This window comes from Pyrgilauda ruficollis, unplaced genomic scaffold (genome assembly GCF_017590135.1).
Source record: "Pyrgilauda ruficollis isolate IOZ18807 unplaced genomic scaffold, ASM1759013v1 scaffold18, whole genome shotgun sequence".
NCBI lineage: Eukaryota > Metazoa > Chordata > Aves > Passeriformes > Passeridae > Pyrgilauda > Pyrgilauda ruficollis.
The window spans coordinates 3,383,046-3,455,134 of NW_024516984.1; the positions used below are offsets into that span (position 1 = coordinate 3,383,046).

Consider the following 72,089-nt stretch of genomic DNA (forward strand, 5'->3'; position numbering starts at 1 on the left):
TTTCAGCCTGAAAGAAAGTGGGAACACATTATTGTATTAGTGTGGCAAGCAACAAGCCCAAATGTATTTGTTCTTATTGATAATGATAACTCATGTATTTGTGTAGGCCATGGATATCTGAATATCCTTTGCAGGGAGGAGGTAAACAATCTTTGCTATGGCTTTAGGAAGACAAATAGTGTTTTGGCTTTTGCTTCACAAGTTTCATCTTGAGAGAAAATTGTATTTGCCACAGAACAAGGTATTTTCCAGCTTAGCAATAACTTTATTGATGTCTTGCCTTGTTCTGAGATACGATTTCTTCACTGTTGAGGGTTTTTTTAAATCTTAAGAATAGAAGAACATGCCTGACTGTGACAGGCAAGAGTGTAACTGTATCCTGCACCATGAATGTAAATATATACACATGACCATTTCGAACTCTCAAAACTTGTATTAAGTTGGTGGATCCTATTAACAGGGAACTGATAAATTATTTTTCCTAAACTTTGGTATTAGTTCTGTTAGGATTCCTAAACTACTGTGTTAGAGATAGTCATTGGTCTGAGTGTGAGCATCATTTTTCTTAGCCAAGGACAAACTGCACCCAAACACATTTGGACAAAATATGACTCGGTCTGCACTACTCCTTATCTTGTAAAAATCATTTACAGCTAGCATTACCCTTGTATACAGTAGCAGATTCCTCCTGAAAAACAGCTTCTTTTTTACTCAAATTCAGACACTTTACTTGAGACAAGTACAGTATTGTCTTCAGGTAATACTACTATAAAGTTAGACACTTTTAAACTGGTGCCACAGTACCATTAGATTAGGTAATTTTAATTTTTCAGGTTTATGACAGGTTTGGTACCAGTGTATATATTTCTGAATTTCTAATTCTGTAGAGACAGACTGTCTAACTGTTTTTCTTTCAGTGGAATTAGATCATTGTCCCAAATCTGGTTGCTGTGGGACTTTGCCAAAATATGTCAGTTATTTGTTCTTTCTGTAACTTCAAATACTGTCTGAGTAATGATCTGACCTTGTTTACCAGCATCCTTGAGTAGGTGACAGAACTCTTTAGGGAGAATTAAAGTTCCAAAAGGTTTTATTTATTTTTCCTTCTGCTTATTTGTGTACATAGTAAGTGCACAAACTGAAATGTTTTGAGAGAGTTTCTAATAATCATAATTCTCATTAATGTGCCTGGTGCTGTGCCCAAAACTAATCTTAATTGGTGCACTTCAGAAGATGTGTACTAATTGGAAAGAGTCCAGAGCAAACAAACAGATTTTATCAGACATCTAGAAAATGTGATCTACAAGGAGGGGCTCAGCTTGTTTAGGTAGTTGAGCACAACAAAAGAAAAAACAGAGTCTGTTCAGAGTAGTTATCTTTGATGATAATTTGACCTACTCTCAGTGGGGGGATTAGACTATGCATTATTGGTAAGGCTTGTTGGGAAATAAGTCTTTTGAAAAGAACCTCATGATAGAAATGCTGAGCTAAGACTTGAGAAATGTGCACTCAGTTCTTGTCTCTTCCCAAAGTGGCCTTGGGAAATCTCTCTGTTCTTTGATCCACCAGCACTAATGTGTTAATATTTTTCCACTCTGTTTTGTTTATAGGTCTTAAACCAATTAGGACTTTGGCACTGAAAACATAACTCTGTCATGCTTGCAGCGCGTGAATCTAAAAGTGCTCCAAACAAGCCTTGCTCTGCCTCTGAATCTTCAAAATATCCAAACTCACCTATCATTTCACTTTAAAATTTTCCAATTGGCTTGCAGGATTTCTGACTTTGCCTAGTATTGTCTCAGTCTGAACAAATGAGTGAATAAGTTGCTTAAAGTCACTTAAAAACAGGAACTGGTGCAACTTCAAGTTGTTTCCTGTCATGCAGAGTCACTGTGTACATTTGCAAAAATTCTAGAGACCTAAACTGCATTGGTTTCAGGGCTGACTTTCATTTGGTTTCCAATGTCTCAGGCTTGCAAGTTCATGCCTCTGAGTCATGCTGGTTAGGACATCTCATTGAGCTTGGGTTGTTCATCAGACAGCCGAAACTATTTCAGCTTGTTTGCTGTTGGCTGTAGATAAAGTGGCTCTGGCAGCACAGACCAATCCCAAGATCTCCCTGCTGAGGGCTTTAATTGATAAGTTAATGTAGTTTTTGGCATTTACACCTAGGAGCAGCCTTCTGTTCCAGAATTGGATAGCCTGCTTATGCTCCTGAGTAGTAGCTGTGCTCTGAACTTAGCTTTTGCTGTTGATCAGTGATGTGTCCCTTTGCTCAGTTGAGTGCAGGATATATTTTGATTTGCTTAAGCTGTCCACACAGTACCTATTAATGTATTGGCACCCTGTGAAGCGTACCTGACAGTTTTTAGCTCTTATTTTGTGTGCTCTGATAGTGGGTGAAGGGACTCATTATCTTGGTTATGACCTATAGGCATTGCAATACAAATTAAAGCATACCTACTACTTACTTATCTCAACTATTTCTTACTTATCTCAACTATTTTTTAAGTGAAATAAAGGAGTAGAACATATTTGAAAGTGTCTACATTCCAATTGCTATCACTTCATTTGAATACAAGTGAGTGTTGTTTGGTAAATAAGTTTTGTCTGCAGCATTTCATAGGCTCATTGTTTGTGAGGAACTGGATTATAACTTTTATTCCCTAAGAGCTCAAAGCTAAGTAGAAGAAAATATCTTGCAATAGCTTAAACCTGAAAGAAGGCAGAGATCTGGATCAGCTTTGTCCTCTATCATTCTGCTTGGGTGGTTCATTCCGCATATTATCAATATCAACATTTGAACAAAAGCAGCAGCCAGCTAAAGCTAATCTAACCATGATTAAGGTAATGCTGATTAAGTTTGTACATGTATCAATCCTATACCTTTGTGGTTGCTGTCACTACTTTAAACTCCTGTTCCCACCCTTTCCAGAGTGTATAGCCATAGTTACAACTAATTGCAGTAAACTCTTCAGCAATAGGGGTTTTGCTCAAAAATACTTTGGAGTGTTAAACCAGATTTGTGTATTTCACACTGAAAAATGAGGCAGCTGCATTGTTCTGAGCTGCCATTAAAAAAAAGCAGTCTGTTATTTTTCATAAAATGGTTGTTTGCTGCCTGTACTGCCATAGAAACATAGATTGCCAGGTGATGTGTTCTGTGTATGTTTGTAGGAACAAATAACATCTGATTCCATTCTTTGGGTGATATTTAAAAACAATATGGAATTTCTCATAGCAGCAATTTTCTTTTGAGGTTGAAAGTCCTGGGAAATTCTAAAGGACCTTCTGAGATTAATCCTGTATGCAGTCTTTAAGAAGTTAGCAGACGTATAAATATCCCACCCCTAAAAATGCATATGCCATCCGTAAAGTATTTCAGTGGATATGAGATACAGCAACTTGCATCCTAAGCAATAAGGACAAGAAAGAACTTTCATGATTTCGTGTTCATTATTTCTGTTTTTCCCGTTCCTATTCTTCCTGCCAGGTCTCAAATCTATAGGAGAGTTCAGGGTTGTGGAGTTCACAGTATGTGAAATGTGGAGTTTTTAAAATAAATGACTAAGATCTGTTTTAGTAACTTTTTATTTTTTTAATTAATTCCAAGAAATATAGCACTGCCCACTTCAAGAATAAGACTGGACATCTAGATGGAATGTTTGTTCAAGGTCTGGCCCACACTTCTCAAAGCCTTGGGCAATGAAACACTTGATTTGCAAGACACTTAGACAAAATAGCATGTAGGGCACATGGGATTATAATGAGTAGGACTGATTGGAAAGGCTGGCATTTTGATTTGTGAGTTAATACCTTTGGCAAGGGTTGTTTTAGTGCAAGGCTTGGCTTGTGCTTTGGTGAGGGCAAATCCTGAGAGATGAAATTACAAACTGTATCATTTATCATGATTCAATAGCAAGGAGTGATCCAAAAACTGTAAAAGAAAAAAGTTACAGTGCTAGGATGACATTCAGAGTGACAACCTTGTTGCCATGGTGGAGGTTGTAGACTGTTACTGCTGGTTTTAAGAGAAAAATATTAAAGTTCACACCTTTAAATGACAGACTCTTGTCTTTGGAATGACAGAAATAAGACTTTGATATGGAAGTCATGACATTATTTTAGGCAGTCACTTTTAGTAGCGCTTTAAAAGCAGTGGCTTTCCCTGTTTGGTTTCTGCATGTTTATTTGAGCAAAACGAGGAGCATAAATGCAGCTGGATCCCATAAGCTAAATTAAATAGGTCTGTTTAATTAGCCAGATGATCAAACCTCTGGATCTGAGCTGAAGTGCACTCACTCAGAAGCACTCAATTGTAGACCATGGACACTAGAGAGGCAAGTGGTGATAATAATGTTTGCAAAACTTCTCAGCTATTGTCTCCTGCCAATGAGGAGTCATCAACATGAATTCATATAACGGTTCTGAGAAAATGTTATCTTTTTCAGTCAGCTGCTCAGTCTGCTGTGACCTGTGCTGGGCACAGTGATCATGCTGGTTACTACCTGGCACAGTATTTGTCACAGCATCCTGGCTGCGGCAGGACACTGCCACACTGAGCAGTTTGAAGGACAGATTCAGGTTTTTCACGTAAACCATAAAACCATTTACTCAACTGGAGGCTCTAACCCTAATCCCACTGAATTCATTTGGAGCATTTATTTCCATGGGACTATTACCGACAGTAGCTTTTGCTGTATGTAGTTATATGTTTTTGCTAAGTCCTTTATTTGTTTGTGGGTTTTTTTGAGACATAGAACAATTTTATATATATTTTTATATCTTTTACAACATATTGTTTAGACTAATTTGGAATTTGTTTGTGGTTTTTGTACATCCATGAGAGTCCTAATATTTGCTACAAATAAATGTCATCTGTTTTATTTTGGCTTCCTTGGCTTCTGCACATTTCCAAAAGTGTTAGTACTCCCTCTTCATGTAACATATGATAGACAAAATACTCAGGTTTTGGTTTTGTAACAGTTCTGATGGTTCCATCCTGTCTTTTGGTTCATATATATATATATATATATATATATATATACCTCCTGAAGCAATTTCTGACAAAGGTCTGGTTGAGGGGAAAGATTTTTAAAAGCATGATTTCAACCTTTTGAATTTTTTAATTACCCTACTGAGGGCAGAGAATATATGACGTCCTTTTTTATGTTTCTGGTTTGTCCAGATAAGGGGACAGCTTTTACCCTCAAATTCTGCCATTCTCAAGTTTGCCTAGAGTTTTTGGCTAATAGTTAGAGGTTGTAAGCAACACTGGTATGGGGTTCAATTGAATTTGGCTGAAGCGTCATTGTAACATAAAGAACTTTTATGACCTTAAATCCTTAAATTCATAGATCTGATAGGCTTGTAATTATTTGAGTGCCCTCATTTGCCTCTTGTGCTGTGTGGTATGGTGAAAATAGTTTAAATCAGTTTAGTTGAAAATGCAAAAAGGTTTTCTTTATTTGGCCTCAATGAATTTATTAAAAATCTTTCAAATATTTTAATTGTTTTTCAAATTGTCACTGGTAAAACAAGGTGTTCTGAAGGAACAACTTTTACATTGTTCTAGATTGATTTACCCAATGGTTGCTCTCTCATTTTAGAGCAGATATGTGACTCAGTAGAAGTACTTGACATGTACTTGTGTGTACATGCATTGTTTGCAAAGCACAACTTTCAGAAAGCAGTGAGACACAAAGAAAGAGTATATACATTTTCAATATAATATTAATTACATAAGAATGTGTACTTTTTCTGGATTGGAAAAAATATACAGCTATTATCTTATCAATGACCTTGAAAGTTCTACCTGCTGCTTTTCAGTCAGTCTGATTTGCTGTTACATTTTATAAGTAGCAAGTTAGAACATGTAATTAACTTCCAGAGAATACATTTTTCTTAAGTAATGCTTAAAATAATTGTAGAATATGGATTCCTAATAGTCAAATATTTCTCACAGTGTGCCATAAACATAAAAATTTTTCCCTTTGAGAGCTTTGTGTTTTTATTCCTTGAATCACATTTTTATTTTTTCTTTCTCATTTGGGAGACATTCCAGCATATTGAATGAATTTCTGTTTGTTTGAGAAAATGTTTTGTGTCATGTAAACTGTTTTAACTGCCTGGTAGATATTATTGCCATTTATCACTTATTTTTTAACATGATTTATATTACATATGTCTCCATATTTCTCAGTAAATCAATCTAGCTGTCCAGCAAATCAATGGATTGTGTCTTTTTTATTGTGTAAACTATTATGGTAATATTCATCATAATAGTTTTATAAATCTGATGCAAATCCAAACACTGGCCAGCTGTCTCTGGATTGTTTTGGTGTTTCCTGAAAGTCATGCTGGAATTTACAGAACCAGAACAAGAGATTCTACTATTGTCAGCTGACTGTGAGTCCAGAGAAAATCTTATGACCACACGCTGATATGATTCATCCTATAAATCTTCAGTTCTTAGCAGAGGCACCTAATGCAGTAATTCATGCTGGAAGGAGGAATTGGGCCTGGGAAGTGCTTGGAACACCACAGCCCAGTCAATCCACAGTTCTGTGCTGCCCAGTTTGTGAGCAGATGGTGAGCACATCAAGCCTGAGCTACAGCTCAGGCAAAGATGGGAAGGAAAGGTTCACAGCTCCCAAAGCCCACTAGGAACTCGTTCCTGGTCCTGCTCTCCATCTCTCATTGAAGATGCAGCCCAAGAGGCACAGTGACCATAATCATACTGAACGAGTTTCACTGGATAGGCTTAGCCATGAAAGAGTGTGAACACAAGTTCATGTCAAGAGGTGAAAGGGAAAAGATGAAAAGTGGCTGCTTCCTGTTCCCCTATGTTATAGGTCGACATTACCATCAAGAAGTTAATGATGCCCTTGGTAGTGATCCTGTGATCTGAATTTCCACTCTAAGGTCTTGTTGGAGATGATATATGACCTTTATATCACCTTTATATTGGGTTCCTTCAAACTCAGCAAACTCTATATTTTATATATCTAGATTTATAGGTCTATAGATTTATATTGATATATACACCAGCATAAAGACTATTTTAGTAACAAGGGAGTAATGTAAAATATATTATTTATAGAAAAAGATGGATTTTGAGAAGTTAAAATTTTAAAGTCCTAGCTTGCTTATCCTTGAATTAAATACAACAGAGGTCTATTACAAGCTGTCCTCATTTGGCAAATATCTAGACATTTGTTTTGAAAAAGCATCAATCAAAACTTATGCTGTCCTTTCCATGGTTTAAAGACCAGTTCTGCTGACAACATAGTCTTGAAAGCTGCAATTCCTGCTCACTTCTTTCTGAGCCAACAGTATCCAGACTATAGCAACAGCAGCTGCATATCTTCCCTGGCACAGAATGATTTAGGGTGGAGAGCAGATTCTTTCCCCTTCAAATCACTTCAGAAAATTCTTGGCAGAAAGTCAGCTCATTTGTTTTGTTCGAGTAAGGAGGCCTGATTTATCAGTACAGAAAAAGTATTCATGCGCTGTGCTGAATTGTATTAATTAATATTCTGTGACCCAGACCAGTTGACTTTGTTATTCTTCTGCTCCCAACATTTTTTAAATGCATATCTAGAATTTCATGTAATTTTAATACAAATATAGAAAAATCTACAAATTTGTGGTAATGTTTTCTATTTCTTTCTCCGTTGCAGTTTGTGAAGTAGTTTGTGATACAGTTTGTGGTATATGAAAGCACTGATCACAGATTAGACTTGGAAATATATTCTTTTTTTTTGTTTGTTTGTTTATTTTTATTTTTTAATGAATTGCTGGATCTACTAAAGATATATACCTTAATATAGAAGTAAGACTTGTATTCTTGTCTTATACACTTATTAGTTTTTTGTAAATTTTTCTAAATTCATAATAAATTATTTCTAAATTAACCTATGAAAATATTTTTTAAAGTAATATTATAAGGTTGTCTGGTATTCACAATGAAACAAAGTATTAAAATCATCTCAATTCTGCATTAAATGAGTATAGGATGTTCTGGGATATGGCCTTTTGGTGTTATTTGCAATTCAGGAAGTGTGGTTTTATAAAAAACTCACAAATTTTATTATGTATGAATGCATATGCACATTTACATATTATAGAGAGAGCTATATTATGTCTCAATTTTTAATATCATGATGCCTGAATATTTTTTCCACAATTCTGAGATGTTGACATCAGATATATTTTTTTTTGTCTACTCAGCAGGAAATTGATTGTATTTCTGTATCATATTTACTGGAGGAACAGCCAGCTGAAGAGTGATATTTGCTGTTGTGCAGCCTGAAACTGGGAAGTCATGCGGAAAATCAAGGTATGACCTGTTTGAAAGATAAAAGGGCAAATTCTTCGAATAGAGTAGAAAGGCAGAATGTTGATAAAGCTTTCAAAATCCTCCCTTTTTCTTGGGCAGAATTAATCTTGTCCTGCTACAATCTGGCTTCAACTGTTCCCTCTATTTTTAGGTACTGATCCTAGCCAGGTCCTCAAATAGCTCAGAGCTGGTGTTGTTTGTGTCTGATGTAAAACTGATACAGACTTGGTTGGCATTTTCATTCATGTTTCATAATCTTCTCTAGTGCATACATAAAGACAATCCTTTGGTGTGCTGGGAGGGGATATGTTTATTGCTGTGGACTAGATCAGACCCCCATTGTTTGACACTTAGGGTGCTCCTCATTTGACCATAAAGGAAGAAATAAAAACATTTTAGTGATACTGAAATTACTTATTTACATTTAGTTGCAGAGAGGAGTCACAGTTAAGATCAGGAAGCTTTTTCTTCAGATTTGTTAAGGGCAATCTCAGAGTTTCTATCTTATTTGTGTATTAAGTCCTTCATACAATCTATATGCCATGAGAAAGACCCTGTGAGATAGAAGTAGTGGTTTAATTGGCCCTTTGAGAAAAACATTAATTTAAAAAAAAATAGGCTATTAAAGAGCTTTTCAAATGTCATTGATACAAATCTTGGTTCCACAAAAGTGAAAGAGTATATATGTAAGAAGTTGCAGGAGGTTTTTATTGATCAATTAAATTAAAACAGGCACAGTGGGGAACAAATCTGCCAACAAATTTGTGAATAAACCCATTAGTATTTCCTTATGAAGTACTTGTATCTCTAATTGCATTACTTTTTTTCCTACAGCGATGTATGTAAGGAGATTCATTAATACAATTTAAAACATCTGATAAGAGTTAATTTTTGAAATAAGATTTTTCTTCTTTTCTATGAAATGATGCATCTTTTCAAGCATTATAGATTCTCAGATTTAGAAAATTGGAATGTAATTGTTAATTTTGGTTCTGTGTCTCTGAGAAATGCATTCAGCAATCCATACAATATTCCTGCATTCTTGTTCCTTTAACTTCACATAGGCATAAAATACTCCAAAATGAAACTGGTTGTTGAATGCAAGCACATTCAGCTTTACCTGTAGAAAAGATTAAACAAGTGTTATGATAAAATATTAAGGAAGATGAATGGGATTTTTATATGGTAGCTTTTATGTTCAAGATTTCTTGCAGCTTTGCAACTATGATTATATTTAGCAATCTCTTGAGTATCAGTGTAATTGAAATGTCATCTGTGGAATAATTTTGGTAATAGACTACAGCAATATTACAGGAAATAAAAGACAGTGGTGAAATACTTTCTCTAGTAGATTACTCAAAAGAAATTTAATTAAGTGGTGTATATGAGATAGCTTTTGGATAGGTTATCAGGATTGATAGTTCTGTAAAAAGTTTTCAGAAGATTGTTATAGGATTAATTTTACTTAAAAAGTTAAATTCTTCTATTTTGATTCAGCCAAATGTTGACAGCCATCAAAATTCTATATTCTTGAATAGAAAGCAGTATAGCAGAATCAAAAGCCTGGTACCTCATTCTTGCTTTAACTATTATTCCATGTGAGTAACAGTCATTTTTGTATTTTAAGGTTAGAAGTTGTACCTCATGTTCAAAAAATGCGTCTTCCAGTGTCTTTTCTCCAGTGCCACTCCCTACACCTTCAAACACAGCCTTGTATTCCTAAAAGCACAAACAACCACTCCATGGAAATAAGGTACTTTTGCATTATGTGCAGCACAGACACCTTACATTACTTTGTAAATTAATCTTCATTAAGTAATCTTTCTGTATAGAGGACCTCCTGTATAGATTACAATTCTACATAAATCAAAATTTAAAAGCATATAATCAGCAAAATAAAGAAAAATAAGATTTGTTCTTGTATTTCTTATCATCTTTTCCGACAATTTAAATTAATTTGCTGAAGGCACTAAAAGAGACATTGTGGAATGACATGTGACCTTTCACTCCTTTGGGCAGAGAGCACTGAACTTCTTGTACAAATAGTATCCATCAGAGCCAGAGCTCTAAATGGAGCCAAAACACTGAACTCTGATCATCACATGGCTGTTCCTTTTATTTCCAGTAGTCAGCTGGATTTGCTTTACCTGCATTAATATTGTATCCAAATCCATTAGTCTGATTTTGTCATCCTGGAATATCCTTTGCAGATACATTTGACTTGATTTCTTAGGTGTTATGTTTCTATGTAATTTCCTTCTCTGTGTGTTTGGTTTGTTTTTCCCTTGAAGTAGGAGTGCAGTAGAGGTCTACTACAATGGTTCCCAAATTCACCTAGATAACCCACCATCTCGTGAACAGTCTTGCTCCATACCTCACTGACATGGTAACTCATGATTAAAATGTTCTGCCTATGCATAGGAGCAGATGCACAGCTCCACCTTTGTGGGTTTTTTTGCGGAAAAAGCAATATACCAGACATTTTCTGTGTACCTACTTAGAGGTAGCTTAAATATTATAGTTAGACAGAGCACAGCAGTTAATTCATAGATCAACTGTTGCAGATTAACTAATCTTTAATAACAGCAATATTTGCATATTTTAACTTTAATATTTAATATTAACATTTTCATCTAGTTCTTAGAATCAATTAGTTCTTTAGAGAAAATGTTTGAGAAGGGAATTTTTATGGTATACTGACAATAAATAAGGTTTGACTAATCTGTGACATTAATTGTTTGGTCAGCTCAGTTTAAAATGTTGTATGGCTATGCTCCAAAATCTTGGAGGCAGAAGCAATGAAGTGAAACTCAATTTGGGGAGAGTTAATGGAGTAGGAAGAGTTTTATTTACTAGATGTGATTTGCTCTTACTTAAACATCTTTGTAAGAGGAACTTTGTACTGCACTAAAGTAATAATGTCTTATCTTAATCTTATCTCTTCATATCAAAAGTCTTTGATCTCATACACATTTTATGGTAACTTTAGTACCTCCACTGATTTTCTTCCTCTCGCAAAAATTCTTTTAACTTATGTGTATACCCTTAAAAACTTTGCTGATGTCAGGAGATGTTAATTATTTTTACACTTTTTTTTTTTTAAATAAATTAATTTACATACTGCATAGTATTCTGCAACACACTTCACTTGCTCGTAGTCATCTGCATTGGCCAACAGGTGTAAGCCTTCTGGATAAAGTTTTCCACAGGTTGGATACAGCTTCTCTCGGTCATCTTTACTCAGCTCAGTGCCAAATGAATTAATGGTGATGATAAAAGCACGTCTGTCTGCCTCAAACTTAATATGCAAAACAAAGAATAAAGAGGTGTTATTAGACATCTCTTTCTAAATTAGGGTGGGTCTATCCTGAGGTTTTTTAGTAAGTCAAACAAGGAATTTTTTTTTTTTTTTAATTCTACTTGGGAGCATTGGAAACATACCTTGTTTTTATAACTGTAAATTCTTCTTTGCAAATATGCATTACATTTTAACTAGAAAATCAAACAAGGTTTTACAACTACAGTTTTTATTCTGTGGTTTTTTTCCTAAAAATATCATTTCTGCTGCTTCCTCATTTCCCTGCTTCGTTACCCAGATGCTGACAAGAAAAAATACCTTCACACCCTCCCATGTAAGATTATGCAATAATGATCTTATAAATAAAACTAATAAAGGAAAGGACGAAGAATCAATAGTATTGCCCATAACTCAAAGTGCTGTTGATAGTAAAAGTTGAATGAAAATCCTAAAAAAATGTAGTTTCTGAATGCACATATTTAAAATGATAATTTGATAAGGAGGAGGGGACCGTTTACTTGCTAAGTTAAAGTTTTAAGTGTTTCAAAAAACAGTTAATTTTTAATACATAGAATAAAAGGCTATATTTCTTCTGTCATGTTTAGTTGTCTGTAGTATCTGTATTTTCACTGCAGCAGCAGACTGAAAGGCAATCCAATGTCTAGATCTCAGGTTCTTATTTTGTACAAGGCAAAATTTCACTTACCATTCTTACAGCATGACTTAAAAATGCAGTAGTAAATAAAAACAATCTTTTTTTCTGTCTTGAGATCTAAATTTACTATGGTTTTAGTTCTTTATTTTATTCCTTACTTTCATGTTTTAACAACAGCAGAGCCCTTGCTAACTGCAGGGATTACACAGGGAAAATCTTCCCAAGTGAAGTATACGCACATTTTAGGTGGCTTACAAAGTTTCTTATGCCGTGAGTATTTGAGCTAGTTTAAGCAGAGAGGTGCTCTTTTCATTTGAATAATAAGGCTGCATTTGCAACACTAATCTGCCACTTTAGCAAAAACATGTATTCACATCTACTCTTGTGTATGGGAACACACAAATAACAGGAATTCACTACTCGCTGGCACTGACTTCGCAGTAAGGAAAAAGGAGTAAACAGTAAAGTAATGAGAAGAAAATAAGCATGCTTGAAAAGATTTCTAGCTAATGAATAACAGGGCCAAACTTCACTTCCCTAATTAATAAAAATAAGCTTATTAGACCTACTGAAACAATTTTAGAAGGACAAATGTTTTCTTTTTTTAACTTGTTAAAGCCAGTTAAAATCTAGCTGTTAGATGTGTAATATTTTGTTGGTAGAAAATGTTAGAGGCAATTGCAACTAATGGTAACAGGTGGGAGTTCTGCTTCTGGTGGCTTCCAGTCTGAGAAAATTTTTAGGGTAACTCCCATCCATTCAGACCTCTTAATTCATCAAATTATTGGTACACTTACAGAGAGTAAGGCCATGAGGCAATTACTTGGGGACAGTTCATCTGATTGTTGCAGGTGGAGGTGGAGTCAGAGGATGACCATTTCCTTAGTGCATGTTTGCATGCGGGAGACTGCTGGTTCAGAATTTAGCATGGGGCCGTGCTAACAGACACAGCTTTAGCTGCAGTGCAGCGCAGTCCTGCAGTTTCTTGCCAGATTCAGGGCTAACCACGCAGCGTGTGTTCCACAGTGGAAAAGAGATCATCAGTACTCTTAATATGGAAGTTTGGCACCATATGTGGTAGTCAAGGAGTTGGGGAGCTAAATACCTCAGCCTCATCTGTAGGGTCAGGTTGGTAGTCTTACATATAAGATTCCAAAATAAATAGCAAGTATTCATTTGAATAATTAAACTTGTATCTTTTTGTGAATCCAACCATCAGCAGTCTGTTCAGTGTGTCTCTTCAGGTTAATAAAATGTTATAGAAAAGAAAATCTTCTACAGAAAAGTTTATCCTCCTGGCTGATTGACATTAGACAGGGATTTTAAAGAAGCTTATCATAGGCTAAATTGTTACCACTGATATAAATGGAGTTTTACCACATGCTTAAACTACCGTTAGTAAGTAATCTGCAGTGAGCATGAATTTCTATTTAAAAACAAACTTTCTGAAAAAATCTGAATCAACTATGCCAGCCAGTCTCTTGATTTTTATTTTTAAAAGAGAAAAGTCAAAATACTTAATTTCTATTCAATTTAACTTGATTAGGAACACTTTGTTTAGAGCATAAATTGAAACAATGTGACTTGCTTAATTAAAATCGGAAATTGCAATCCCTTTTAGTACATTATTTTGTAAAATGTTATTCAGACACATTCTTCCCTGAGGAATGAGCTCCTAGTGTTATTATCTCTCTTCTTAATGCAAATTTTCAGTATGATGTCATCAGGCCTCAGTGAATTTTTTTGGTTTCCAGGGTGTAAAATTGCTTATCCAGAAAAAAGACTCCTGGAAGCAAGTGGGTGGTCTGGCTGTCAGCCTCTGCAAAGAATTGTGACAGACTAAGTGAGAAAAAAAAAGAAAAGGGGACCTGAATGCTGAGAATTCAATTTTAGCAATTTCTGCATCTTTTATTAAAATAACAGAGACAAAAATATCATTCACTAGATGCATGTATGCTTTGAGGGGAGGACATTAGGAACTTTGTATGCCATGGAAAAAAATATTAAATTTTGCTGAGTTGACACAAAAATGTAACACAGAATGTTCTACTTTTTTATATGACACTAATTCCAAAGGTCACTGAACTCTAACCTAAATCACTAATTTTAATAGGAGAGTAAACAAACATAGCAGTGCCATGAAGCTTGAAGGTTATTGATTAGTAAATAGACAGTAATGCCAGGCTTTTGCTATCCCAAACTCAATTATCAAAATTTTTGGGTTTTCTACATAATGGAGAGAAGTGTTAAAGGGCAACAGGCTGAGATTAGTGAACCATTTCTTCTGTTCTGCTCTCTTATACAGAAAAATGTTAACTGCGACTGGCTCCTCCTTAGTAATGGTCTAGCTGCTGTTCTATTAAAAAGATAAAAGTCATCCTTGAATACACTGTTCATTACATCTTAGAAAAAACAGGTATATTTAGAGGAGAAGCAAACATTTCACAGCTACCTTTGCAAATGGAGAGAAATTGAACAGGAAAAACAAAATGAGACAATTATGACAACATTGTGGAGTACTTTAATGTAAAAAGACTGAATGTTTCTTACCTCAAGAATAGGTCTCATTATTTCTGCTGTAGTACCACCTTGTTTTTCACAAAACTTATAAAATGCCTCGAGGTAAGACTACATGAAAGAAAAAGAGAAATATTTTAAATGCTGCTTAAGACCTGGACCAGGATTGCACATAGCCATGAACCTAATTTTTAAATACTTCTATTTACTTTGATAATTCCACCTATGAATTTAAATTTTAAGTATGTGCTTAATTACTTAGTTCAAATGAAAGTTGAAATATTTGAATGCAAATATCTTGTTTTTACAATTTGAGATGAAATGTTTTCAAAAATTGTAATAAGAAAATATAATGTTTTCCTCCTCTCTAAAGAAGAAACTTTTTGAGCTCCATTGAGCTTCCACTGCATAATAAGCAGATGGCTAAAGGAAACTCTTCATTTATAGTGTGTGGAGGAGGGGATTTGGGCATATGCCACGGCTGTTGGGCCAGCAGGATGAGGATACACAAATTAATCCCCGCTGCTCTACCCTAAACCCTGGATTAGGAGAGAACAGCAGACAAAGCTTCTGTAATACTGGTCTGCAGAGCCCTCTGGTCTATTAAGGATTCTGGCATCTGCACCCATTTCAAAGTACTTGTGCAGAAAGGACACAAAATATCTCAGAGATGCTGTTCTGCCTGCCTCTCAATCTCCCAAAATACTGTATTATAGAACATTTATGTTAAAATGCATTTGCTACAGCTTCACACAATCTTGTTAGGAGCTGTCACTAACTATGCAATTAAGTGAATTTTAAGTAGAGACATCTCAAGGGGGATCTACTGCATAGAATTATGCATTAGGTTCTGTATAGTACTATCTGATAGTAGAGCAGAAGCAATTGATCACATTGACAGCTGAAGTAAAGGAGAAATTATCTATTAATAATTTAATAGTGTTTGCAGAATGGTCCCCCTAATGCTCAGATGAGCAAGAAGAAAAAAAACATAGATTTGAAAAGTGTTAATATATGGACATCCACACAGGATATAAGAATCAAATATGTATGTTACCAAATTGGAAAAAGTGTCTAGTATAGTAGTACTGTGAAAGAATTAAAATACATTAGAGAATTAATATACGTAGGCATAATTGATGTTGTATCGAATGAGAGAATTAATAAACGTTTTAAGAATTAAAAATTGGCTTTGGAGTTTATAAATATCTCTGTAAGACAAACATAATTTTCTTTTCTTTTCCCCCCAGTGCAATCAGATCACTGTAAAAATATTTCCTGCAATCTGGGGAATCCACTGTGAAAGAAAGATGATAAAGATTTTGAAGAGAATGTGCCAGGAAGAACCATTGATGGATTGCAGTATGTATAGACTTTAAAGAGAGCATTGTAAGAGCAGTGACCTGGGTGCTAACATTTGTAAAATACTTTGAAAATGCAAGGCTCATATTAAATGCATATCCTTGCAGCACTGTGCTGTAACAATGCTAAAAATTATTTTTAAAGGAAGAAAATTATACAAAATCCCTAAGTAAAAATCAAAACCATTAGACCCTTTCAAATCTCATCTTCCTTATATAAATAAAGATAAACGTTAGCCAAAAGCCTGCCTAGTGTCACTCAGGAGCTAAGAGTTCTCTGGCGTTTGGTGGCTGAGTTATTCATAAACAAATCTGGATCTAGCCTGACATCTAGATCATTTTCATTAATGAGATATTAAATTAGAATTTGGATGCAGACCTAAAATTTGAACAGTCCCCAAACAGTGGAGTAGAAAAGGAAGCAGCTGGGTTTCATTCCTGGACTTGAAATCAACCAGATGACCTTAGACTGCTTGCTTTATCTCACCATACTTCTGTTTTCCCATCCATAAAACAGGGTTAATGATACTGACCTGCTTTGCTGAGACATTTGATAAACCCCAAATATTATCATTTTGTTGCAAAGACTTGCCTTGTACAGTTTGTTGCGCATTATTTCAATGTTCATTTCATCCAGGTCATTTTCAGACAGGCAGTCTTGAAAAAAAGCAGCTGAAAGCAGAGTTTATGACATGGCAGTATAAATCTGCATGCTGATAATATGCATCTCCTGTCTATTGCTCACTAGTGTATGAACAAGGATCCGAGGATTCTGTTGTACAAGAAAGGGTGATACAAAAGAGAGGAAGAAAAATCCACTTGATTTTCCCCTTATCCTCCTATCCCCTCCTTTTTAATGAGAATCTGCAGCGAGGGGAATCAATCAGTGCTGCAGGCAGAGACCATGTCTCCAGAGAGAATCAAATGGGAATGCTAATGAAAGACCTAATCTTCTCTAAAGTATATAGTTTGGTTATTATGGAGATTTTCTAATGAGGGACATGAAAAATAATTTTTGTCTGAAATCATGCAGGTATTCTGCAATTGTTAAGGAGAATCCTCTTTCCTATTTTCTGTTTTCTTCTTTGCCTATGTAGTGTGGGAAAGGCAACAGGTTGCAGCTCATAAAGGGCACATGCTTTGACCTTGACCATCTGTGCTTATGGATCCTCATCAGAACTGACTAAAGAGCAAGCTTTTGAGCAGGGAGGCAGTGGATGAATTTCACTTGTGCAGCTGGACCATTTAAAAAAATATGATATTCATAACCAACGTGTGCCTCTCGCTGTTGCTGAGCTATCCCAGTGGGGCGGAGCAGTACCATATGAAAAAGTGCTTTCCCAAGCAGTGGCAATGGAAGACAATATTCACAGAGAAGATGTGAACCTGGCCATATTTTGCGGTCTTATCCCTTCCTACTTTTGCAGCATCCAGATTTTGAATGGAGAATATCAGGAAGCGTAGCCCTGAGAACTCCCTTCAGTATCTCTTTGTAGATCTATTGCCCACAAATTTGTCCCATGACTTTAAAGTGCTGATAACTCTCTCTTCTTTTACGAACTAGTTCAGGAAAAAAAAAAAAAAAAAAAAAAAAAACCAAAACAGAAATTTACTACCAGCTGTGTGAAAGCAGTGGTTTAGTTTACCTTTTAGAACTAGTTTTCTGCTGGCACTTGGTCTTATGAAGGATTTGGTAAGCAGCAGTTCATAACTCACTGTGAATAAACCACTGCTCTAAGGAATCTGTGAACCATGTCCATGTCTCTCATCAGCTTTGTCCACTCCAAACTGCAGTCTGGACTTTAGTCTGTCTACACATGGCAGCACTGTTCATTTTAGCTGCCCTGCTCTGTCCCTTCTCAGATTTCACTGTACAGTGTGCCAGTGCCCAGGCACTGATGGGAGAGTGCTGCAGGGTGGCCTCTGTGAGGGAAAGGCAGGACTGTGCTGTGCTGGACACAGGCAGCTCCAGCTGGGACCCACCAAGGGCACAGCCCAGCCCCTCAGTCGAGCAGGTCTATCTGAAGGGCACCTACCTGGAAAACAAACTGGGACTTTTACCAGGACATGTAATGATAGGACAATGGGGAATGGCTTTAAACTGAAAGAGGGTAATTTCACATTAGATATTAGGAAAAAATTCTTTACTGTGAGGATGATGAGACAGGAATAGGTTGCTCAGGGAAGTTGTGGATGCCCCATCCCTGAAATTATCCAAGGCCTGGTTGGATGGAGCTCCGAGCAACCTGGTCTAATGGAAGGTGTCCTTGCCCATGGCAGGTGGGTTGGAGCTAGATGACCTTTTATCTCACTTCCTACCCAAACCAGTCTATGATTCTATGGCTCTAAACTCTCCCTGCCCCTTGAGACTGCCGTGCCTGTCTGGAGGGATGTAGTGTAACCTGTGGGCATAACAGGAAGGCAGAGAAGAGGAGCCTGGCATGAAGGAGTGAAAAAGGCTGGAGGAAAGGTATTTTCCCCCAGGTTTCCCCAAGTTCTCCCCTAAATGCTTCATTATTTTCTGTTTGTTTCCTTATATTTGGATCAGTAATTAGATATGTCATACATATACAAATCACTAATAAATCAAGTTAATTTCCCCACAGATTTAGTCTGGTTTGCCTGCAACAGTACTTTGTGGGTGATCTCAACTCACAATCTATTTTTTCCACCTTTTTTCTCCCTCTCATTGTGCTGACAGTAGGGGTGAGCAAATGGCTGGGTGGGATTTTTTTTTCTGTCTGGGGCCAACCTATCACACCTTTTTGAGAAGCAGAACCCAAAACCTCTCACAGTACTGAAGATGAGGGCACATAATGATTTCATATACATTCAAATACATCCAGTTCTGTCCTATTCTCAGTGCCCTTCACAGGCTATTAGGTTTTGTTCGTGTTGCTTGCTGCACCACATTGAGCAGAGTTTCATCTTAATTTCATAATGTGACATTCCCAAACTTTACCCTGCTGTGCTCTTAGATTTAGTTCTTCAAAATAGGACTTTTCTTTATATTTGAACCATGCCCAGATCTCAAGAGGAAATCTGGGTTCTACCACAACATCTAATATTTATTAGTAGCTGTCTGCTTGATCCTTACTGAAGACATATTTTTTAATATAATGTAGGTGTTGAAATAAAAATATATATGTTTTAAATCAGTGACTACTTTGAAAAGAAAAGATATACATTGCACTTCTTGAGTAACATGTTTTTTTCTGAGTCTGCTACCCAAGGTGGATATAGAAGCTATTAATAAATTTTAATAGAATATGTCCTGAACACCACTTCAGATGTTCTTGATCTACAATTCAAGATTTGTGTTAACAAAACAGAGCATATCCAGTGGGAAACATCCTGTTAAAAAAAAAAAAAAAAAAAAAAAAAGAAAGAATTCAGTGTTTTTACCTAAAGGTGTGTCAACCAAAATTGCATTGAAGAGTTCAGTGGGGTTTGAGGCAATGCTGACTGCTTCCATTTGCTCAAAGCTCCCCAATGGATGGCACTTGGGAACAAGTTCAGCTATGGGTCGCTGATGTAATGTGCCAGTTATTAAAAGAATTACGTTGTCAATCATATAGCTGTATCTGTATTGGAAAGAAAATGTAAAAATAAATTATTTTTTTCATCACCTTCACTTGAAAAAATAAAACCCGAAAATTTTTGAAAATTAGCCACAATACCAAAGTATTATCAGAATGCATGTTCATTCTGTACCAATAGGTCATCAAAAATCAACAGAAGTTTTTCAACAGCAAGTAGATAGCACAGCACTAGTTTTAAACCTGATTGATACCTGATTGATATGACTGATTTAGAAAATGGACATTTTTAAAGAAGGTGGTACTGACACATGACTGTAATAAACATAACATCTGAGAGATGTAGATTCACTGTAACAAGTGACAATGAGTGGTAGTCAAAGCAAATCACCTGAGCTAGCAACTTTTCAAGTTTGGGATTTTTTTATTTCATATATACCATCTGGAAAAAGAAGTACATGAGAATCTCGGCACTAAAACTGCAGAGTTCATGCAATGTCCCATCTTAAGTTTTCTTCTCACTCAGTTTTTAACATCCTCCCATGAGGGAGCTAAGAAGAGGTTCTTACAGATTTCTTCTCTATTACTTAAAGTTTTCTTTTGAGTAGAAGTTTTCTATCAGCTTCATACTAGTTTTAGTGTCAAAGGGGCTAATAAGAGTCTTGTCAGTGACTCAGAAATGGGAACACTATTCACTCGAATGCCAGTCTTGAGTTTGCATTGTTGACTAAGAACACAGCTAGAAACGTACAGAGATTTATATGTTCTCACTCAAAATATGTAAAGAGGGCTTGAGGATCTGGTGGAACATAGTTCAATGATTTGTGTGAAATATCTTTAACCAGTGTATCCATTATTTAACAAAAACAACAGTGAGTAAAGGCTGTGCATACACATCTATACATTTATGTCAAGGAGTGTGAGAAAAGAACTGCCAAAACTTTCATCCTTCCGTTTTTATTTCCCTGAAACAAAATGTAAACATCGCATGTCCACGGCCATCCTAGGGCAGCCTTTAAGATCCTGTTAATATATTAGCCTAAAAGTGGTCAGCTACACATGACCAGAAAAAAAAAAGGTGATACTTTCTTTTTTACTGTTATAATAAAAATGCTTCTTGAAAGTTAGTTGAACAGTTAATTGTTCTTTTTAAAATATATTAAAAGTATATGACCAAGGGGAGTAAATAGTTAGGTAAAATATCACACTGCTATTTTGGTAATCCATGTTGCTATACTGTTATAAAGCAGATCCCTGTTCTTAAAGTTGTTTAAGCCATTCATTTTCAAGTTTCATCTATTTATGATGGTATTGAGATCAGAGCTTTCTCTTTTTCATCTGGCGTCGAAGAGCTGACTTTTCAAATAACGCTACTTGGATCTAAGTACCTTACAATATGCCATATAAAGTCCTCCTGGTTTTTATTTATTTTGTTCAAATAGCATAAAAATTATGACAGGTGTAGGATGTGTTGTCTTTCCCCCTTTAAAAAGGTCTGCAATTTGCCACATGCCTAGGAATTAAATCACTTCCCTGTGCACCATGAAATTGTTAATCTTGCATGAATCATACCCCCCTCCCAAATGTAGTTTTTCAAATTAATTAATCTCTACCACTTCTTCTGCCACTGTTCACATAAAGAAAACTGTTTCTGTTCTTTAAAATAATTAGCTGCAAAGACAACAGCTCTTCATATAAACATACAGTTTCAGAATTTATATTAGCAAGTAAAGCATGCAAATGTAGCAGTATCAAAGTAAATTTGCTGGTTTTAAAACTTAATAGGAATTCCAATATGTCACATTTACCCTATTTTAACTGTTTTTTCTGTGTGGTAAGATATGTGGTAAGCTATTTTACTACTGTGTGGTAAGCTGTGTGGTAATATTACTTACGTGACAAAATTCAGAAAAGTGGCAAGTGGTTCAAAAGCATGGTTTCTAAAGTAATGAAATTCTGTGAGTAGTTTTGTTTTCAGTTTTTCATCGATGGTGGAAACAGTGAGAGGGCCAGTTTCATTAGCCAAGAAATTGCCATAGTCTGTAGTCTGTAGATGTAACTTCAGATCTGAAATTAAATTCAGGAAAGATCATGAGAATAAACTGTCATATTGGCTGCAACCAAATTTTTTTAAAAATTAAATTTCTAATACATTTTTATATTAAGCAACTGATCATATTCTATTGAAAAGGTTTTTTTGCATAGCTATAATATAGTGTAAATGCAAAATTGATGCAAATTTGTACTGCCTTCTACCAGTAAGACTTTCTGCATACTGTAGGAAAGAACAAATAATTTATGCCTTTGTCAGAAGTTTCACCATCAGCTTTCATTTTCAGACATACCAGACAGGCTGTTACTCACTACTGTCTCTAGTCCCTCCCTCATCAGGTTTGTTCAATGTTTCAATTTCACTGATTTGCACCATTATAATGCGTCAGTTGTTGTGTCTGCTGCACTCTCATGACTGTTTTGCATTAAGAGGAATAACCCTTTAACTTTGGTAAGATCTTAAATATTCCCATGAAACATCTAAATCTCAAGTAAGATTATAATCTGCTGCTATCAGGCTGCCTGAAGAAGAGAAGAAAACACATCTTGCCTGGCACACATTCTGGACTCCAAATGGATTCTGCAGTGGAGCACTTGAAAGGGGAGAGTTTACATTCTCTTAGCATTTCTGGTTTGGCTTTCTCTGATTTATGGCTGCTACTAACAAATCCTAAGAAGTTGTTCCAGACACTTGGGTCATTGTGACATTTCTGTTTGAGCTCTGAACCCTGGTGACTGGGGAAAATTAGTTGTTTCAACCACAAAGTTCAAAGAAACTTTCATGATATCCTAGAATTATTATGACAATTTTTTTCTGCTAGCCATTTTTTACCATGAGGCATAAGAAAACATTTGAATAATTTCTTGCTGTTCAAAGTAGTTTAACATTTTCTTATAGAAAAGGCCCCACTGTAATCCATAATTGTGTTCAAATGCTATATTAAAACCATTTTAAATTATAGATTGGGATATTGTTATATGATCTGGGCATTTGTAATAATTAGATTTCTATGTGAAATCTGAACTGATAATTAGGGAAAAGGACAGCAACACTCCCACTGATGGAAATAAGGTTGTACCTGTAAGGAAGTTAATTTTCCGTTAGCAAGGTAAGCACTGATCAGTAGCTACTTTTGCCTATTTCCCTATGTGCATACTTAGTATGCAGTAAGGCTGCCTACAGTGTGAAGCAGACTCCTACGTTTAGCACTGTAGCTTACTGAGATAATCTTCAAAGAGTCTTCTATGCAAGTTGGCTGCCACTCAAGGTTGCTCAGAGTCCTGTCCAGTCTGGCCATGAATGTTTCCAAACTCTCTAGGCAACCTCTTCCAGTGTTTAACCACCCTCCTTTTAAAACATTTCTTCCTGATATTTTGTCTGAATCTATTCTCTTTTAGTTTGAAACCATTGCCCCCTGTCCTATTGCTACAGGCCCTATTAAAAAACTTGTCTCTGTCTTTCCTGTAACTCCTCTCAGGTACTGAAAGTTGGCAATAAAGTCTTCCTAGAACCTTCTCCAGACTCAACAGTCCCAAATGTCTCAGCTTTTCCTCATAGGAGAGATGTCCCAGCCCTCTGATCATCTCTGTGGCCCTACTCTGGACTCAGTCCAACAGGCCCATGTCTTTCCTGAGGTGGGGACCCTGGAGCTGGACACAGTGCTCCAGGTGGGGTCTCACGAGGGCAGAGCAGAGGGACAGAACCATTTCCCTCCCTTGCTTTGATGCAGCCCAGGATACAGTTGGTTTTCTGGGCTGTGTGGACACGTTTTCAGCTCATGCCTGACATTTTGTCCATGAGTAGTAGACATCCAAGTCCCTTTCCACAGGTCTGCTCTTAATTCCTTCTTGCCCCAGCCTGTGTTGATACCAGGGATTGCCCAACACAGGTGCAGGACCTTACACTTCGCCTTATTAAATCTCGTGAAATTCGCATGGGCTCACTTCTCCAGCTTTGCTGGGTCCTGTCCTGTAGCAGGCTGGATTGCTGCTAGTATAGTACAGGGTAAGGAAGCAAAAAGGGCCTTTGCATAATATCCGTAGATGGTTTTATTCAGCTGCATGGTGAGATGTTCAGGTCCCAGTACCCACACATAGAGGGACTAAGTTTCTCTCTCCCAAGAGGCCTGGGGGTGAACTTGGCCAGTACAAAAATGAGGGCCAATCAAGGAATAGGGAGGAGTGGCCCAGGGATATAGGAGCTGACATAGGAACAGGGCAAGGAGCCAATGGGGTCTAACAGCTTTTTAGGGAAAGCTTCTTGTGTCTCCCAAAACTAGGGAATGCCCCCCCAGGATCTCCACACTGTCCCTCAGTTGTGTCACCTGCACCACTCAGTTTGGTGTCACCTGCACCACTCACGTTGGTGCCACCTGCAAACCTGTTGACAGTGCACTCGATCCCACTGTCTGTGTCACTGATGAAGATATCAAATGGTACTGGTCCCAAAAAGGACTCTTCAGGGACACTGCTCAGCACTGAGCTCTGTCTGGACTTTGAAGCATTGCCCACTACTCTCCGGATGCAACCACTCAGCCTGTTCCTCATCCACCAAATATAGCCTATTCATCAAATCCATATCAAATCACATAACACACTTAGAAAAAGTCATAGTTTCAGTATTAATTTCCATGTAGGAAGAGGAGAAATAGGATCCAAATAGGGGAAAGAACCCACAATTGAAGAAAGAGGGAAGGATATGCAAGACTAAGAGGTAAATAAAAATGCACTTATACCCAGAAATTAGTCTATGTAAGACCAAGTTTTTAAAAGCTCATTAATATTTTGGGTTTATACCTACATTTCCTGTTCTTTCCTACTTTTCTCTTTTTCTTTTGTTGCAAAGAGTACAAAAATACTTGACATATGCTGAGATTAGATAATACTACTTTATTAGATGCAGAGCTCAATTCCAACTTTTCTCAATTCCTTTTCAGATGAACCACAGATATTTACTTTTAGCCACACTGTGTAAATGCCTTTCAAACATTGTACTTTTCAGGGGTTAACTACATAAAGCAGACCCAAATATCAGCCCCAAGTATTGACCATTCTGAAGCGTGATTAATATCATCATAAGGAGATCAGAAACTCTTCTGATTGAGGGTAGCTTCACAAGATTTTGTTACTGTTCTTCAGTTCTCTGATTGATTGAGTGGCTTCATAAGCTGTGCCTTACTATAAGGCCTCAGCCATCTCCCAAAAGCTATGGAGGGAATGTTATACCCAGAAATGCTGGGTTTAAAACCCTGTCAGTTACACAGCCTGCTTTATAGATGCATTTACTTAACTGAATAAATAAATGCCAACATGCATACTGCATATAAGAAAAAATATTTGACTCTATCTCATGGTCTTGGCCAAAACAATCATCCACAAGCTACAATACCATGTAATATCAACCAGGAATGTCATAATCAGAGCTCTCATCAAGATGGAGTTCAGTGCAGCACCGAGACTGAAGTGGTGGACCTAAATTATAGTCCTTTCTTTGCTGCTGGCATAAATAAGGCCTGGGAACTATCACTGTCAGACACTTGCATTAGTGATGTGACTTGGTGACTCAGCAGGAGTAGATGGCTGAGCTTACAGGGGCCTCAGACATTCCTGTTCACCAAAACCTTTTATTGATGGTAGCTGCTCCTTTTCTCAGGGTCTCTTGGAGACCTTCACAAGACTCTGGCCTTTGTCCTAAAGGTCCCTAGGAAAGAAAATTCCTGTATTTCAGCTGTCATCCATTCATTTTTATTGCCATCCATCTGCATTGTCTATTTCCTCATTAAATTACTTGCAGGAAAACAACTTATAGGAAAAGTATGACCTTAAATAATTACGTGGGTTTAACCACAACTGAACAGCCAACACACACAATTAAGTAAAGTATGACTAAAAGGAATTAATGCACAGAGGGAGACAAGTTTAAGACGAATGCCGTTAAGACAGGAAAGAAAAAGAAAGAAAGAAAGAAAGAAAGAAAGAAAGAAAGAAAGAAAGAAAGAAAGAAAGAAAGAAAGAAAGAAAGAAAGAGAGAGAGAAAGAAAGAAAGAAAGTATTGTGAGAACTTTAACAAAGTGCTAACCTGGTCTCTTGGCATCAGGTTCATGGTAACTTGTCTGACCCCTCACTTTGATATAAGTAACCAACTAGCTGCAGTTTTCTTTCAGGGAGCACTGTTATTTCAGCCACCATGTGCTGTCAGGCCCTGGTTCTGGCAAGTTAAATAAACTTGTTTCAGTGATTCTGTCACGACCAGAGTTGAGATGCTTGTCCTTCTGTGACCTAGCCTCCTTTCTACAGAGCTGAAGTCTTTCTCTCACAGAAAAAAAAAAGCAAGAGAAAAACAAAACACTGCATTTAAACACCTCCACATTCCCACACCCCCATATTCTACTTCAAAACTGTCAGCAAGGTTGCTCTGGGAACCTCATTCCCTTGAAACAGATGGTGCCATAGGACCAAACCAGTAGCATGCAGCCCATGAGATATGGAGCTCCATGGAAATCATAGTTCAACCAAGCCAAAGAGGATGTCTAAATGGAGCTGAAAGCCTCTCCTCCTGTCTGTATGGCCCTGAATTGAGAGGACATAGTGATATCATTACTGTGTTAGCAGTCTTCTTTTTTAATTTCCATCTTGCTTTTACACTTGCTCTGTGATTATCAAGCAGATGTAAAGCACTAATCTACAGTTTTCTTGTGGTTCTTCAGAGATTATGATTTCCTCTCTAGAGATAGTAAAACCACTTTGAAATTAAAAGATCTTTTTTTTCTTCTGTTTATGGGTTACTTTGAGTGGTTTTGATTTTTGTTTTCTGCTCATTTGTTTTAGCATATTTATAGTGTTTTTAGCTTAGGCCATTTTTTGTGGTGTGGTGCTAAGCCACAGAATGCAGAATAAGGTAAATTTATTACCTTTTAATGTGAAGACATGATGGCACTACTGAGCAAATTCACATTACTACAGCACAGATGCCCTTGCTGAATATTTCAAATTTAAATAAAAGACAATATATGAAATTTACTTTAGAAATTTACTTTAGGTAGGGGTCTGTGGGTTTGGTGCACTGTACACTCATGGTGAAAGTTCAGTATTACAGCATCCTACATGTGCAGAGAAATAAGTGTGTTTAGCATCATGTAGAAATCCATTATTTTTCTATTTCTCATCTTTTCATTATAAATAATACATTTGGTAGGTAAATGGTGGGAATCTGTTAGCTGTCTATAATAAGCAGAAAAAAGTTAAAGTGGTGAAAGAGATGTAGCTGAATAGAGAAAAAGAGGAAGTGACAGTGGGTAGTAGAGATGTGCTTGTAGGAGGGATGATGAAGGCTGCTGCTTTTATTGATGAAATAATTAGCATTCTAAAATTGAATGAACACTAGAAAAAATAAGTTTCAAAAATAAAACTAATTGTTCTTCCTATTATAAATTTTAATTAAGAATGGTTTTTATCTCTCTGTTGTTACCTGTCCATCTGCTTCATGCTCTTAAAAATATTGAAGGTTTATATATCTTAGAAATATTTGAAAATTACCTCATGGTGGTAAATAACTTCCTTGTAGCATGACTTAAAATTTAGGTATTTTTTAGCTATTCTAAACTTAACATGAGCAAGTATTCTTTTGTGAAGGGTACAAATAATCCCTTTTGCTTATATGTTTTGCTATATCTTTTCTTCTTATTCAGAAGCAACCAGGAATTTTTTCTTTCATGCAGCTTTGGATGACATAATTTATTGAGTTCATCTACAGGGAGAAGTGAAGTGACAACAGAGTTTAGTTATTTTACCAATCTGTTCTTTGTGTCTTTTATAGATGTTTGAAGCTGTTACCTTTTTTTGAAGTTTGTATACTTATGCAGCAGGACTTTTTCACTTAAACAATTAAATACAATACCAAGAGTTTCTGTAGAGTCTCTAAGTTGCATAAATCACAAATGCTGGAACAAATGGGGTAAAGAAACAATTATTTTGTCCAGCTGACATAAGGAACAGATTTCAGCTCTCCGAGTGATTGTATACATCTGTCCTGTGTGTCTGAACTGCCACTGTATTTAATGGAGAGCTGGTACAGCTCTCCAGGTTATCAGCAGAAGAAGACACATGCACTTGGTCTGTTCAATAGTGTCTAGATTCCATTGAGAGTACTGATAAACTCTTCTTTAACATATTCCTATAAGAGGAACTTTATTCTGCAGACAGGTAAATATCTACATGCATTTCTTTAAATGTAGTTGTTTTGATCTGAGAGATGAATGGCAAGCAATCTTCCCAGATTTATGTTATTACTTATATTAATAGTTTAGACAGCCTCAAAACTCTGTTGGATATGGGAATCATCATTCTTCCCTTTTTCTTACTCCAAACCCATTACTGCATGTACAAATCAGCCAAAGCTTAAAATAGAGTGAGCTTATTCATTCCCCTTCTTCCTTTTCCAAGCTGATCTAATAGACGGCAAGTTATAGAAATTGAGTGTGCAATCATAGCTTTCATTTTGCAGTCAGGAAAATGAACTTTATGTTCCTTTAGAAAGGTGATTTCTTTCTGTTGCATTTTTTTCCTGCCAAGTGTCTAAAGGTATGTCATATGATTCTTTGGTACAAGTCTGTCTTCATCAGGCTGTGACCAGTCTTGGCCACAGAAAGCTGTTTTAGAATCTACTGTGTGTTCTCTTGATTACTGTGGCAAAGTCACCTTGAAAGAGCTTTTTCTTTTTTTTTTTTTTTTTTTTTTCCTTATTTCCCCAAGTTTTATCTGTGTGGAGTCTAGTTTCTAGTTTTCTGTTTCTCGTAAACAGAGTCTTCACCATTGCCCTAAAAGTCAGGAAGTAACAAATTACTAAAATCATGTATTTTATAGAGAAACTCAGAGACAAATAGCAAGCTTTTAACAAGATTTTGGAAACTGTTTTATACAGCTGAAATGGTATGAAAGTTCCAAACCTGAACTGTTCTATAGCATGGCTAAAATCTGTGAGAAAGTTGCCAATCTCCATAAGAACTGTGTGGATGAGATTTCTAATCCTTATCAGTAAACCAGAAAGCCCCATTGTCTGCATTGCTTAGCAAATTACAGCCTGCACACAAATCACAGTCTATGAAAGGCCATTAACTTAAATATGAGAACAGTTCTTAAATATGAGAACAGTTCTTCAGAGGACATCGGGGTTATCTCTGGGTTTAAGACAAACTCTCAGTAGTTCAGTCTTTTACCTTCCCTTCTTCAAACACCTAAGCAAAAGTGTTTCTTCCTGAATAAAATAAACTAGCAGACTTACCTTCTAGTGTCTCACACTGTGCTAAATTGACGTAGTCCGCACTTGTCAAGATCCCAGCTTTGAACCCTCGGACCAGACCCTCCAAGTAGCCATGGTCCACATTGAAGAAAAACTCTGAGTATCCTGGCATGGAGAAAAAAGATATTTAATCTCTCTTCTGGGTACTTGATGGCACTGAATATCTGCCACCAACTGTTTTTACCCTCTTTGGAAGGAGTGACAAATAGTCACGGAATTCCTGCCAGCCTATGATTGTGTTTTACCAACTGGTTTCTTCCTGTTTCTTGCTCCTACTACAGTTCCAGTACAGTTGATGCTTACACAACAGCCAGCCAGTAAATCCAACTCCCTCCTGTCAAAGCCAGAAAATGAACCTGTTATTGTTGGAAGAGAAGCCAAAAAGGAAGTACAGGATTTAACCCCTGCTTGCAGGGATGCTGCGCGGCTTGGAGAATGAGAAAGCACATTACAAAGCTTGAATAAAACTGTATTATAAACAGGAAGTTATCTGAGAATGCCTGTAGAGGAAATATTTCTGCAGTAAAATAGTAGTCTGTGGCAGAACATAGCCTATTCAAGGAGCTTAGATAGTTTCATAGTGTCCCTGTATTGCTTTCTTTTTTTAACATTTTTCTTGCTGGAAATTTTCTGCTGTTCATCTCTATCACCAAATATGTATACAAATTATAAGAGCCTTCTAATAATTAGTGTGAATATTAGATGATGAGCAAAGGTGAAAGGTTTCTGAAGGGTTTGACTTTCATTGTCCTTGAAAGCCAGTATCCAGAACATATCTCAAAACCATAGTTTGTCCCAGTGTGTCACCCACACCTAGAAACACACACTCATTTTTCAGAGCTGTGAACGTTTGGTGTATTGTGTTGGCTGAAGACATGCACCATGGCTAGTCTATTGACCCTTGTGCTGAAGTGTGGCTGCAGCAGGAGTTGTGAGCTGGCAGCTGGTGGGACAAGGATGTGACTATGACACCTTCTCCCCTGTCCTGGGATGGGAGAAACTGATGAGACCTTGGTACTCACCAGATGATTCCTGTCTATACCATGCTGCTCCTGGCGCAGCTTGGCTTGGAAGGCTACACAATGAGGCACAAGATGCCAGCATATTTGCTGCCAAAACAGGCACCCCCTACCTCCTCTAGGAAGGTCACTGGCTGGCTGGTTTCTTGGCTGGCTGGCTAGGAGCCTCCAATGGGCAAGAAGTGACCACGAGCCAATGAGCAACTATGCTGAGCCAGGGGAGCAATACAACTGCACCCTGAGGGTCAAATTAAAATTGGCTCAGGCTGGGTATTATTCTACCTGTAACTCATGGCAGGGGAATAATGGCAGCATTTAGACATTTAGAAAAATCGTGTGCTCAGACATGCAAACTGTATTTAGTTGGAAGTTCAATGGGGTCAGGAGTGTTGGAGTTTGCTCCTCATACACTGGGTTTACAGTTTGAAGTCAGTCAGTTCTTAGCACTGCAGAGTTAACTCAGCTAAAGAAGAATGAGACAGATTAGGCCTATTAGACAATAGAAACAAAACATTTCCCTCCCCCACACAAACAATTTGGTTTTGTCTCCCAAGTCTGCATTCCAGCAGTGCTCAGAACCTCCTAATGCAAGAAATTTTCAGGAGAATTTTGTCAATGATGTTTCAAAAGTCAGGGAGACTTTTCAGGACACATGACCACCATCAGTGCTTCCTTATACTGGGACGATAATCACATTTTAACTTAAACCTGCTTTTTTGTTGTTGTCATCCACTTTGTTCCAGCGTGTTTTGCTCAACAGCCTCTGTTTTTCACCTTTTCAAAGAAAAGAAATGGGGAGAGCTAATAGTGATTGCTGTGCACACTGAGAGCAGCATGTAGGTTTAACCTAGAGCTCTCTAAAGTGTGTGTTGCATAAACAAGTCAGGTCTCACAGCAGCTGAGTTCAGCCTCCCCCAGCTGCAATCACAGCGTCTCAGAACGTGGCACATGTCCAGCTGGGGGCAGTCCAAGGTTGTGCTCCCGATGAGCTTCCAGAGCTTCAGACAGCAGAGCCAGTGCAGAAGTGGCTTTGCAATGAATCCTAAATTTAGTAAGGTCATGTTAATACTGCCTGGCAGGTGTAAATACCACCACTGGTGATCCTCCAGTGGGAAAGTACTACCATGGGTCTATAAATATTGATGGGACCATCACTGAAGTATAATCACTCAGCAAAGTGGTCTAATGAAATCAGTGTAATTTCGAATGATTTTAGGAAACTGAAAAATCAGGATAAAGTCTTGAGCAATTTTATCTACTAATGGATACGGTGTCAGATAATTTGATCCAAATTGATAGCCTGCATTTGGTAACATCAGAAAATCCTCACTTCTCTGATTTTTGTTGAAAGAAAAGCTGAGGAAAAGAGATAGCTTTAACTGAAATTTAAACATGATGCATATAGTCAATTAATGTACTAAAATTTTATGCAAAAAACATATATAGTCAATATCTACTGTTGCAGTCTATCAATATAATCTTATTTGTTATAATGAGTGGCTTATATGGTTTCTTTCACACTTATAGTGGGCACGGTTTTATTAAATATTACTGGATTTTATATTAATGATTTTATTTATGTGGACCTGTGAATTTGCTTTAACAAATTACCATGTGAGAAAACAATACTCTCACCTGCTACGTTTGTGGAGTGCAAAGGTTGAGATATTTTTAAAAGAATATTTTAACAGTGAGCTAAACAAATATTGATAGTGTGCTTGGGAGGTGGAGTTATTTCAGGTTAAGCAACATCTACAACACAAAGCTCTTCAGATCTAAGCACAGAATTTAACCTTTGATACTGCAAGTTTTCGAGACTTTGAACCAAAATGCATATATTACTTAACCACAAGAGGTCATCATAACACTGCTCTAAGCCACCTCTCTCCAGTTTTTTGCAACCCCTCTGAGAAACTTGGAAAGAAGCATTAAAAAACAAAAGGTATTTTTTGAATCTGATTTCAGCTAATCTAAAATTAACAACAAATCTGAAATATAGTGATTATTTATTCAGAAGTGACAAACAAAATCCTTCCGTGTTACCAATGTGTTGGCTATTTCCACAGATATTCTCTGAACTTCCTCTATTTTTTTTTTTTTTTTTTTTTTAACACAGTAAACAGCTCTTAGCCACGAGGTTAGTAGTGAAGAGCAAATGACAAAGAATCAGCAGAAGAGTGAGTAAGTGGTGTTACACCATTGGAATTTTGGCGCAATCACATGAATTCAGGGTTACTTTTTTTCATTAGTAGTATGTAAAGCTACTATGTTTTCACCTTGGAATCTCATTTAGAAGTCTTTATCAGCCTTAGCAGGCAGATCTCTGCTTAAATTTTGCTTTAGTGTATGCAGAAACAAAATTCCCTCAAATCTTGCCTATGTAATTGTTTACAGGATAATTAGCATTATGAGTGACAGATTCACTCTTACCAGTATACAATGTGGCTTCAATGTATGGGTGAAATGGATTTCTTCATTTGTTTTATATTGACTCTTTGTCTTTGGCTGTGGGAGATTTTTTACCTAATTTCGTATCCTGTCAGTGGAAAATGCTCCTTCCTTACTTGTAAATCAGAAGTGGTTTTAAAAACAGCCTGTTTTTCCAGATGTTGCACACTTCCCCTTCCCTCCAAAAAAGGATTTTTTTTTCAGGTTGGTTCAGTAAAAATAATAAGATGTGCACTACTGAGATTAAAACTATTTTAATTTTCTAACACAACTTAATAATATCTAAACAGATTTTGATTTTTTTTTTTTTTTTTTTTTTGGAATGCTGTGTTTCCAAAGTGTTTTTTGTTGCATATCTTTTTGCTGACATTGAAAGGCAATTACATCAAAACTCTCTAACCTCTGTAAATCCTGCAGTGTTCCAGCGTAAATTTCTGATGGGTGTGACTCATTCCTAAAAATCTTTCCAAGATGTGACCTGTTGAAACACCTTATTTTCTGAAAAAATAACAACAGAACAATTTTGACTGAAATATGTAAACTGAGATTCAGCCTTTCTGAGGTGCTGAGTACCTGAAACTCTTGTAAAATGAATATCACAAACAATTAGATCCTGCATGAAGGCTAGCACTCCATGGAATGCTACAAGCGTGCTGGTATGGGTAGCAGAAATGTAGCTCAACCACAGAGAACACAATTACACTTATCCAAATTTCTGAGCTTTGCTCAACTGCTCTCACCCATGAAGAAACAGTACAAAGTTAAATTTGTGACTGCTTAGAAGTTAAAATGTGTTAAATAAATAAAATACCTTGCGTTTTTGTAAAATATATGAATATTGAGAATGATAGACTGTATGTGTACAGACACCGTCCAGCAACCATGCTTGGTAGCTATTTTAAAATCATTCCCATGCAGCTCATCTTGGTAGCTAAGCCCTCTTGTGCCAAAAACATGTTGTATCCAGCTGACACACCCAGTGTTAATCTGCACCCTGGCCAATTTACTCTGTCTTTGATGAGACAATTTGAAGCAAATTGTCTCCATAACTTTCCCTATGATCTAATTAAGTTTTGATTGAATTGAAATAAAATGTGTCTTTTACAAATGTTCCTTGTTAGAAGTGTTTTTTTAATATTGATTCACAAACGTCACTCACTAATGTTATGAAATATCAAGGAGCTCTCTTTTTCACCTTCCTTGCTTTCAAAAGATAATCCAGCAGCTTTTTAGATCATCAAGCCTTTTGATTTTTAGGTCTTTGCTCAAGGAATTACATGCCAGTGTAATAAAAAGGTCTTTATCAGAGACTTAGAGTGGTAAGTCTGTGGAGAGAAGCCAGGACGAAATCATTATCAGTAGATATAAACCTAGAGAAAAGCAGATTTGAGCAAACTAACACAGCTCTGGAATGCTTTCAGAAGTGAAGATGGAAATTTACAAAGTTTCTACACTCTCTTACAAAATTGGGCAACTTTGGTCTGAATAATTTCTACTTTTGTACACTGATATTCACGCCAGTGTCAGTATTTCTTTTCAGATATCTTAATTTTCTGTCCTCTTTGTGAGAAGAGTTCATGCAGATGAGCACCCTTTTCTCTTCTTCATGGGTCAGTTATTCATTAACTGTCACAAAATTCACAATCACTAAGTAACGTGTTTAGATTTCTTCAGGGATCCTGGAGGTTTTGACACAACCTGGAAACAAAATAAGGAAGATAAAACTCTGAGATAAAAAAGTACAGACAAGTCAATATGAAATGCAAGGGGTCCATTAATTCCCCACACTTGCAGCTCTCTGAGGACCACCACTCAAATTGTTTCATCACATTGATTTTGAACACAGATGCAAATTCTGACAGCTTTTTTCTCACATCAATAGGAAATTAATATTTTTCACCAACAATTTATTCTGCTTCACAAAACAGCCAGAAGATGTACGTGGCTTCAAAATGCAGCATTCTGCTAGCATAACGCTAACATGATTATAGATTTTATCTCCTACATCCCATTCCTTGTAATCTTCATTACCGTTCCATTTTCACTTCTGACTTTTCTCAAAGTTATGAAAACTTTTCAAAAGGTTATGAATAAAGTCTTAAAACTGGAATGTACTGCAAAATCAGAACTCTGTTTCAACAGGGACATTAATAGCATTTAAGTGGAGGATTGATATATTTATTTGGCCCCATGAATTGGATAGATTCGGCTTCAGATTTAAGCCTGATGTGTTACACATTTTTCACTAGGTGGAGCAATAGTATCTTTGTTAGCATGTTATTCTTATTCTGAACTCCTGTGCCAGGAGCTTGGAGTGTATGAGGATATTCTGAACTAAATCTATATATATTGTAAATGGGGTGTTTAATTTAGGAACATAATTTTCGCCATTTTGAATTTTTTAAATTTCTGACAAGTGTTAAGCTAGCTCTGATACCTCTTAAGAATTATTAAACTGTAAAATTATTAATTTTACTTCTTTTTTTTTTTTTTTTTTGTCTCAGATTCCTGAACGTATTATGGAAAAAGTAACACAGAAAACAGTGCAGATAACAACTTGGTACTTTTGGTTGTTGTTGTTTGTTTAATGCATGCAGTAAGAAAGAAAACTAAATTCTGGCTCATAAGTTACCTAAATGTTTGGCTAATTGAAGTTCTTAAAAATGTCATTTTATATGAATGCACATTTTTGCAATTGCTTATTTACATTTAATGTTAAAATCTCTTTAGAAGGTATATTGCTTTAAAATATAAAGATACTTGCATTAAGAAATAAATTAAGACTTTCAATGACATTCTAGTTTCTTAAGATTATTAATTAAAGAAATATTGGTGGTAAGGTTTGGAATTTTTCAAGACATGATATTTTTGTTAGAGACCCTTCTCTTGATACCTGCATGAGTAATGATTCTTTATCAAAAGATTAATTTGTGTTTTCTATGGGGTTATGTTATCAGAAGAAAGATTATATTATTTTACAATAAAATGTCAAGGTGATAGATTTTAAATTCCTATTCAATTATATCTCTTTTACATTTTAATCCATACATTTTAGTTCATGGCTTGATTTGCTCCTATTATGTTACACCAGTTCTTTGGCTTCAGGCCAAGAATATAATAACTGAACATGTGTTATTCTGATGATTTATGAAATGGCTGTTAGTAATGGCTACAATTAATTTGTGAAATTAAAACATTATATCAGATATTGATTCACATTGAGGAAGAAATAAAGTCTGGTAATGTATTTATTTACCTAATTTCCTCTACACTTAATTGAATCAAAATAGTGTTTAATTCTATAAAAGCATTGGAAAATAAAATAACCATCAGATACAATAAGGAGCTTTAGACTGCTGCTGGCAAGGCTGACAAAATAAAACCTAATTTTAGAAAGAAAGCACATAGAAATTATATTATGTTGCATTTTTAAGAAGTGCCTTACTAACCATTTAAGCACTTTTGTTGAAAGATTGCTCCCTCTATGATGCACTGGAACCTCATTCATAAATTAACTTCAGTCATTAGTAAAACAGCAGAGTTAGTTCTAAACATTAATTGTCCTTTTTGAGATTTAGCTATAGAGTCCTTTGAGACCCTTTTTAAATTTCTGGTTAAGCAAACAAACCCACCCGCCAGCCCAGCAGCACCATGGATGACTGAGCTCCCAGAGCACACTATCATAAGGACTTAAATACTAGAGGAAATGTTATTCAGTATAATATTCAGGAATTCAAGTACTTAAGGTATTTAGGTATTCAAACACTATTCAGTTAGATAAAATTCTTAATATCACATTTTTCCACAAACCCAAATGAGCACCTGAATTGTCGGAAAGTATTTCAGTACAATATTTTCATTTTTATATTTTCTGGTAAAGAGTCCTATATTTTGGTCAAAAAACAGAAAAAAAAATTAATAGTAGTAGTAATGTAAGCGCACTAAACATTCTGACTCTACTAAAAAATAGATGCCAAACCTTCTTTAGTGCCAAGACCTGATTATCCATATGTAGGAGATCCATGGGACAGGTGAAATAGACAATACTACAGGTTTTTATCCAGTTTCTTGGGCAGTAGGATCTGATTTAGCATGAGCAAGTACAAACATGGATTTCTGTGCCTCTAATTCCAGGAATATCAAATGCCAAACATCAAATCCAATGTCCAGAAGTTTTGCATCTCTGACTCTCCTAATCCCAGACCTGTTCTCCTGAAACAGTTTCAGATCCAGGGCATAAGAAAACCTGATAATTTTTCACAGCCTTACAGAAAGGGTAAATGAATGCCAGCAAACAGATCAGTTTTGTCTGACTTGACGTAGAGAAATTCTGCAACTTAAAAGTACTTGTCTTTTTCTCAAAATCATAATCTTCTTATTGAATTGATTAAATTAGCTCATATTGGCCCAACAGTAGTCACTAAAAAGAGGTATGAAAGCCTTCAAATATTTTGAGAGTAAAGGATCTGTTCCTCACTATGAATAACAAACACACTTCTGCCTCATATCAAAGCTAATTCCTCAACCTCAGACTTTATAAAAAATATGATGCTTGTATACAAGCACTCGTAAAAGACAGATTAAGATCTTGTTTGAAAACAGCACAGTGAAATGCCTGGTTAATTCTCTAATCTGCATATCCTATATTTATCATCTTGACCAAATTATATTTACAGCTCCTTGCCTTTGATTTTATGAACAAAACCAAAATACAGAGAAGGTTTAAGCTGATACTCTATATACAGTATTTTCACAAAGATCAGTACATGTGTGAACAAATTATTAGATATGGAAAAAATTCCAAACACAGAGAAAATAATTTATCAGAAAAAAAAAAAAAAAAAAGATAGGTTGACCTTCTCACTACTGCAAAAATTGCTTTAGCTTATATTTGTCTACAGCTTCTGCAACTGTAATTTTGGATAAGTTTACTGATTCCAAATGAGTTGTATAAAGTGCATCAATATGAAACAAGTGTAACCAAAAGGTGCTGCTGAACAGCAGCTGGGTATTGTCTTGAAATTAAAATTAAATTAGTAGAAAATATGACATTTTTCATCAGAGTTTGCTGAATGGAACATTAGTTTTGTCCATGACTTTTGCTACTAGATTTTTGATTTAAGGAATTTAGTTTGACTATTCCACAGATAATTTTGAAGTAATATTCACAAAATAATGTTTCTCAATGATTCAAAAATACTCAAGACTATAAAACAAGATACAATTCCAGAAATTACTATAATTAGTTTTTTAATTATTGTCATTTTTGCTTTGTTTTGTAAAAAATGTTGTTGTTTTCTTTCTCTTCTCCTGCAAAGCTTATAAATCTTCTTAAGCACATATTGCTTCAGTACTTTTCTTCTTAGTCCATATTCTGTGGCAGACTTCTGTTGACCAACTTCCTTCTACAACATGATATTTTACACATTAATGCCTGAAAAGATTCTGTAGAGCTGTCTTTCTGTTCCTGCAATGGTTATATCACATCTGAGCAAGTTCATAATTGTTAACATTTTTAAAGATTCTGAAATAAGAGGGAATTTGTCCCACTTTGTCCAGCTTGTGTATTGTCTGCCCACAGCTGCCAAAGATATTAGTCCTCTTCGTTTTTAAGCAAGTTTCCAGGAGCATAACTACACAGCTTGATCTCCCTGCCAGGACATTGATTTCTTAACTAAGATTCAGTTTGAAATACCCAAAGTGAAATCTCACAAGGCAAGTTGACAGATTATCTGTAACTATAAAAATATTTCTTTGTGATTGCTCTAAAATTCTGTGTAGATTATGCTGCAGGACTTAGATTTTTAGATCAAATTCACCAGGTCTTTCAGGAGCCAGACTCTTAAAAAATTAGGCTTTTCTCCAAGTTTTTACGAATGACAACCCTCAAGAAATGCACAACTATATTGTTCAGGGAAGCATGATATTAGATAGATAAAACAACACCTTTTCATAAAGTGAGTTTTAGCATTACTATATTTTAAATAAGTTACTTCATAATTTCATAATTTTGCTTTGAAATTAAAACAAAGAACTTATTTGCATTAAAGATACAAAAAAAGTATTTTGAGGAATCCCTCTGAAATCAGTGGACATTACCTGTCAATTATTTGAACCTGATTAGTTACACATTAAAATAGTGAATTTGTTGAACATAATTTTTAAATTTATTAAAGAATTTAAAATTGAGCTTTAGAATGTAAAGTTGAGGATTTAAAATTGAAAATTGAAAGGGGCTTGTAGTAATTTTGGGGAGAGAAACACATTCCTTTTTGATGTGTCCTTTAGAAAAAGAAAACATAGACTAAGCAGCTGTTTCAGGTGCCCTAATGAAGTGCAGAAAACCAAAAATGTGGGGTAGATGAACTGAATAATCCCAATAAATATTTTACAATTCTAATTTTTGTAAAAACAAAATTTTCCAAAATAATTATTCATTTTTCCACTTCACAAATTGAGTTTATCTGTAGGTATTGAGAGCTATAAATGTTAAATATCTTTGAAATTCAGATGAATGGAGGACTCTTCCTAGGCTAAAGGAGTCTGTAATGCCACAGACTCCCAAATGACTTTGGTGAGACTGACATCCTGATTTCCATTTGTCTCTGGAAAATGAGCCTTAGGGTGACTCAGATGGAATGACCTTAAGTTAGTGGAATTTCTGGAAATTTTTGTATATAGTTTTATGGTTATATCTTCCTTACCCATCAAACAAAACTATGAATTGCTGAGTAAAGCATAGAAAGACTGTATTCAGTTGTCAGCATTTTTTATCACTGAAGTTAGTGCAAGTAGTCTTGCCAGAAGTGCCACTAAGAATAAACATCAAAAAATGAGATAGGAAGAAAAGTTAATTGTCATATGAATGCTGTTTGAGAATTAGCAAAGCATTTCCTGAGAGCTCCTGTTAAAATGGCAGCACAGCCATTGTACAGAAGTCAAGCACACCCATGAGATAACATCTGTGTGAAAACACACCCACAAATAACACACTTACCATACTTCAGTGGAGGGAATCTGTGCAAGTCCTGCAGGACTAGTTCAGAATGATTAATTTCTGGAGTCCTAGTTCTGTTCTTATTTTTCTAGCTCTGCAGTTAATATCACCCCCGTTCTCTTAAGAGGTAACAAGTTGTAGCATTCAGTTAACAAAAATAACAGCAAGATTCTTAAGATTTTAATCTTTACCTATTTTTATAAAAGAAATTCTGATTTTTTTTCTTTGTCTAAGATTTTAGCTTTTATGGGAAAGTTATTTTTTCAAAGGGGATAAGTACAGTTTAGTACTTATCTGTACTTTAGTACAGTTTAGTTGTGCAGAGCTGTGTAGAACTGAAGATAAATCTCAGGTGTACCCAACCTTTGGTGTTATCTGCAAATCAGCATATCTAATTTTTTGCCTTTTAGCATTCTGATTATCAGGTCAACATTTTCTTTGGGCAGAGTATGGTTTATGTATATTCTTTTTCAGTGGCTAAAATTAGGGCAAAATGGCTGTCTTATAAAATGAAATGTATTCAGATCTTAAAACTGCTGGTTTTGTGTTGTGCAGGACTACCTGAAAAATGGAGAGTTCTCTTCTATGCCCTTTTGGTATCTAGGAGTCCTTTTACATTCCAATTTGCCTAATTAATCCTGGCTTTCCACAGTTGTGGTGTTTTACTTTTTTGGGAGGGAGAGGGGGGAAGAGTTGCTTTGCTTTGTTGGTCTTTGTTTGCTTGCTTTTAAGTAACACAAAATAAAGCACTCATATCTTTTAGAATTACAGCTTTTCAAGGATGGCAAACATATTTAAATATCTAGAAGGGGAAAAACCAAGTTTAGTTGATATCTGACTTATAAGATTTAAAGAGGAGTCTTCAGTGAATGCGGCTCAGACTCTGGTTTTGCCATTTGTTTCCTTATTGAGTCTCATAATCAATAATGATTATGTTACCATTTACACTAAATTATACCTATATAAAGTAAATTTCAATTAGCATCTGAAGTTTTCTTTTCTGCATTATGAATGTTGATTGTTCTTTGGGTTATCTATTATCTGTTATTTAGACAAGTGAATGATTGAAGCTTCAGTTTGCTGTATGAGTGAAATGAATCCCATTTTAGGCTGCTTGCATCACGAAGTAAAAGAAGAAATTTTTTGTTAGAAGACTTGAAAATAAATCAAAATTAAATCAAAATCTATATACCTTGCTTCAGATTGCAAGTTACAAACAATCTGATGCTATCTTCTGTGGATGGGAATCATTAGAAATATATTCCATAGTCAGATTCTGGCACTGCTGGAGGACTAGGGAGAACAGACCTCATTCAGTTACAGCATTCTTGGAGAGATAAAAATAATTCTCTGAAATGTTATCTTTCCAATCCCAGAACTTGAATAGACTGCATTTCAGATTAATTCAAATCTATTTCAAATTAGCTTCTTAATTATCTCCATGTAATTATGGTCCTAAACATTGTTCCCACTCAATCATGCATTACAGTATGAGTTCATTAAAAACAAACAACTTTATTGTTTTAATTTATTGTAGTTACCAAACATGTTGATTCAAGGCATAGCTGCTTAGGTATAACCCTTTTGATCCAATGTAAAACTTCTCTAGTGAAGAATCTCTTTCCATATTCTTCTTATAGAAATCCTGTGACTTGTTGTGACTTGTTTTCAGAAATGTCTTTCAGGTAAACTTGGAACATAAACTTGGCTTCATTAACTCAAGCAAAAGAGAATTTTATTATTTCTTGCTGTCAGCTATATGGCTTAATGACAGGTATGAGGATATATTTGGGTAATTTCCCTATACATTAATACTTAGCCTTTAAATGGCAACTTTTTTTTTTCAAAGCTATGAGATAAAATACTTTGTAGGAAGTTAAAAGAGCTTGATAAGGTCACATGGGAATAATTATCATATTTGCTGTATATGTAAGTCTTCCCACCTGTAACCAATTATCTATTTTACCACCACCACTGGAGATATGCATTAGCAACCTGAGTTATTTCCATTAAACAGTACATTTTGAAAATACATCAAAAACATGAGGGTTGCAGTATTCTGGATCTAATTGACTGTTTCAGGCAGACGTGTCCGGGTTAATAATGCTTTCCATTGAAATATCTCCTTTTTGCTTCACAGCAGCTGTAGAGAAACCAAAAGCAGACTCTTCTCAAAGGTACACAATAAAAGACAAGAAACGATGCTACAAATTACAAGAGAAATTTTGTCAGGATATAAGGAAGGAAAAAAAGCCAACAATTTAAAAGTGTAGCAAAAATCTCTGCAAAAGGGACCTTGACTGCAGCTGTCCAGCTCTGGCAATGTTTGTTCAATATGATCTGACAAACAAAGAAGTACAGACGAACCTTCTTATGCATCTGCTGCTTAGCCTCACACTTTCTGTAACATTTGGTGGCTGGATACCAGAGGGTGACAGAGGCCCTGGGGACAGTTAGTAGTTGGTCTTTGCTAAGCAGGAAGTCAAAGAGATTTGCCTGGGGTTATGTGATTAGCAAGGCCATTGACAGCTTATGTTTGCAATCCAAGTTAGAAAGCGATAAATAATTAATACAGTAGTTTTACCCACAGTGCTGGGTGGGTCTAGGGAAACAGCATGAAAGGCTGTCCCAGCATGGCAAAAGCAGAGCCTGCAGGGGAAGAGTTAGGGCCAAGCTACCAGCCAGGACCCCAGCACTGAGTGGGCAGTGACTGCTGCTCCCCCTAATTCATGACACAGGTCGGTGCTGCTGGCCCGCAGGAACTGATTTGTGAGTGTGTGATGAATGTGTGCAGCAGAATAGAGGTCTTGGAACAGAAAACTTTGGTCAAATGGTACATCCCTCCTGTTAATAGTAACTTCAGAACGTTTTTGTCTTTATCCTACCAAATTGGCCTGCAACACTGTCCTTGAGATCTTGAGATCTTAAAAACTCAGCTGAAGCAACTTGAAGAATTGGTTTTGCTTTTAAGCACATTTTCAGAATAGATATTCTCCAGGACTGTCTTCAAACCTAAAGAATTCTGTGACATCATGAATACAACTTACAGCTAAAACTCCAAGAAACAATCATAGCGTTTTAATTATTTACATTATTAAATTTAATCAATTAATAAAAAATAATTTAAATTAAATTATTTGGCTTTATTTGTTAAAAAATGTACAAATGTCAAAATCCTATGATGTACAAGTAAATGATGACTATGTACTGTCACATTCTGACGTATCCTAGAAGAAGAACTAGAAAAGGAAAAATAGGTGATTCCTGGTTTGTTGGTTGTTTTTTTGTTTGTTTTTTTTTTTTTTTTTTGTTTTTTGTTTTTTTTGGTTTTTTTGGGTTTTTTTTTTGTTTGTTTGTTTTTTGTTTTTTTTGGTTTTTTTGTTATGGCTGATGAACACACAAACTAGGAAATGGGAGTAATATGGATGATACAATTTTATTTTTATGGCAACCTCTCTCCTTGTGAGGAGATCAGGAAACTCTGAAGGCACTGTCCAGAAACTTGCCTGAATGACAATAAAAAATGGTGTGAAAGATCATCTCTGCAGATCAAGGTTTAAACCAACAATGACTCTATGTTATTTTACTATCATGGTTGCCTAGGTCTCAAGCAGCTATGAATGACCTGGGATATTTTTTAGTAACTGTTTGCCACATTGCACCTCCTGCAGTGATATTATGGTGAAAAAAAGAAAAAAAAAGAAGTCGTATGTCTGATGTAATAGTAATGCTAAATGGCCTATGAACCACTTACAACATAAACATAATACCTTTAGTGGAACCATGATGAGGGAGGGGATTCAAAGGAAATTTCAATTTCCAATGCTTGCTTCATCTTGAAGAGAAAGAGCTTAAAAAACATACATTTTAGAGGGAAATGGTGACTGTCAGTATTTTGAAGTGTAACTGACCAAGTGACACTTTGAAGTGTCTTACTTTCAGATGTTTATCTTAACTTTGACCTTTTTTTCACTTAATATTACTTTTAATGTTTATTCACATTCCCATGGGCTTTTGATGGTACCCAGTTATTTACCAAAAATGCCAGCTTCCGACACTATGCTCCCCTACAGCTTAGGTTACAACAGGATTGTGTTTTGCATTAAGGATTCTTATAAGTCAATTTTCTAAAATCCCAGAAGACAAATTCGCTTCCACCACCATTCAGCTAAGAGAGTGTGAATAACTAGGGCAAGTGACTGGTTAGAAAACAAGACTTACCTTACCCTGTGCCCATTAATACTTAGCAAAGCAAAATGTCACGTAGCTGGTGAAAGTTTTCAAGTAAGCAGCCTGAGTTAACATTAAGCCTATTTTAAAAGTGTCTATTGTTGTTAGCTGCTTTACAGCAAAATTACCAATTTCTAGTCCCAATTATGCCCAAGTACTGACAACACTGCTGCCTCTGAGATAAAAGTGTCTTGTTATTAGAAGATCTATTCACCGTGAATGATTTAATTTTCTGCCCCTGAAATCATCTTAAATTAAGTTGTTCATAAGAAAGTGACTGCAGACAGAGGGTTATTACTTGGACAAGCCTCTATGAATGAAAATTCAATAGCCAGACTCTCATTTGTCTGCCTTAAAATGTTATATTTTAGGTTCATTTAATTTTGAAAAGTTTGATGGTAATAGAGAAGGACAGTCTTCAGTGGAGCTTGTCTGGTGTAGGGAGGTCCAATGTCCATCTCCTTCATCTAGCCCAACAGAGAAAAATGTTAAATCCTACTGAACAATGGCAATATTGAGCTTCTGTGCAGAGAGATTTTAAATAGGGCCTTCAAAAAATTTTAATGAAAGTGCCTCATGCCTGACCGGTGTTCAACTGCTTTTCAAGACCTTCACCAACATAGATATGATTTGGGTTCCTACAGGTTTCTTTTCTATTGGGTCAAGAAAACCTTTAGGATGGGCGCAGATGGTTCTGCAGAGGAAAGTGCTGAACCCAGCTTTTCAGAAATGGACATCCCTGGAAGCAGAAAGGGTGCTTTCAAAGAGAGTTTTCTAGGTTGTAAATGAAGTAGTGGCAGCAAACTTGTATCTGCTGGTGAAAACCATTTCTCTGCAAAGGGATTGTTTTGGGAAAATAAAGCTGAGACTGGAGCTCTGCTCAGGAGCTAGTTCTGCAGCCACATGTCAGCTTATCAGGAAACCTGAATTTTATTCATTTTGTTGTATAAAGCAACCATGCAAAGTTTTCAGTTACTGTTAGAGCTAGAAACTAATAGCTGAAGGCTAATTCTTCCCAGATCTGCTGTGTGTGCTTGGTCTATTTGTGACAAAATACCATTTTTCTGCAAAAGGAGAAGAAGATAATAAATGCCACAGTACACTTTCATATATCATTTATTAGAGAATATAAAGAAATGAGGGAATTATAACCCACATTTCATATCTTATACAAAAAATGTAGTTTGGAAAGCCTGGATGAAATTAATACTTATGACATACATTATGTGGCAGCATATATTTAGGCAGAAGAGATACACATAGAACAGAAATAACCTTTGTTTTTTACACACTTGACCAGTTAAACATAGTAGAAATTATTAATAATAACATTTCCATGTCTAGGCATCTTCAAGCAACAGACTTCTTTCTCCAATTTTCTAGAATTCTACAAAAGGGTAGATTGCTGCCTGAGTCAGAACAGTAGGAAATTAGTGCTAACGTTGTATAGTTTGCTGCTGAAAACAGAGGAAGGGGTCAATGTCACTGACAATTTGTCATCAGTTTGAGCTTGTGTTAAAACATATGGCACTGATTTTTTTTTTAACAAATAATTCAAGTTATTCAAAATATTCTGCCCAAGAAACAATGCTCTTCCTGCATAACGCTGTTAGCAAATTTATGTTGTCTGGCATTAGGATGTTGATGTACCTTTTGCACATTAAAGAACGCATGGCTACGTTTTTTCCACATTTGAGATAGTCAATGTACATCTACTTAATGGCAATGCCATATTTCTTATGACTTCTTTTAAGAGGCATTTTGAATCTTTCAGGATTGTCCTTCTATTAATCTATTTCTAGTAAACATTACAGAGACCTATCAGTTTGTTGGGTTTTTAAATTGAACAGAAGCTAGCAAACAAGTCATATATTGTTTAAAACAGAAAACAAAAACATTCATTCTTAGCACGGCATCAGTTTAGGAAGTTTCATCAAATTTCCTTCATTCATCTGCACTGGCACTCCCAAGCAGATCCTGAGTGGGTATCTACGTGCTGCTCATCACATAGTGATGCACTGCAGTATCTGGGTCTCCGAGCCATGTGACTCCAGTGAGCACTGTACGGGTCAGTTGCTATTTAATTTCTGTTTCGCTAATAATCATAAAGAATGCCACAGGCACTTTTAACAGGCAGCAGCAAAACAGGGGCTTTTGAAGTATCCCTCTCAAATCTGAATGAAAATGTCTGATAAATCAATTTCGCTATCTCAAATCTTGGCTTGGGTTTCCTGTGTTTTCCTAGTGGCATTCCTCTATGCTTCCAATAACATGGAAATTTCTATAGAGTGTGTTTGTGTGTGCAGGCAGACAGTTCCTGATGACACTTCTCTTTTGTCCCTTCAACACAAAGAGGGATGTATTACTCTACTGAATACAAAGGACTAATTCTACTAAATCAGCTTGTGTGCTCATTAGTGGACATAGCAGTTTGCAAAATTTAATCAATGAAGATTTGTAATCACCTTTATTAAACAGTAGCAATTCTTAATTTTCTTTATTATAATCCATCTTATATCTAACTGCTACAAATGTAGTTTATAGAATAGATGGTATTCTTTGTGATTAGCTTAATGTGAAGGACACAGTGACAGTTCTTTTGAGTAACTTTTCAAAGTAATTTCCTTGCATTTGGATGCATAAAGTTTTTTATCACAATTCAGTGGCATTCTTTTTAAGAGCACAATACATAAGTTTAGGGACATGAACATGTACACATTTTTGATACATTATCCTCATATAAGAATATTAATGCTAATATTAGCAGCTGACTTATTAAGTGGGAAGAGAAAGCAGACATGACAATAAAATAATTACGTCTCTAGTCCAACTCACTAATTGGTAAACTATTTAGGATTCATGACACACTGATTCCAGTTACTACCTAATGTACAAATTAATTTTATAAAAGGGCTCTTCTATCTAAAGTGAGATAAAACTACTGAATATGTTGCTATGCAGAACACCAGTGATCCCAGCCCTGTAAGAAAAAAAGAACTTCAGATATTTTAAATATTTGAAAAACATCCAGATGCAAGTGTTTAAAAACTGCACCAGAGCCATGGTGCATTAGATAAGCAAGGCAGAGTATCACCTTGGGATGGAGAAAAGTTGAAAACATAAGAGTACTTGCAGTGCATTTTTAAATTAAAGATTTTTAAGTTTGTGAATTGCAAAGTCCTCAGGGAGAGTTATCACACTGCACTGTACATGTGCCATTTTGGAAAAAAGATGGTTGCTTAGATCAGAACTGGAGATTCTAAAGAAGTTCTAGAACAGAAGCCCAGACACATTGCAGAATACAAGCTCCTCACCAAGATTTGCCAGATTTCCCTGTTCACAGCACAGTGTTGCACTCATGCTGTCCTGTGAGTGTCTGGCTTTGCAAAATGATGCCTATACGTATGCACATATTTAATATTTGGTTTTCACTTCTAATGTAGTTTAGAGTAAACACCTTTGAAACTGCAATGACTGGTGATAAAATTTTTGACTGACTTTTGAATATGTGATGTTTTTAATATAGATTGTTATCTGTCACGTTTTTAGAGTTTGGGTTTTTTTTTTTTTTTTTTTTTTTTGTCATTTAATATTCCATGTTAAGTCATATTTCCTGAAATATTTCCAGTTAATATGGTTGTATGTTCTTGCTTACCTGATCATGCAGTTCCAAGTAAAAAATAAATTACTTTCATTAGAACAAGGCCCCCAGTGTAGTCAGTAGGTTTAGTAATTGGAATCAATGGTATAATTTATGCCTCAAAGCAGAGGGCACAGATGTGCAGAATCCCTGCAGGTTGCACCTGGACACTGTCAGTTCCCAAATGTACATGACAATCAAAATCCATATCCAAATGCTTTTGATAAAAGTAATTTTATCAAAATTCTTTCACCTCCTACATCATGTTTACATTAACTGTGATAAAAGCCCTTCATTTACAGAATAGGCTTTAGGGCATACAGATATTACTGCAACAAAATAACTTGGCATATCCCAGCTCCAGTTTCTTCCTGCTGATTATTTCCCATACTTCTCTGAACATAGCAGGCTACAGTTTTCCACTCTGGAAACATTACTGCAACTTCCAGATTTTCTTCAGATAATACCTTGTGGTTAAACCAGTATAAGAGTTGAAGACCTTCTCTGTGGCCTTTCCTTGATAGGAAACATTATTTCACTATAGAAATATATTTTTATCATAAGGATTTTCAGTGTGTTCATAATATTTTTATTGATTTATTCATTACTTGTTACTCAGTAATTATTTTATTTCCTTTTAGAATACTTTATGTATGTACATGTTCAGTATTTGGTTTAGTGTCCCTTTCACGGTGAAACAAATCAACTAAACATGAATTAAAAGTGAAATAAAATAAGGCTACTGCTGAAAGTATTTTTAAACTTCACCTACAATGTCTGAACATTTTTTGTTCAAATTTGAGTAACTGGATTAACTGACAGAACTGACAAGAGTATGAGTGAGCAGTCAAACAGTATTTTTTAAGCCTAAATTAAATTTCTTCTGTTCAGACACAAACTGAATAAGGATTTCCAAAGCATTTTTGTGGTTTGGAACAGTGATTATTTGATATTAGTAATTCTGGATTCTTGGGTAAATCTGTTTCTCTCCTCTTTCTGGACTAGAAACTGATCATATTCATGGTACAAAGCCAGCACAAAGATTTACTGCTGTGGGAAGGACAGCATTAAGATCCTGGGGGGTACTTCAAACCCAAATTTATTTAGTGAATCTAAAGCATAAAACATATGGGGAAAGAGGAAAAAGACTGAGAATTTGCCTGAACCTCCCCTCCTGCACAAATCTGACCAGATACTTGTGGTTAGTATGAAATCATGGGGTGTGCAGTGCTACTTCCCTTTTTTAGCTATTGGAAATTTTATACATTTAAATGAAATGCATTCCAAGCCTTGCTAATACATCTGCTACAAACAAATTTTATTCAGTAAGTATACATTTTCCAGTTTGACTTCACACTGTTAAGCAAAGGATCACATAGAAGGGGTCATCCAGTAAGATGGGAAGATGTGGGGATGTAAGCTTATCCTGTGGTTTTATGTTTCACTGCATTTAAAAAAATGGAAAAGGTGAGCAAGTCATTGAAGTTTTAGCATGTAGTACTATTTTAATATTAAATATAATTAGTGTAATTTCAACTAATTGCAATTTATTTAATGAAGTAGCAAACTAAACATGCATTTCTTCCTGTGAGAATCATTTTACACACATAATGTGGAGTCCTTATAATGTGAATAAGAATGTGTAGTCTGTGTTCCCATTTATTCAACAAAGAAAGCACCTTATTTAACTATCACAAGAATGTCCAATATGTCATATTAAGTATTTAAAATTTCAAAATAACCTACATTTGAACTTCTCATTCATAGATAATAATACAGTCACTCACCAGAAGAATTTAAATTTTTAGAAAGGGAAACATTTTGTTGGAATATTTCAAAATGGACACTTATTAAGACCAGGATCTCCTCAGAATTTTGGAGGAATTCACAGAAAGTTGAAAGGGGATCATATCAGATTTTAACTTTTTTGGGAGGAAAGACTATGAGGAATCAAGTGTTAGAAAGAGTATTTTTTTTTAATGATATTGTGATTGTTTTGATATATGAGTTACTATCCTTTTTTCTGTACACTTTATTGAAAAATTATGCTCAAATACTGAGTACATCCTGAATTCAGTACATCCTGAATGTAAAATTAATGAAAATTCAATTCCCTAGACTCCCAAGTCTTGTTGATCCACCCCTGCAAGTGTTCAAGACCAGGCTGCATGGGGCTTAGAGAAATGTCCCTGCCGTGGTGCGTGGAGGGTGGAACTAGGTGATCTCTAAGGTGCCTTCTAACCCAAACCATTCTGTGACTCTGTTGCTTAAGGAGGAGGATTCTGCATAGGGGTGCACATGCACAAATCCCCCTGGATGCTGCACCACTTCTGTTGTCACTGCTGCTACCCCAGGTGACTGGCTGGAAAGGCAGCCAGCCTAAGTCTTTAAAAAGGAAGCCAGTCTTAAAAAGTGCTTTTAAGGAGACTGAAAGGACCTGGGGGGACACCACAGGGGAAAGCTGCTCCTTCCTGGATGGGATTGCAGGCTGGGAAGATACAGGCTCCCATGAGCATGACTCTCTGCTGCTCTGCATTTTTGCTCATATTTCAAACCTAGGGAGAATGCTTTTCCTTTGACTGAATGGTAGTGAAAAATGGTAGAAAGATAGCTAAATTACAGTATTTAATAACATTTTAATAATCATGGGCATTCTGCAGAATGGCTTTTGTCCAGGTATTTTTTTGTTCAAAGGAAATAATTCATCTGAACCACATTTTTAACTCAGAGCTCTGTCTTTAATTAGTAGCACACCATCTCAGTCACAGTATGAACTTTTATCACAATGAAGACAAAATGAAGTCATAAAACTCTTGGAGAAAAAATTCTTGAGTATCATTCATGATGACAGTAGGTGGGATGAAGCAAGTTTCAGAATATGGTGCTAAGGAGTTCTGTCCATGTTGGGCAACAACTGCAGAGGTGGCACGGGTGACAAATTATTTTTCTTTTTCTTTTCTTGTTTGTTGGTCATGTGATTTTTATATCACTCATTTTCTTCATCACTGTAAAAAAGGCTTCATTCTAATGGCACACTTTTCTTGTTCTATGCTTGTGCCCTATTAATGTAATAATATGCTGCATGTGCATTCTGATTTTTATATCTCAGTCACGAGCTCCTGAACAAGTACAAAAAGAAATCAGAATGCCACGTAAAACGCCTAACAAGGTGCTCAGAAATGTGGATTCTGCATTTTCTGCTGAAACAGGGACTGTTCAGGCCAGTCACAATAGCCCTGTTGTGCTGTGAAATTCTCTCACACTGTATTTGTATTTTGAATCAATAGCTGCCCTGTAGCCAAGGCGACAGTGACGCACCACCAAAGCCCACAGAGAAGCAGAAACTCATGGCTGAAGTTGGTTAGAAACTGGATGGATTTGTGGTGCATCACCTGCCATGGGATATAATCAACATGATATTTGTGTCCATGAAAGAAAATTAGGGATGAAAATATGAGGTGTAAGATTCAAGCATGGATAGGAAACGACAGGACTAATGACATTGCTAGATTTGATTTGGGTTTTCTTTCAAAAGTGTCTTTTTTTCTACTCTTTTTTCTATATTTTTTCCCTGCCATTCTCCTCATCTTCTGTTCTTGGTCCTTTCCTCCTAGGAGACTCCCAAAACTACCTGAGGCTTTGATGCTGTCAGTGTGCCATTGCTAAACCTCTCAGGATATTGCGCAACAGAAACAGACTCTATGTTCAGGTTAACAGCTCCTACTTGCTATCACTGTGATGTTGCACAACCCAGTAGACTGCCAGAGCTCCAGGGTGAGCCCCTAAGCAGTCCTATTGCTCTTCCAGTCTTGGGACCATGAGACCCAATGAGACTCAAATTCTTGAAGACTTTATTTATGTTCCTGCCTTCTCAGGAGACAGTGCTGCAGTTTTTTGTGCGACCATTGAAATATGTTTCCAGCAGGTTTCATTCTATGTTGAACATGGACTTAATAAAGGCTGTATTGCTTTCCATGCTGGGATGTTCAAAATAATCCTCAGTAATTTTTCAATGTGACATTTCAATTCAGGACTTACATTTTTTGGAAAGCAGAAGCAGATTTCTCTGGGGGTAGAGTGTTACATGTTAGAAGAGTTTGGGAGAGATATTTTTTTTATACTCACAGAACATGTGGTGCAAAACCATTCAGCAGCTTTTCAAAAATATGAAGATAATTTTATTCTTTTTTTCATCAGAGTTGCTGGAAGAACATCTCATTCACTTCTACATTAATTTCATACCAATTTTTCCTAATCATTGATGTTCTCTTTCTTCACTTACCATGTTTTTTACCAAATTTTTAACCTTTTTTTTTATCTGAGGATGCAAAATGGAAGAATTATGCAAAACGATTATTCTTAGTTGTGTACCTCAATAGTATGTGAGGCAGAAAGCAGGAATATCTAAAATCTTTGTGTCTTTGAGCATGACTGAATAAAGACTGTCACTCGAACTGTTCTGAAGAATTGCTTTAATAAAATGTGTGGGTGTTAAAAATGAGCAGTCTTTGGCCAGATAAGTCTCTGACTTTGAAATCTAGTTCTCAGGTATAATAATTTCTTTTTTGCTTTTAAAAAATGACAAGGAATAACATTAGGGAGTTGAATCAGATTTTTATTTCTCTTTTTTTTTTTTAGCTGTTGAAAAGCAATAGGATTCTGTATTATATGGGCAATACTGCTGGGTTGGTTTTTTTGGTTTTTTGTGAGGGGTGTGTCTTTTTTTTTTTTTTTTTTAATTTAATGCCATCATTTTACTCAAGAAGTTAGACAGATGGATGAGAAGCATTCATCTTTATCTGAAGCCAGGAGAACAAAGTTCCATCCCTAATCCTTCCAAAAGGCTGTAGGATTCAAGCAGCTGTAAAACCTTTGAGATGCTGGGAGAAAAAACCTGACAAAGGGTGGTATGTTTTTAACCATGGGAAGGGAATGACACTGGCATTATCTGACCTGTTAGTGACATGTTTTTAGAAATGCTTATTTGTAATTGTCCTGAGTTTTCAATATTATGGGCTATGTTATGTGTAACTTTGTTAGTCTACAGTGTTTGAAGACACAGATCAAAATTGGCCAGATATTTTTGTCCCCTTGAATAACGGAGTATGTAGTCTTTCAAAGATTAATTTTGCTCTTGCACAAGCTAGGCCTGGAAACTAGCAGGAAGACAGTCATTAAGTACACTGTTCTCCAAGATCTAATAATATATTTTTGTTCCTGTCTGCTGTGACACAGTTGTTCCCAGCCCTAGAGTTGTGTGATTCCAAAACAACCCACTGTGGTGCTGCTGAAAGTACAGTGAGTATTCTTTCCTTTAACAGTGAGGAAAGGCATTTGCAAACAAAAAGAAATATTTTTTTAAAAACCCTCTTACTCTCCTTCATATTTCATGAACTTCCTTCCAAATCTTTCCCAGCCAGCATTTGCAGTGATCTCATTCTCAAATCCAAACTCTGTAATGTTATAATAATAATAATTATAATAATAAAATTGAAGTGTACTTCCAAATACCTTTTTTATATAACTATCTGGTTTTTTGTTTCATTTGTAGTCCATTTATGAATTTTGACAAAATAATCACTTCTTTTGGTGCCCACAAATAGTGTAATGAACAATTTCCTGTATCTATCAACATGCTAGGAACTTTTATGCAACAGATTGTAGAGATATGTGATTTGACTTATTAGGTATTAGGAAAAAGTTTTTCATATGTTAAGAGCTACAAAGTGTTTTACAGATGTAACAAATACCCTGCAGATAAGAAACAAAAACGGCTTTACACTTCATTGAGATTTGAAGTTCATGTTGTGACTTCAGCGACTTCTATCAATTAAAAATATCTTTTCTTTTGCCACTAAGCAAATAAAAATAATCTGTCAGTTTAAATCATTGGTTTAATTCCTTGAGAAAAGAAAAAAAGTCTCCGATGTGCTTTCAGATTAAACTATTTATTTAAAAATAATATTTTTCCTTTAATCACATTACATTTACTTTTCAAGCTAGGCTATTGAGAGAAACGTGGAGTACATGAAAACATTAAAAAACATGGAGGGGAGTGGTGGTGAAATCAACACATTTCAGCCTCTAAAGAGGAAAGAGACTGAATTTTCTGTACTGTAAGATCTCCTTCAGTAGTGGGTATCAGATAGATAATGCTGTAATTCTGTAATTTGTTGTAGCCATCACCTAAACCTCAGACCTTTTCTCACAGGGCTTATCTATTGTATGTGCTGTTCCATTTAGCTGAAAGTGTGATTACAAGTTAAACTAGACAAAATGCCTTAAAGTATTGTATCCTCAGTTGGAATCTCCAGCCCCTTCAGTGAGCAAATACTGAAACTCAGCTAAAAGACAGTAAATGACTGAGTGTCTGCTTCCAAAATGAGGCAGATCAAGCTCACTTCAAACACTGTGGGAAAAATAAGCTGAACTGACTGACACTGGTGATTCAAGAATAAGTAGCGTTTTTAACAGGATGTGAGGTCTTGATTGAATTCAGCCAGGATGCCCAAAGACAACAGATGTAATTTGGAGAACATAATTATTTTAGATTCTGTGTCTGGCCCATTTTCAAGAAAGTATGCAGTGTGTGAATTATGTAAAATATCATATGGTGGGGTAAAATGAGAAAAATATGTAATTTTTCAGAACTGCCTGCCCAATATATTCAAGACTTCAAAGTTTTATCATGTGTGCCATCCCATGCTCCTTCTGAGTATGCATATGCTCCCATAAGAAAAGTAATCCATTGCTTTTGAATTTCACCAAATTTTGGAGCAAGATCTAAGCAGCAGCTGATTTTTCTCTGCATGAGAAAATAAAAAATCTTATTACTTTGTTCCATCCAGTCAGTCCTTTCCAAACCCTTTATGTCCCATAATAAATAAATACATTCTTTTAGCAGCTAATTGTCAATTGTATCTGAGACTTAGTATGTTTGAAGCCACTAAAAATAAATCTTTGATAAAGCACAAGTACATTTTTTTTAAAATTTAAGTCTGTTTCAACACTTTCATGTCTAATTTGGAGCCTTAAAGTTCCAGCAATGTTGCACCCAGAAACATTTCCTTTGTTTCTACTTTTGCATCCCTCTCTTGTCATTATAATTCTTAAGAATTGGAAAGACCAGATTTTAGGAGCTGGGAAAGACCAATGTAAATGCAATGGGTTAGTGCACTGCTACCTAGTCTTCTTAAAATCTGCAGCCAATACATCTTCTATTTTAAGAAGTACCAGTTCATCCTGGATTAAGATGAAAAGCATTTTTAGACAGATTTAGGATGTCAGTACAGTAGCAGAAATAGAAGAACAAAACCAGTTGCAGATGGAGCTACTCTCTGAAGGAACTGGGACAGCCATACCAGGATAACTCCTCTGGAGTTCAAGGGGATACAAGCTAAAGTTTTTTATCTGCTGTGTAGAAATAGGGTCTGCAAGTCACTAGAGGTAAAGAGTGTGAGAGCAAAAAGAATAAGGAAACAGATATAGAAACCAGCTTTATATCCATAATTTCAATGTTTGACAACTGATTTAAATTGAACATTGCTAAGTGCATATAAAATTATTTCCAGTATGCCAAGGCCAAAAGAGAAACCTAGTGGATGATCTAGGTATGTATGCACATACAAAATAGAGCTAAATATATTCATTAGTTGCTTTCAAGACATAGGCATGATGTACCAGATGACAAAAAAGGTTAGTGCTGCTGAAGTGTATTTCTCCAAAGGCACAATACCTAATTGCTTTTGCAAAGGCAGGGCTTGGCATTGAGACTCATCACATTTAATGTCTCTATCAATGATCTGGATGAGGCGATGAAGTGCACTCTCAGTAATCTGGCAGATGACACCAAGCTGGGTGGGAGTGTTGATCTGCTGGAGGGCAGGAAGGCTCTGAGAGGGGCCTGAGCAGGCTGGATCATGGGCCAAGGCCAGTTGTGTGAGGTTCAATAAGGCCAAGTGCCAGGTCCTGCCCTTGGGTCACAACAACCCCAGACAGTGCCACAGGCTGAGACAGAATGGCTGGAAAGTGGCCTAGCAAAAAAAGACCTGGGAGGTGCTGGTCAACGGTGGTTGAACATGAGCCAGGAGTGAGCCCAGGTGGCCAAGAAGGCCACTGGCAACCCGGCCTGTGTCAAAAAGATTGTGATCAGTAGGACCAGGGCAGTGATTTCCCCCCTGTACTTGACACTGATGAGGCTTTACCTTGAATCCTGTACTCAGTTCTGGGCCCCTCACTTCAGGAATGACATTGAGCTGCTGGAGCATGTCCAGAAAAGGGCAACAGAACTGGTGAAGTCTGGAGCACAAGGTATCTGAGGAGCTGCTGAGGGAGCTGGGGATGTTTAGCCCAGAGTAAGAAGAATCTCAGGGGGACCTTATCATTCTCTATAAGCACCTGAAAGGCAGTGGTAACCAGGCAAGGTTCAGCCTTTTCTCCCACATAAACTCAACAGAACAACAGGGCATGGCCAGACTGCACCAGGGGAGGTTCAGGCCAGACATCAGGAAGAATTTCTTCATACAAAGTGTTGTCAAGAATTGGAACAGGCTACCCAGGCAGGTGACTGAGTCACCACCCCTGGAAGCATTCAAGAAATTACAGGACATTGTTGTTATCATATTGGAAAAGTTCCATACAGTTATCACCTTATCACAAAAGCTTCATACCTTCTTGGTGTTGTCTCATGGGCAGCTCTTCAAAGCATTGACTCTTTCTTCCTCACAAAATAGCCAACTGATTCCCATCTCAACCAGCCAACTCACTCTTTCATAGCGCTCTGCTTCCCATTGGTCACAGCTGTGGCCTGTTAAAGTCAGGCCTGTTCCTAATCTTTGGGAATTGGTCCAGCTGCAACTCCTTAGGGGTGAGATTGCTTTCTGCACTATCTTTATTTTCTTATATTCTATCCCCCCACAGGACATGGCAGTTAGTCCTCTGTTTTAGTTGGCATGGTAGTGTTTAGTCAAAGGTTGGACTTGATGATTTTGCAGGTCTTTTCCAACCTGAATGATTCTAACAATTAAGGGAGAAAATGTTATTTTCTTCCCCCAAGATCCTAATCTTTCCTGTAGTGGCCTGAAAAGGAAAATGCCAGGACTTCTTTCACTCTTCCAGTCATGGTGCATTTGCTCAGGTTCAGTTATTTCCTCTGGAGGCAGCAGATGGCACTTTTCAGCCACTTTATTTGGATGCTTCTCAGAGCAGACATCACATCAGAAAAAAACCCCACATTTCTTATAGAAAACAAGAGTTAATATAATTATGAAAGTTCTTGACAAACAGGAGTTTTAGAAGAAAATTCCTCTGTACTCTACTTTCAAATTGACACTATGACAGTAGACTGAGGCTTGGAAAGAATACAATAGCTTTATTTCAGGATAGTTTTTTCTCACATGAAAGATGAAAAAAGTCCCCCAAAACACAAATCAAATATCCACTTAATCTGCTTTCATTAAGTGTATCACTATTTAAACCTCACCAGATTTATTGTATTTTATCTATGACAGCGATTCCATAAAGGAAACCTGCTGATGTTGATTTGTTACCAAGACACTCTTCTAGAAAATCACTTTAAAATATGAGATAGCAGGCAAGTATTTATGTCATGAAAAGAATAATAGTGACATACTATTTGAAAACAGTTTAGGGAAAAAAAGAAAATAAAAAGAAAGGGAGAGAAAGATACATTGTGTTCCTAGTTGTAATTACCAGTGCGTGGAGATGTTGAGTCTATAACAAACTCCTGGGAGAAAAAAAAAGGAGGGAATGTTAAATGTCAGTATTTATTTTTAGGATGTCAGGAATACCATGTTTTCAGATTATTCAGTTGCTGAAAGTGAGTGTCTTGGATCTAAATATGTTCTATTTATGTACACATATTTAAATACCTGTTAAAAATATACTCCTTGTGAAGGTGATGGTAAGTAGCATTGGTTTCTAAATCCTTTCTGTTACACTGGAAGAAGTATTCTCTATTCTATTCAGGTTAATTAGATCATTCCCTAAATACCATGCTGTAGAGAACTGGTTATTCCCGTGAGCACATTAGAAACATCCTCTGAGCTGCAATATTTTGTATAGGATAGCTCCAAGGTGAAGTCAAACAGACTTAAAGGTTTACTCCGTTTCTTTCAGGCTCATCCTGCTTCCACAGGATATCTTTGTATAGAATATCCGGCACTCTGTTGGGAAACTGACTTTGTAGTTCAACCAGTGATGGTGTTTCATCTCAGAGAGTAGTTATTTCCTGAATGGAACTTGCAAAACTATTGTGAGAGGTACCACTCCATGCTTCCCTGCACAGCCAGATTGTTATCACAGTCACACTTCTGCCGTGACTTCCCTGTGACTCAAGAGCCAGCAGCTAAATATGGCTCCCATTATTTTGCCACAGGGTCACTGAGGACTATCTCTCACAAGCTACTTTTGGAAATCATTTTCTTTGTTAACATTACTTTAAGAGGGGGAAAAAATGTTCTCCACCCAAATGTGTACTAAGCAAGGCAATGTTTCACAGGTTTTATTGCAATGTCAGGGTAAGGTAACTTGTGGTCACTTCAGCCTGGTGCTGCCATGCCTAGACTCAGTTCTAACCAGCTGAGTTGGGTACTCACTGTGAATTCTGTGCCAGTATTTACCCCACAGTGAGTATCATGTAGACAGAAACATCATATCACTGAGATACCATGAAATAACCATCCAGCTGCAACACAGTAAACCATTCACATTGATATATCAATCTCCAGGATCACAAAGTTTCGTGTTGATTTTGAGATTTGACCAATTTCAGTATTTTTTTAAGAAACAGAACATTTATCAGTGAATTCAATTTTATTTGATAAGGCTTTTCTCTACTAGGAAAATTTGAGATAACTAGTGCATTAAAAATACTGTGAGACAAAATCTTGCATTTTTCATAGAGAAAATACAGCATATCTGAAGTGCTCCTTGTTCTGGTGGGAGACAGGAACTTCCATTGATGAATGTAGGAAGAAAAAAATTCATTATTCTGATCAAATTTAAAATCCCAGAGGAAGGTTACTGCTCCAATGGTACATGTTAGTCACCCCATCACTGGCGTGTCCATCATACTTCAAGGTTCCACTGAAGATCATTATTTTTTCCTCTTTCCCCACTTGGATCTTCTCTTTAACTCCATTGTTCTCTACAGATTTCAGTATCTTCTCTTTCAGTATCTTCTCTTTTCATGATTGCCAAGGTCATTGACATAACCCAGTAAAATTCAGTGCAAGGATTTTTTTCAGCCTGCGCTAAACTGAATGTTGCAGTTTTGTTCTGAAGTATGCCTGTTTGTTTGGTTGGGTTTTTTTTTTTTTCTCCCAGTTACATAGATTGTCTAAAATAAAGATATTTCCCTTCAAGTCATGCTTCGCTGTTGTAGTCACAACAATCTGTTGTCTTTTGGTAGAATAATAGAGCTACTAATGAAAATGTTATCATTATTCTTAGCAGGCCAGTCTTTGTTAGCACTATACCTTTTATTCTTGAGGGTTTACTGTGTTGCCACAAGTTATTTAAAGAGCGTTGAGAAAAAACTTTCTTGAGAAATGTTTTTTACACACATAATTTCAGCTAAAGGTGTAAAACTGTGTGAAATAGCAGACAATTTGGTTCTGTAGAAATGGTCAAATTTAATATATCAAAGAATTAGTAATTATCTGCCCCTTTAAGCTGTGTCTTAGTTTGTATCTCTCTGCAAGTTGTAGCTACCTAGATTCAAACACCATCAACCTCCCTTAAACCTAGAGAAAATGTAGGTTAAATTCAGGTTTCTCAATGCATAATGTTGGTGTGGATCTCAGGTTTTGTGGAATTTTGACTTGTTCTTAGGAACAGCAAATATAAAATAGGGTATGTTTGTGTTTTCTGCAGATTTAGCTGTAGTTCTTCCTGCTGGAAGAGATACTTTGGAAAGGACTGCAGGGCAGTAGAATGGAGATCTCTGTATTGGGATACCTTTTGCACTTTGATATGAGGTAAAAATGTTTTCTAGAAGAAGTTTCTCTGTCAGGGCTAGCACCCAGCTGCTGCTCACCGAGCCAGCCCTTTCTGCTCCCACTGCAAAGCTGCACTGTGTCAGCTCTCTGCAAAATCCATCCTGCTAATTTGTAGCATTGTATGAATGCTTTGTATTTGCCAGAACCTTCTCCTATGTTTCAGCTTTTCTCTCTCCATAGCTGAGGGAATATCTTAAGTTAATTATTTTCATCCTCACACTAGATTGCTCTTAAAAGTGCTGAACATCTTTCATTACACTTATTGGAGCATTTCCAGAGAAGGAGGAGGAAAAAGTGAGGTGAGCAAATGTGAAAGTAAGCATGACAAAGAACAGATTATTACTGTCACCCTTTTCCAAAGTTCACTGTAGCCAAAACAGAGTATGTAATAAAATTTTATGGGAATTTTGTTTGTTCTTCTGCTCTTACCACACTCTTCAGCATATGTGAGCCTAAGCCATGGACTTTGGAACAAGAACTGAGCATCTCTCACTGCACACACTAGTTGTGTGCCATGAGGCATTCTTTGAGCTGGTGGATTCAAATATCTTTTTTGGCATGTGCCAAAAGAGTTTATAATCTGTTTCTCCATTGTTAAAATCCATCACCTATGAGTTAATGAATATATTTGAGCAAAGTCTCTGATACCTAATATGGGAAAATTTTAAATTTTCTTTTGTGGAAATATTCCCAGTCATCTGCAATTACTTGCCCATAGGAAGACCGAACACAGAAATTATTCTATTCTGATCCACTGTACAGTCCTTACTTTCTCCTTTACTCTCTTCCTTCTTATGCCTCTTGCAATTTTTCTTTTATTTTTAAGTAGCAGAATCCTGGCAATGAGCTGTAGCTACTTTTGAATTTTTAATACAACTAACAAAAAATCATCAGTAGGATTGGAGCTGTGGACATACAGTAGGTTTTCACCACTGTTTTTAATCTCTCTTCTATCTAGATACATGAAAATACATAAAGCAGGAGAAAATGCTATTCAGTACCTTCTGGACTGCAGTATTGAAGAGTGTGTCTGTAGGAATATATCTGAAGCATGGTAAGCAATCTCAACTGCAATTTTCTAAGGCTAGTGGTGAATATTAACATTCAAAGTAACAAAACCAATTTTTACTGGATGCAAGGCCTGGGAGAAGCTGACACATTTCTTCAAAGGCTTCAAGTTTTATACTGATATTTCACTTCTTCCAGAGAAATTGTGTATTGATTGAACTGATTTAAGCTGAACTTTAGTGACTACATGCAATATTTCAATTATTCAGGCAGTTAATTTTATGGGGCACTGTGCAAATAATGTAGGTTACACATATATGTATATTTATATATATTTTTAATAGATATATATGTATATATTTTTATGTATATAATGTAGGTGTAAGAGTTGTACTGCTAAAATGAATGTCTCTAGCACTCTGCTGGGAGGTGGTCATTGTTGACATGTTGTAGACAGAAGGCAAGGAGTAAATAAATGAAAAGCATATTAAATAGTATCTATTAAGTTCCAGAGACTAATGCATAATTAATTTAAGCCAAAAACCTCATCATTTCTAAGAGAGCATTGAGTATGCTTTCACTAGAAAAAATTAAAAAAAAAAAAAAAAAAAAAAGGCAGGGTGCCTGATCTTTACTCTTGCAGTTTAGAAAATTATCTGCTTATACATGTGGTTTCTAGGACTCCTCAGGTTTGGCTCGGCAATACTGTTGATTTCACCATGAGGCAGATTGGAGAATGTGGGAATAAAGCACAGTCCCAGCTAGACCAGCTGCTAGGGCAGCCAACAAGTTACAAGCCCTTTAGATGGGGATTAAAAAAACAAACCTGATGATCCAAGTGACCTTCAGGCTGCACCTATAAGTGTGAATATGATTGATGGTGTGCATGTGCTGCCTGTTAATGTTTTTTTAAAACCTTGTTGAATAATAGTTGCAGCCATCATAAAGGAGAGCTGTGCAAGTTCACTTAGAACTGTAATTGTAATTAGAAGACCACATGCAAACCTTTTTGAGAATTATCTCTGTTTTCTGTCATTTAAGTGACAACTGTTTTTGCCAATTACAACTTAACCAGATAAATATTCCATTAGAGAGAAAGCCGCACCGCTTAGCCAAGTGATAGAAAGATTAGAAGGTGACCTGCACTTGCAATAATGTAGTCAAACTAGTTATTTTTGTTCTAGTGAGTTTTACATCTGCCTTTGGATTTGTGTTTTAACCTAGACCCTTATTCTCACAAAATTTTCACTCTTTATCACACACTCTCAAATCTCCGCTAACACTGTGTGTTTCTGGCTAACACTTGTGTGTTTCTTTCTCACTGAGGCTGGAGTTTTTGCAACGGAGACAATTTTCTTAAATAAATACATTAAAAGTAATTTCAACTTGTTGAGGAGAGTGTGAGAGCAAGGAATGGGTACATTAACTGATAACTCCATCTATTGCAACTCTATAGTATAGTGAAATTTGCAACTGACTTGGACAAGGAAGAGACTGCTAGAAAGATGCTATATTAGATTATTCTAGAAAGGACTTTCTGGGCTCAGTATTTTTAGACTGCTCTTTCAGCACTTTTTTGAAGCTTTTTGGGAACAGACTTCTCAGACAGAATCTGTTGGAAGGCTTCTGAAAATTAAGATCAAGAAACAGTGCAAAGTGCAAACAGACAAAAGTGCAAAGCTGTCTTCTGAAATGACAAATAAAATGTGTTGGTTGTGGCTGGACATGCTAATTTCCCTTTTGTTGAACACTAGAGAATAATTGTCCCAGCATCTGGTTTGTTTCTTCCATTGGCAGTGGTAAAGAGAGAAAAGCCATGCCTGAACCCTGTGCTATCACCTGCTAGACACTATGGAACTTCATCTTAGAACTGTACTTTTGATAAGTACTGTATTTGAACAGGATGGAGTCCTTTACATGATGATAAATCAAAATAGCAGATTTTAGTCAGTGGAAAGCAGCCCATTTCACAGTCATAGATGCTTGTCAGTGAACTCTGTGAGGTTATTGTTATGATCTTTCCAAGTTTCCTTCTGTGCCCTAAAGACACACATAAAACCAAAAAAAAACCCTCATTTTTTGTGGGATTGTTGTTAGTTTGGGTTTGTTGGTTTATTTTAATGGTCTTTTTCTTATTCTCAGACACACCAGTTTTGGTTTTGTGCTTAACCCTGCAGTTTAAATAAGTTCTAAAGCATTTTATATCCTTCCCCCTCCCTTTCACACACACATACACACCCATTCTGGTAATTCATGGTGCTATTTTCCAACTTTTATAGCCCTTTATAGATAAATGAATCAAAGGCCATTGAAGTCTAGTCATTCAGCAAGGCAGGTCTAGAATCCATCTCATCCTTCTGCCTTCTAGCAAATTTAGCACACTGAAAGTCCAATTGCAATCAGGAACTTAACTTGTAAAAAACCTACAATGTCAATTTTGCAAATGCAAGTACAAAGTGGTATCACTACTAGGAAGAGGCTGTCTCACAAGATTGTTGGTGAACCCAAGAGACTGTAAGACTGTGGTAGCCTTTTAGAGTTTTCTTCCCTAACCAAAGGCTTTGGAGTTGCAGATGGGTTTTGGCAGAAGGAATTAAGACTGAGCTTTGAAGAGTAGGAAAAAATGGCAGGACACAGCCATGTCGTCTCATGTTGCTTGTAATTCATTAACAAAGCTTTTGAACAGTAATGGGATCCTTGCCTAACACTGGTTTTGATGAGAATCTGATAGGACATAAAGCTATCAAAGTCAGGCTTCTTTAAAGATCACAGTTCATTGAGCAACTTAAAAGCTTCAGTAAAACAAAGCACATGCAGCCCTCTGTTCTGGTGTTCTGCACAAGATAAATTTCCAATAATCTCTGCAGAAATAATGGCTTATTATAACAGCTATTCACATCTAGTCCCTGGACAATACTGTAGCTAAAGCAAAATGCAAAATGTTTTATTTGTGGAGAGGAAACTTAACAATCAGCTTTGTCAAGTCAGCGGGTTCAGAGCCTTATTAAAGGAAAGTGCTCAACAAAAGGTTCATCTCCCACACATTGATCCCGAGGATGTGTATATGTCTGTCCTGACAGAAAGCTGAAAGTCTAGGAACCATGTGAAGCATGGCACTGCTTTTACTTAAGTGGATGAAAATACAATTTAAAAATAAACTATTTCCAGAACATCTAGAACACAGAGCAGATGTTTGAATTCAGACCACAATATGGTACATGCAGATTGTAATTAATTGGCAAATACTTAAAGGCCCAAACACCTCCTAAAAATGTTTTGTTGTTTCATAATTAAACTGTTGGAAAAAAATGCAGTGTAGGTTAATAGATGTGATATACTGTGTTGCCTGTTTATGACACATGAGAAGTCACCTGAGAAACTGGGAGTTAATAATCTCCATTATCTACTATGGTGGCTCACAGCTGCAGGAGTCTTATTGAGGTCAGACTGAGATAATCAATTCACATGATTAAAAGGGCAAGTGGCCCAACGGATGTTTTTGGTGCTTGGTAACTTTCAGACCTGCAGAGAGTGCCAGCTGACAGCACCAGGTGAGTAATGAGGTGAGAAAGCTTGAAGAGAAGTGCGTGCAAAGGTGAACTGCATGTGCAGGTATTGGGCTAGGACAGTGTTGAATAATGTTCTGATAGGTTTAGGAGGATCATAGATCAGTTTGAGGATGTCCAGAATAGGTAAATAGGCATTGCAATACAGATGAGCCTGGGAGCACCTTGTGCTTTCAGTGTTTAGGAAAGTGCACAGAAAAGAGATCAGAGTTCCAACACAGAGCTGCTTTGCACAGTGTGGGTGTGGTTGGATCCTGTAGGCTTTGCCTTGGGTTCTATTACTGATATCCTACGTGACCATAAAACCCATTGTCTTCTGTATTCCTATTGAAACCCTACTTTTTTTTTCTAACCCCAGCAGGAATTTAATAAAACTAACAAAACAAAAAACTTATCCTTTTGGTGAAAAAAATCTGGAAAAACTTAAATGTGGTGCTCCAAGAAATTGAGAAAACTGCATATACTTTTGCTCTGCAGGTCAGGGTTCAGTATAATTTCTCTTTAAATCCCACAATACTTAAAGTCATTCAGAACTGCAAAGTCTAATTTTTCTGTCTTATATACCATTGGAATCCAGAGAGTCTCAGGCAACTTTAAAGACTTTAATTACATTTAAGACATTAGAAACATTAAAGAATGTTGGTTTTTTAAATTCATTTACTTTTGTGCTACTCTATTATGTTTTTGTGCAGGTTTGAACAAAATTGTTACATCAAAGTATTTGCCGCTGCTGGTGGTAACTACAATCCTTTAATCTCGTACCTCTGAACATCAAAGTATGTGCCATTGTAGCCAGAAGGGAATAACTGGCTTCTGAATGGATGGCAATATTAGGCATAAGACAGAAAAATACAAGGCTTTTTATTATCTGCACTATGCTTTTAAAGTAATTTTGTTGCATTTAATGTCCTCAGTCATTCTGGCATCTTTTGACAAAGTATGTTCAGAATCTACAGTACTGCCCTTGTAGTTTTGCCATCAATTTAACAAATTATATAGCTTCCACAACAGCTATTATTTTCTACTTTCATATCATCAGTAATAATCCAATAATACTGTTTCACGTTCCAGAAGGTATCATTTACATATTCTTCTGTTGGAGGAAAGAACAAATATAAAATATAGAAAAGTCAGTAAAATAGTAGCAGACTACATCTTCTGGTAATCTGCCTGAAAGTCTGAGAAGAAAAGATTAGATCAAAAGGACCGGGAGACCAAATTACCCTTTCCCCTTTCTCTAGGGTGAACTAATCTCTGCAGGTCAAGGTTCAGCACAGTGGTTCAGCAGGAAGGAGTTGGTGATGGAGTGATAAGGCAGGCAGTCAAAGTGTGAGATCTGAGCCTGCTAAGAAACGTGTGGTTGTCAATGCAAACATCTAATAGAATGAAAATAAATTATCTATGTGCTCTTCAACATCAACAACACAAAGCAGTATTAAAAGTCTTTCCTGCACTTCTCCCTCAGCCAGGTCTGCTTTTGCCTTGCTTTTTTGTGAATATACTGAAAGGAATTAACCATTTGTAAACAATATACTACCAGACAAAAAGCTCAGTCTCTGTTGAAATCATTGCAACAATCACAATTTTCAGCAAAGGAATGAGTATATTAATAAAAGAGAAAGTATTTAAATGTCAAAATATATTATTATTGTTAACAGGTATTTTTAATTTAGTATTCTTAGAGATAGGCATAACAGGGAGAAACCTTAAGTACAGCATTTTAAACACAGGCCATTAGGCCAGAGAAAGCCTATAACTTGTATATGTCTCAAAGGAGACCCTGAAATTCTGGGCATCATCAGTTATATTAAACTATAAAACATAACAGACTAGAAAATTAAGATTATATTTTAATATTTAAACTGAAATATATAATCAGTAAAATGAAAGGACAGATATATATCACAAAAATCAGTTTGTTTCATGTGTCAAAAAAGCAATACACAACTTTCTACAGAAAAAAAAAGTAGCCTAAAATTAATTCATACTCTGCCAGAAACACTCCACAGGCAAAGTCTCCCCTCCTCAGAATGACTTTACTCCAGTACTACCATATAACTACCATTTGCCAAGGAGTTAATTCCTTTCTAGTTCAGGACTAACGTCATTGGCAGGTCAGAACAGAAACCACTTCAAACAGTATGGAGGTTTAAATGACAGCAGAAACATTCTTGGATTTTGGATTAGCAGTCACATGAGCAGGAGAATAGGAATTTGCAAGAGGGGTTGGTTTTTTTGAGGATTATATTGGATTTGTATAAAGCAGGTTGCAGGGTAGACTGGGACTGTAGCATACAGCAGTAGAATTCAATGGACCTGTTACCTTTAGGATAAGAACAGACAGATTAGCTTTGACTGACAGGGAAGAGGCAGTGCTCAGATCTCAACTGTGATGAGACCAGGTTTGAGAACAGTTGTGGGATGAGGTAAATGGGAAGGGGCAGGCACAGACAAAAAAGTATGAGCATAGGACCCAAAGCCAAGACGTCAAGTTCACTCTGACACAGTACACTGACTTCTGTGTTCTTCTGTGATCTTCAATTACCTTGCTAAGGTACCATACAAGCCTTGATGCTCTCCTGTACTTTTCTAACAATGCTTCAGGAATCTGGATGAATTATAGCCCTTGTTACTACGAAAGAAAGTCATGACATTTTTCTGTTAGACTTTCTAGACCTAAAACTGGCAGCAGGGATGAACATCTGCAAAAGATTCTGGAAAATCCTTGTCACATACTGCAGAATGTTTTATGTCTTTCTGATTTACTTGCAATCTGAGTACTAAGTTAAGGTCTTTGAAAAGTGTGATTTTTCATTCTCTGTTTTCATTAGAATATATTCATTGAATGATTTTAAAAGGAAAAGAACTTATAAAATGAATACTTGGTTGTTACTTCCTTACAAATTGACAGTCTTGAAAACCTTTCTTCATATTGAAGAGCAAACCTAATTCGTTACCTTGATTGCACCATATGAGTTTTTAATCCTTACCTTTTTTCTCTATTTAGACTTCTACATTTTCACCACTGCCACATGCTTCCTACACTATTTCAGGAATAGAAAATTCACAAATATCTGTATGTATAATTAACTGTAAGGATGAGACCTCACTGATTTGACAAGATATTGTTCTTTCAGATCAGGACTGGGAGACCCTAAAAGCCTAAGCAAGGTAAATATATGAAAATGAGGATATGAAACAGAGCAAAGCTCTGTCAACAGAGACAGAGCTAATATTCTAATATTCTTATAAATACTGTGACATTTATTCTGTATTGAATGACTTGTTTGTTTTATGTAGTCCAGTTTCAGAGCTTCATTGGAAGATTGTCTTGATGGGCAAAAAGTGATTATAAAAAGATTATAAATTGTGGTGAAAGAAGGGGAATTAAAAAGGGTTCTATAACACCAGTAGAAGTGAACTACTTATTTTGCACGTGATTTGATGGGAAATATTTAATAGAAACATCACCAATAGGCAGAAACTGATAATATGAGTTTGAATGTGAAAATATGTCATAATATATTCATGAAGGTGAAACACCTCCCACACATTTGAGTAGTACTAATTATGCCTTCCAAAGCAGAACAATCCCTTATGGGCTGCCAGACATTTAACAGATCATTGTCAGAGTCAGTTCTACAACTGCCTACTTTTGCTGAGGTATTACAAAATAAGACATCAGCCTGACAACAGATATCTGCAGTGCCAAGACTAGAAAGGACAATACTAACAGAGACAATAATGAGAGAGAAGCACAACTGTAACTCCCAGAATCAAAAGGAGAACTGAGTCTCACATTCCCAAGAAAGAACATCTTACAGAGTAGCCCTTCCCCTAGCTCTCTGCCCTATCCCTTTCTTGCATTTTTTTAATCCCTTCTGCATGGATGTCTCAGATGCCCATGCAAAAGAATTTAGCAAACAAAATTGATGGTTTTGTTTCCTTAGGTATCCTGAAATTCATTCCTGTGTACTGTTATGAACCCATCTGCAAAAGTCAGTTGCAATGAAGCAGAACTTTACCTAACCTAGGGAAAGGACTTTACCTAACTTATGGAAAGGAGAGGGTCTCTCTCCAAGGTCTCGCTCCAAGCAAGGAGCTCCAACCACCCCAAAGCGAACCAGTCCCTCTCCAGAGAGTTTTCAACGTGTGTTGAACAGGTCAATGTGAAGGGAAACAATGGCATGGAGGAAAAACTTTAACATATGGCAAAAGACATCTTGCTTTACAAAGAAAGAATTGAAAGATGCAAAATTAAAACTAAGGTCAACTCCCATTGAAAATCTGTGACTGCTTAAACCACTGATTATTACAGAATAATAATGGCAGGGACATTTCCTAATGGGGGTCCACTGTGAAGGAAACACTCATGCAAGTAACATATTTGTGAATTGAAATCTCAGGGAAGTGGAGGTCACCCCAAGAAAATTTTTCCCAAGTTTTGTGGTGCCCCACACTGCAGGAGTTGCATGTATGGTAAAACAGTTGTGCTTTCTGAAGGAAGCATGTGTATTTTCTAGTGCTTCAGTTATTGTACATCTTGTTCATGTTCTTCCTTGTTAAAATAGACTAAAACACTTCAAACACTTTCTTTTACAGAAGAATTTATTCTACAAACACAGTAAAAATGCAGTAACATCCAATCTCAATAGTTAATAGGCTTCGGAATTACAAGACACAGTGAAAGATGGGGGCTGAAGAAAAGAAGTGAGAAAATAAGGAAACAATAGAATTGTCAGGTTTTGCTTAGAGAGCTGCTGTCTTGGCTTGCTACCAAAGCTGTTATTTCTGTGTCTGCAGACGGAGGTGACATACACTGTGGATCTTGTATGTCATCCTGCCTAGACTTCGGAGGAGGCTCTGCACTGATTCATGCCTGTGAGAGACTGCACCTATTTTTATTTCCTTTGGATAAAATGTAGAGAAACTAATGTGTCTGTGAGTGTCATAGAGGTCATGTAGAAAACAAGAAACATGATACAGTTATTAGTTTTCTTTTTTTGTTTTTAGCCAAAATGTACATCTTCACAGAATACGAATATGTGGAACTGAAATTTCATGGTTACTGGAAATTCAAATTTAGAAATCAATGTAATCTTCAAAGAAAATGCTCCCACTGAGAACTTATTTTATCAATGAATTAGACCTAAATGGTTCTGTTCCATTCTAAAATTCAAGTTGCAGGAGAATCCTTCCTGGAAGTAAAGCACCATGAACAGAACCTGTAAGTTTCCTTAAGAGACTGCATTAGCTGTTCTGAAAGATAAATAAAATGTTCTTTCCTTGACAGCACCAACCTTCATTTGTGCCATGTCTTGCAACACACAGTGTGATGGAGGTCTGTACCTCAGACTGTACTGCACCTAAAAAAAATGGAGCATATGCCTGTAAAACCAATGAAATACATCAAATTGAGGTAATTATACCTATTCCAGACCTCAGAAAGTGTGGGCACTGTTGGGTGGGAAATGCTGTGCCTGGAACAAAAGGTTGGGTGTTTTCTTTGCTTAACCTAAAGTCCTTGCTTTGAGACATGAAACAAGACTTGGGGAGATTAGCTAGAGGACATATTTAGACAACAGTGCTAAGAGTCTTAACAATGCCAGGTTGGTGGTGCTGGGTGACATTTATAGCTCTACCCATGCTGTATCCATGCATCAAGTTCTCTCTTTAGGCAGTCATGGAAGGACATCTACCGTAGGATGCTTCTTACTCTTCTAGAAATGCATACAGATGACAGTTCACAGAAGTTTGCAGAAGAACAGAAGAATGATTTCACAGATTAACAGGCATCATATAATGTAAATATTCTGCTTTAAAAGAATAAGGCAGGCAGAAAGAGAGCTCTGTGGTATTTGAGTCTTTAATGAAGAGCAGAGAGATTTTATTAGCTCTTTGATGCAAAATTATCAAGGAGAGAGATGAAACTGAAGGACGAAATATTAGTTCCCTTTTGCTTATGTTGAAATCCCTCACCATAAACAAGTGATGTACAGGTGGCAGATTTATAAAGAAAAATTATTTTTAGAAAAGGAAATTTAATAAAGAAAATATGTTAATTGAGTTGTTTGAAAAGTGTGCAATGGATCATCTAGCAGTATGAAAATCTCAAGTGCATACATACATATGCAATTTTATTTGTCCAGGTGAAGAATGAATTGCCTTCCTTATGAAGAAAATAATACTCCTGAGGGGAAAATAAATTATGAAATATAGAATGAAGCAAAAGCTGATAGACAATTAAATGAAAAATATTTTATCTATCCTTTATATGAATTCAAAGCAGTATCTTTTTTCAATGTAACATGTCACATCAAGCCATAAGCATGATGGCCTGGGTAGCTGTTAGTTTAAAATGGTTGCATAGCATTTTTTTATCCCACAGACAAATTCTGAGTTCATTCTTTCAGACTCTAAATGAAGGACAAAATCTAACCTTGAACAATGCCCCATTTCTTATGCTTTTGTTCTGCCTTTCACTCTGTTATGTACTCAACAACAGAGGTAGAGGGTTTTGTTTGTTTTGTTTTGTGATGTTTTGGGGTTTTGTTTGTTGTTTTTTTTATCTGGGGATAAAGACAGTCCCTAGGAAACAGATGTCTCTCCCTTCTGTGAGATGGAAGTAAAGGTGGCTATAGGATTATGTAACACCTTTCAGTTTGTTTGAGTTAAAAGCCAGTAGAGGGGAGCTGTCTTTCTGTGCTTCCCTTTGCTCCCTGCTATGGAAGGATAGAAGGAGACATTGTAAGTCAAGAATTGCTAACACTGCAGGCCTTTAACAGGCTATAACACACATTGAACGGCAGCACTCTGTGCTCAAAAAACAGCTGTACACACTGCTTCAGTGAGAGGGTAAAACTGCAGAAGTGTGTTTTCAGCAACTAAAGGTATCTCCTACCTTAACAATATAGCCAGTGTATTGAGATTTCCTCATGCCATTCACAAAGATTGCAGCAGCATGGAATCTACTATGCAAGAGCATATTATGTGCCTATGTGAGTTTATATGTCTTCTCTGCCAAAAACTTTGGAGGAAATTCTTCAGGGAAACTCTGAGGGGGAATAAACATTTCTATCTACCTTTAACCAACATGGCTCAGTTTTGTAACTGATTAATGTGGACTAAAAGAATATTTTTTTTTAATAAAGCAGCTATGTTTATCTTTTCTAATGTAATAGATTATATTTCCTAGCTTAATAGAGTGAACTCATTAGCTTTAAAAATGTCTAATGCTTTAGAATTTACTGCCTTTCATGTCTTTTCCCATTTGTTTTAGGCAGACACGAGCACGTAACACCCCTCATTCCAATAAATTTAATGTTGTGACATGAAGTGACAGAAGTATGTAAGTCCCAAGGTAGTGCTCTTCTCAGCCTCCTCTTTCATATTGCCAAGATACGAAATAAAAGAGGATTACTTACTCACAGTGTTTGGAAACATCAAAGGCTAACATAAAGAGAAATCAAAAGAGTTTTGATAGTTTTATTCCTGTTTTTTACCTGGAACTGCATGAATAATCCTAGCATACTGTTTCAGGATACTTACAGGGATAGAAATTATTGTGATTAGGATGAGAGAGTGGGTTCTTAAATGTTGCTTGGAGAAAGGTCTCTGACAGAGGTGTCATTTTAAAATGGTGGCAAAATAACCAAACAATAAAAATATACCAAAACCAAAAAGAGAGCATAAGAAGAAATTTATGTCTTTTTAATCTCTTCAGTTACATTTTGTGCTGTTAATATAAGGATATGGACAATTTTTATTTGTTATACTTTAAATGTATCTTTTAAACTTTTTCTAACATTACCACAAAGACAATTCTATTGTGCACCCTACTGTCAGAGAAATGCAGAGATTAATAGCAGAAATAAATTACTACTTAACAAGAAGCATAATTTCCAGACCCTGAGTGTATCCAGAAATACTGTTTCCCAAAAGAATGCTTGATCTCAAACATTTCATGGAAGGAATAAAGTGCATTTGTCTAGAGGCTGGGCCGTGATATTTACCCATGACATTTCCCTGGTAAATTGAGTTGGAATATATTTCCAAGGTAAGGTAGCATTTCAGTTTTGTTTGATGTGTAAACATATTGACA

The 72,089-nt window shown here is 36.3% G+C and overlaps 1 protein-coding gene across 1 annotated transcript; it reads right to left on the reverse strand.

The window, feature by feature from the left end:
• Window positions 1-9,097: 9,097 nt before the first annotated feature.
• On the reverse strand, window positions 9,098-29,247 carry ATP6V0D2 (ATPase H+ transporting V0 subunit d2). The gene is made up of 8 exons (XM_041464439.1): window positions 29,043-29,247; window positions 21,607-21,778; window positions 19,578-19,756; window positions 16,765-16,844; window positions 14,845-14,922; window positions 11,463-11,639; window positions 9,983-10,060; window positions 9,098-9,461 (listed from the first exon to the last, which is right to left on the reverse strand). The coding sequence occupies exons 1-8, from the start codon at window positions 29,170-29,172 to the stop codon at window positions 9,300-9,302; spliced, it is 1,056 nt and encodes a 351-aa protein (XP_041320373.1). The 5' UTR covers window positions 29,173-29,247; the 3' UTR covers window positions 9,098-9,299.
• Between the last annotated feature and the right edge of the window lie 42,842 nt (window positions 29,248-72,089).

What these genes read in the sequence shown, in the direction of transcription:
- ATP6V0D2 (XM_041464439.1), bottom strand. Translation starts at nt 29,172, where the DNA reads ATGCCAGGATACTCAGAGTTTTTCTTCAATGTGGACCATGGCTACTTG. An exon ending in TGCGCAACAAACTGTACAAG is followed by an intron (nt 14,923 to 16,764) that starts GCAAGTCTTTGC and finishes TCTTTCATGTAG; the next exon opens with TCTTACCTCGAGGCATTTTA. An exon ending in TAATGAGACCTATTCTTGAG is followed by an intron (nt 11,640 to 14,844) that starts GTAAGAAACATT and finishes TTGCATATTAAG; the next exon opens with TTTGAGGCAGACAGACGTGC.